Genomic DNA, 72,089 nt, shown 5'->3' with positions numbered 1-72,089 from the left:
ACAATGTTCTTTAGAAATGTTGTTGCATGATCTACAGAAGGGTGAGGTGCAATAACAATCACTTTCTAAGATTTTTTTTTTTTATTATTTTACTCTCGACAAAGCGACATACAATTGGCCATGTGAAAAGCACAGTTATGGCAAGTAAACCAGCACTTGGTTTAATGTTTGGCCTTGATATTTGTTAATGCTCATTACAAAACTAAGTTTGATAGGCAAATGTATTCGTTTTAATTGGAATGGGTATTTTGTTGATGCTGGAGGACGGAGGTTAACACAATGTTTGAAGACAAATTCTCCTTGCTGATGGCCAATTGCTATTGCACAGACAATAACATTAGGGAAAAAGCACTTTCATATGAGTCTTGTGCCATTGCATAGCCTATCTGCTATAACTATGTTTCTCATGAGGATTACAGGACAATTTTCTTTGAGAATGAGTTCATGTGGACTCATCCCACCTAGCGAAAGCTAGTTTAGGAAATTTGTTGGGTATATTACACAATTATCATTTAGAATTGTGTCAAAACTTTTGTAAGCAACTGGAGTTCATGGGGACTTCTCAATAAAAGTATTGTTTAGCGAGTCAACAACATCATTCATGGTGTGAAAATTGCTCTATCTGTGAAAATATCCGGGGAAAAGTGTGCATTTCCCAGTTCGGGAAATGTAGCAGCAGCAAGATGATTGATTGGGTCTTCGCCTGGTTTAAAATAGCTTACAATGTGAGCAGGAACTTGCACAAGAGCATTTTCAGAGGACTGCAGTTGACCATTGCCCAAACTCAATAAAAAAGATGCATATGGCTGGTCTTCTTTTGCTCTGATGTTTTCAGTCAAATGTAGTTTTTCTAACCAAGGCCAAACATGTGAACTAGCCAGGCTTGCTGCGACTGCTTCTCGTTGAGTTTTCAGCGGAACAATTGGCAAAACCTGCTTGAAATCTCCACCAATCACTAGGACTTTCCCACCGAATGGCTAATTTGGATATCATAGATCACGAAGTAAGAGGTCAACTGATTCTATGTTTTCCCTTCGTGCCATTAAAGCCTCATCCCAAATGATAAGTGTTGTTTCTTTATTAAAGCAGCTAAACTGCCTTGTCTAGGTACGTCGCAGGCAAGGGATGCATCTAAATCCAGTGGAATTTTAAACTGCGAATGTGTTGTCCTACTAGAAGGTATGTTTGAAGCTACTATTACTAATGTTGATGTTCAAAGGGCAATCTTCCCAGCAAGACGTACCTCAGAATACAGAGTATTATAAAGAAATGTTTTCTTATTCCCTCCCGGACCATCAACAAAAAAACAACTAGGCTTTTCTGCCTAGACACAAGAAATAATTTTGTCAAAGGCTATTTGCTGAGCTAAATTCAGTTTTTCTCTATAGTCGATACATTCTTAGGGAATAATAGGTGCTTCTAAGGCGTCAATGATGTCCTTAGTTCTCGTCAACTAAGGAGGTAAGTTTTCACGTAGGTGTTCAAGCCGGAAATCTGCCAAGGATTTCCCCAAAGATTCCAAATGTTGTTCAACTGACCTTAAAGTAAGTTGCCTAACTTGCCCTTCATTTCCTGGGTGCCTATATCTGTAGTCCTCAGACAAATCTCTATAAAACCGTGACCAAAGATTGTTCGGGTTGCTAGGCTGGCAAAATACTAACACAGTAGCAAACACGCGACGTAGAGCTATAGGCATATGAACCTCTGCTGCCTCAGCCAAACACAAAACAACTACATCGTCTTCCTCAAAGAGTCCTCTTTTGATAGCTTCTTCTTGGAAGCTATCACAAAGTACTCCATTCACAGTCCTAAGATCATTAAGTGACTTAGGGCTACGCAGATTAATAAGAAGCAAGTGCAAGAAAAAGCGTTCTCCTTCTGGTGCGACAAATGCTAGTCGGCCAATCATAATTTTCTTTGTTTTCCTTTCAAACAAAGCTTTAGCACTGCTATACCATCTATTATGCTCCATGAATTCACTATAAAGGTATCTTGCACCTTTAGGAGAAGCTGCATTAACTTTAAAGAATTCTTTTAATTGAGTCCTAGACTTTTATTCGTTCAATATAACATAATCTAGCTGTTCATGAGGCCTTATCTGGACTGTCTTCATGTTTTCAAGGTGCACTTGCAGAGGTTGCACAGGAGGGTGCATCTCAAACAAATCAACCCAAAGATCCTCCAAGCTGCTTCACATGGCGAAACCCACCGACCAGATTGAAATATGTCAATCTCATCTACACAAGCATTTTCTTCTCCAACAACATTTAACGATACTCTGTCAAATCCTTTGTAAACATACTTGTTTAAGTATTTTACAACCTGAATAGTTAAACAAACTTCCACATTTAATTGACAGTCAAATAAAGATGAGAGGTAAGGAATGTATGGAATAACCCAGCTATTATCAAGGGTTATACCACGGATTCGGACACTCTCTCCAATGTTCCTTCTTCTACACATAGGGTAGCTATCAACATGATTTGTAGTTTCTTACAAGAGTTTTTTTAGGGTATCCATATTTACACGACATAGATCCACCTTTTTTTTGAACCATGAATGAACATTGAGGGTTTAAAAGACCACATGGTTGATGAGTCTATTTTATATGTATTTTTATTCCTCGTCCCACGGTCATATTTGTGTCTATTTGAGCTCTTAGGAGCTATTTTTAATACTAATATACATTTTCTAGTGTTTTCGTAGAGTTGGTATTATTTTATTGGAATTTGCAGATTTATGACAATTCCCGAGCTTATTGAGCCACTACAAAGCATAAGAGTCTGATCCTTTTTATGACCAAGTATTTGAGCCAAAATCGAGTTAAAGGATTTTAATTCGTTGATTAAGGGCTCGATTTGTGAAGAGGTCTAAGTTCTTTACAAGCTAGAACACGGTCTAACCAAGGAAGGAGAATTGGGCCAAAGTTAGAAGCCCAATCTCAAGTCTGCGCTAAAATTCAGGCCGCGAGCTTCAGCATGACGCTCTTTCAGTTATCAGGTCTGCAAATTATCAGGCTTGCTGACATAGCCAGTTTTCATTGTTAGGAGGAATAGTAATTTGAGTTTTAGTGGGATTAGAGATTTGACTTAAACTAAAACTACTTTTCCTTTCTTATAAAAGGAGGGTAGCAGTTGTTACTCTGGAGTAGTTTTAGATTATATAGGTTTTAGATTAAGGGTTATTTTCAAAAAACCACCCAAAAATGTGTTGAATTTCTAACTAACCACCCAAAAAAAAATTTATTTTAAAATACCACCCATTAAATTAATTTTTTGCTTAGATTCCCACCCAATTTGAAAATCCGGTGGTTTTTTAGCTTGTGGGGCCCAGTTTAGTTATTTCCCTTTTTTGTTTTCCCTTTTCTCTCGACTTCACTGTCTTTCACTCTGTTTCTCATTCAATTCTCCCAACTAACCCTATTCTACAATCAAATTTCACTCCTTTTTTCAGCGAATTCCCCCTTTCTCCATAAATTGCTGTGCATTGTTCAATTCAGAACCCTAAATTCGACATTAAAACCCTAATTGTACTTGCAACAGGAATTAATCTAGAGTAATTGCTTGAAGTGGGGTTGTTTAATTGCAAAAAAGTCGCCATCTTTTGCTGTTTACTGGGGACCAGGAGCTTAGGTGAGGAACCTGACAATAGCTCAGTGCAATGGCGTCGAAAGAGGTAAGCAATTTTTTTGTTTGTGTTTAATGTTGAAGGTTGTTGGTTGTTGATGGTATATTTGCAATTATGTGGAAAGTTAGGGTTGTTTGTGTATTTGATTGAGTTATGTATTCTATTACTGTAATTGTTGTTGAATTATTTAATTAGGGATGTACTTAGGAGAGTGAATTAGGCGAATTGTTTACTACTACTATGTGTAACAAAGTTGCATTTTTTGTGCATGTGAATTGTGTTGAAAGTGCATAATTTTGCTTTATACAATGAACAGGTTGTTGCTGATGTTGATTATGTAGCTGTTAAGGTTAGACTAGGGGGGTGTTTGTGAACAAAAAAATAAAGGGGAAGACATTATGTGGGTATGAGGGTGGCTTTGAATATTGGAGGTACAAGTGTAAAGTTAGTGAGATGTCTGTGAACTTTGTTAGGGAATCTTGCATTTGGGGCTTTGTGAAGTTAGATATGCATGTGCCAAGGCTGTTCAATGTTTGGTATAAGATAAAGGGGAGGACTTGGTCAAGTGGGAAAAAGGAGATTGTGAGTGACAGTGATGTCCAAGGCTTGCTAGAGACAATAAACAAGGATAAGGTTGTTATAGTTTATTGTACTAGCCCTGAAGTGAGTATTGTACAACCCACCCAAAAAACAAAAGTCAAACCTAAGCCCAGTGAAGTGAGGAGGAGCCCTAGGTTTAAGTAGCAGTTGGCAATTAAAGACAAAGAGGAGGCAGAAAAAACCAACAAAGGGGTAGACAGGGTTGATGAGCATACTGAGAACACCACCACCAAAAAGAAACTGTTCTCTGACAGTGTGAAAGGGAAGAACAAATTGGGTGAAGAGGAAGGTACTTCTAGGCAAACAGGGAAGAAGGGAAAGGGAAAAGCAAAAGGGAAAAGGAAGAAGAAGTGTAAGAGTGAGGTGGACTTGGAATCAGACTTTGGATCTGATTCATCAAACTCTGATACTACCATAGAGTGGGAAGTTGGGGAAGAAGAGGGGGATTTTGAGGAGGGGGAGTTTCAAGATCTAGATGACAGTGTGGGCAAGATATTAGCAGAAGTGAATGCTAGTGTAAAATGTGTGCAAGATGACAGTGATAAAGAGTTGCAGCTCCCTGAGTACAACCTTGAGAGTGAACTGTTGAGAAATGAGGTTGCTGTAGAGAGAGAGTTTACATCTGACTCTGAGGAGTTGGATAGCCCTAGAGGTTCTGAAGAGGAGCAAGACAATTGCCCAACTTTCCATCCACAGACTGACTTCAAAAAACCCATTGAATTGGTCAAAGGTTTGAAGTTCCAGAACAACAAAATTCTGAGGAGAGTGTTAAGGGTTCATGCTATTCAGAATAGGTATGAGTATTGGTATTTGCACAATGACAGTACCAAAGTAACTATTCGGTGCAGAAGGAGGTGTTAGTGCAAGTGGAATGCTAAGAAGTGTAAGCTACCTAAGTGTACTTGTGTAGGGGGGAGAAGATGTCACTTTAGGGTAGTTGCAAGGAGGTCTGTGAACCAAGACTGTTGGAAGATTAAGAGTCTGAATTTGAAGCACAAGTGTTTCAGAGTTAGGAGAAATTTAAACCTAACTGCTGAATTTTTAGCTGAGAAGTACCTTGAGGATTGGAGAAGTGATCCAGGATGGAAAATAAAGAGCTTCAGGAGGAGGGTGCTAGGTGACACTGACATTGAAATTACATACAACAAGGATTGGATGGCTAGGGCTAGGGCTAAGTTGCTGATATATGGATCAGCAGCAGAGCAGTATGCTAAAGTTTGGGACTATGGGAAGGCTATCATTAAGTATAGCCCTGGTACTGTGTGCAATGTTGTAGTAGAAGGAGTTGACCAGCCTAAGCCTCCTCAATTCCTGAGAATGTTCATTTGCCTTGCACCTATGGCAAGAGGTTTCCTGTCAGGCTGCAGACCACTGATTGGAGTTGATGGGTGCCATCTCAAAGGCCCTTATCCTGGTCAAATACTAGTTGCAGTTGGTAAAGATGGCAATAATAACATATATCCTATTGCCTGGGCAACAGTTGAGATTGAGAACACACACACTTGGGTGTGGTTCTTAGAGAGTTTAATGAAAGCCTTGAAGGATGAAAATCAAGGCCTTGGTTTTACCTTAATGTCTGATAGGCAAAAGGTATACTTCTAAACATTGCATTTATTTTTCTGTTATTCTAAAGATTCATTATTCTAAAGGCCTTGGTTTTCTTTTTTGAATAGGGTTTACTAGAAGCTATGGAGCAGGTGGTGCCTTATGCAGACAAAAGGTATTGTGTGAGGCATATATGGGCAAACTTCAAGCTACAATTTAGTGGTGCAACTTTCAAGGAGTTGTTCTGGTCAGCAGCTAGGGCAAAAACTTTGGTATGTTTCTACATTGTTATGGGTGTTTAACTGATTAAATCTATGTGTCTGTGTTGTATATCTATGTGTCTGTTTTATGTGTTTTTATGTTGTCTGACTATGTGTATTTGATGGATGTGTGTGGTGTTTCTTGCTTAGTTTGACTTTGAAGTGGCAATGGAATCAATTAAGTTTCTGTCTGAAGAAGCATATGAATATCTAGCTGAGATCCCAGCTCAACACTGGTCCAGACATGCATTTAGTCCATTCCCAAAGTCTAACATGTTGCTCAACAATGTATGTGAGACTTTTAATGCGGTCATCAAAGAAGCAAGGGATAAGCCAATTTTGACTCAGATGTAGTGGCTTAGGAGGTACATGATGAGAAGGAACCATGAGAAATGGGAGAGTTATCAGGAAATGGAAGGTAAGGTTGTTCCTTATGTGAAGAAGACATTTCAAAGGATAGAACCTGCTGCTAGACATTGCATTGTGCAGATTTCAAGGGGTGATACTTATGAGGTAGAGTTGAACTCAGACCTAGTGACAGTTGATCTCAGCAAAAAAACATGCTCATGCTCTACTTTAGTTTAGATGATTATTGTTTTACGTATTATTATTTTACGCAAACTACTGTTTTCCATATTAAGTTTTAATATTGTTCTTCTTTAGTTTTTATTATTTTTGTTTCCATTAATATCTTCTTCTTTAATTTATTTGATTAATAGTTTTCATTATGTTTAATTCATATGCTTTAATTATTTTAGTTTTGATTATGAGTGAGTAGTTTATTTCTAGGGTTGTGGAGATCCATGAATTATATGAAGGGATAATTTATTATTGTTAATTGTTAGTGTTTTAGATTAATTTCCTATTGATTGATATAATGCTATGCAATTAGATTTGGCCACGTTTAATTGTATGAGTTACGCAATATTGATTTGAGATTCGACAGATGAGAATTGATGTTTAGGATTAGTTTCAATAGGCAGGTTAATTTATAAATGGTTATGTCAAGGTTCGAGAGATGCGATTTAATACCACTAGGTTAATTCTGTGATTATAATACGTAGCGAAAGCCCTTTATAATCTGATTAATTTATGCATTTATAATTTATTGTTGTCCTTCATCCCGAAATATTATTCATTGGTTAACTTATGCCCTATGTTTTTATTTTATTGATATTCTCTTAGTCTTATTTGCTCAGTTTAATTAGTCACCTTAGATTAATTCTCATAAATTCATACTTGTTACTTGATGATTTAGATTATAATAGCTTATGAGGAATAAAAGATCATTGTTTCCTGTGGATTCGACCCTACTTCCCTATCTATTTTAGTTAGTGGTTTTAGGAATTCCTTTTGATTAGGTGATACAACTAGATCCTGTCAAAATTTGGCGCCGTTGCCGGGGAAACGGTTTTATTTTTATTTCTAATTATTATCAGAGTTTAGGTTATTTCTTTTATTCCTTATGAGTTGAAATATCCATGCTTACGCCACTACAAGAATTATATTCGTCTTTGGCCTGACTATTGTTATTGTCAACGTCTTTGTCATGAAAATCCTAAATGCCTTTATAATGAGTTTTTTGTGCTTGCTCCCAATGATTTTAGAGTCTTACCATTTATATATGATCATATTCAAAAACGATTAGTTGCAAATCAAAGTTATTGGAAGGCTCTTGATGAAAAAGTTTATGGATTTTATAATTCGAATCCTATTGAGGATGAAGAACCTGTTATAGAGTTGGTGGTTGAAAAATCATTGGTTGACGAATCGGTGACTGAAAAATCATTAGTTGTAGAAACGGTGGTTGAAGATTCCTTTGTTGATGAGCTTATTCATGAAGGTAATATATTAAAGTCATTATTGGATGATAAAGACAAAGACTACCTCAATGTTCATTATGTTAATTCTAAACTTTTAGCGGATGAAGTAGAAGGTTGTGGTATATATTTTTCTCTTTATTTTGATTTTTCTTTTTACCTTGAGTTTTCTTTATGTGCTCCTAATTTTTTCTATGTAAAGATAAGTGTGCTTGCAATTAAGCCATATCTAGTGATTAATGAAATGTTTGCAGGAGCGTTTGATAAATTACTCAAGGCGTTGAATTCTTCCGATTGAGAGAAGGAGTATGGTCGAGCGGGACCTTGATAAACTAGCACTTTGCGGGAGGCAACCCATATTTTATTGTGCGTTTGTATTTGTTTCGTTCTTAGCTAGAGAGGTATGGAGAGCGTATGTTATACTTGTGGAAGTTAGTCTATGTGCAGATTTTGATCTAGAAGGCTGATTTAAAAGGAGAAGAATAAGCTGAATTGCAATCAGGTTCGACCAGGCAGAGCTCGCCCGATCAGGCGCGCGTACGGATCAGAAAAATTGTTCACCTTCGATAGGCCATAACTTTTGCATTTCTTATCCGATTTTTGCGTGTGATCTATCGTTGGAAAGCTCTTCAAGTCTACTTTTTCAATGCAATTATGATCACTGCATTACCAAATATATGAAAAACCTTATGAGAGAAAATAGTGAACCTGACTCATTTTTGCCTCTTTTCCTACTAACACTTTGTTTCTTTTTTGCCCAAAATTAGACCAAGGTGATGCATTGCAATGCTTGAGATGGTGGTGGCTATGAGTTTGATGATGAGGGGTAGTCACTTGGATTACTAGCTTCCCTTTAAGTCAATGAGGACATTGTCTGATTTAACTTGGGGGGAGGGGGATTTCTCGTACATATATGGGTACTTTTTCTTTCCCTTTTTTTTTATTTTATTGGGTGTTCTTAGTTTAGTTTTATTGCTTTCTTAGTCTAGTTTTTAATTGTTTTATTATTCTAGATTTTATTGCTTTCTTAGGTTAGATTTATCGCTTTCGAAAAATTAAAAAAAAATACAAAAATACATTCCAATGAATAATAAATCATGCTTCCCTGTGCTCCTTGATGAAAATTTTTCGAAATTGTTTTGTTTATTGGTATATGATAATAAATATTGTGAATTAGTTGATCATAATTTGATATTTGATTGACTTGGAACTTTAACATGCGTCAATTTTGTCCAACTACTTGTGAATATGGTGCTTGACTAGTTGAGGAATGTGTGTTATTTCCTAGTATATCAATAAAGTTGGGTATTGGTTTATAACTTTGAGTAATATTTGTATGACTCATTATTATGCACAATGAGGAGGACGAAGGCGTTTGTTCTTTTAGGTGGCCTTCAGACCATTTCAGATTCATTTGTTCCCTTCTTGCTACCCATGTTGTTGCTTGTGCCCTTTTATTGTTTATTTAGCCACATTACAAGCCTATTTAAGCCCTATTGGTTACTAGTTCCAAGCTTGGCTTGGAGGAGCTAATAGTGAGTGAGGTGAGGGAGTTGTAGTGTGCACATAATTTGCACAATTTGGGTGGATTTGAGAAGTTAATTATTTGTTCTTATTTTGTGGATTGGAAAAAATTGACAAAGGTGTTCAAAAGTTGAAATAATTCCAATGTGAAATATAAAGAAAAAAAAAAAGAGCAAAAGAAAAAAACGATGTTTCAATGTTCAAGTGTTCTAATTGAAGGTTATTCAAGAGAAAGAAAAAAAAAAGGAGTTTCAAGAAAAGAAAAAAAATCAAGTTCAAAAGAAAAGAAGAGTTTCTTTGTTCACTCGAATTTTATAATGTTTATTTTTATGAGTGATTTATTGTAAGAAATGAAAATATTGTTAAAAATGGTTGGTTTGTTTGGTGAATATTTGTAGAGTTGAGCTGTGTTGGATATTTATGGTCATTACTTATTTTTGGCCTTGATTTTATTAGGAATTTGGCTCCCCAAAGTCAGCTTTACTCTCACATTTTTCCAAATATTTCCTACCCTTTTACCCTAGTCTTACATTACAAGCTTTGAACACCTTCCGTCCTTTGTGCATAGAGCTGTATAAATGTGAAATTAGTTGTTTATCAATACAAAGAATGATTTGGCATATTCCAAGTCGACTATTAGGTTGAGTGTATGTCTTTTTAAACACACGAGTGTTGTGAGTTGGGAAGGCATTATTCACATACAAAGGGGTGGTTGGAGAGCGATCGAGTACATCTTTTACTTGCCACATAAATGAGAGCTGAGTGTGTGAGCACTAGTCTTGAATTCTATATGCTATTGTGGTTTGCTCTATTTGAAAATTGTTAGGGAAGATTTGTAGTTGGATGGATTTGATTGATTGAATTTGATTCTTATTTGTCGGATTTACCTTGAATCATATTTATTGACTTAAATTGTATTTGGGTGAAGTATTGATTTATTTATTCATTACTTTGCTTAGGGACAAGCAAATGTTTAGCTTGGGGGAGTTTGATGAGTCTATTTTATATGTACTTTTATTCCTTGTCCCACAATCATATTTGTGTCTATTTGAGCTCTTAGAAGCTATTTTTATTACTAATATACGTTTTCTAGTGTTTTTGTAGAGTTGGTATTATTTTGTAGAAATTTGCAGATTTAAGACAATTCCCGAGCTTATTGAGCCATTACAAAGCATTAGAATCTGATCATATTTTATGACTAAGTATTTGAGCCAAGATCGAGTTAAAGGATTTTAATTCGGTGATTAAGGGCTCAATTTGTGAAGAGGTCTAAGTTCTTTACCAGCTAGAACACGGTCCAACCAAGGAAGGAGAATTGGGCCAAAGTTAGAAGCCCAATCTCAAGTCTGCGCTAAAATCCAGGCCACGAGCTTTAGCATGACGCTATTTTAGTTATCGGGCCTGTAAATAATTATCGGGCTTGCTGACTTAGTCAGTTTTCATTATTAGGAGGAATAGTAATTTGAATTTTAGTGGAATTAAAGAGTTGACTTAAACTAAAACTACTTTTCCTTTCTTATAAAAGGAGGGTAGTAGTTGTTATGCTGGAGTAGTTTTAGATTAGTAAGGTTTTAGATTAATCTTTTTATTCTTTAGATAAAACTTCATGCTTTACTTTAGTTTAGATGACTATTGTTTTACATAGTATTGTTTTACGCAAACTACAGTTTTCCATATTAAGTTTTAATATTGTTCTTCTTTAGTTTTTATTATTTTTGTTTCCGTTAATTTCTTCTTCTTTAATTTATTTGATTAATTATTTTCATTATATTTAATTTATATGTTTTGATTAGTTTAGTTTTAGTTATGAGTGAGTAGTTTATTTCTAGGATTGTGGGGATCCATGAATAATATGAAGGGATGATTTATTATTGTTAATTTCCTATTGATTAGTATAATGCTATGCAATTAAATTTGGCTAGGTTTAATTGTATGAGTTACGCAATATTGATTCGAGATTCGACAGATGAGAATTGATGTTTAGGCTTAGTTTCAATAGGAAGGTTAATTATATAAATGGTTAAGTCAAGATTCGAGAGATACAATTTAATACCGCTAGGTTAATTATGTGATTATAATACGTAGCGAAATCCCTTTACAATCTGGTTAATTTATGCGTTGATAATTGATTGTTGTCGTTCATCCCGAAATATTATTCATTGGTGAACTTATGCCCTATGTTATCATTTTATTGATATTCTCTTAGTCTTATTTGCTCAGTTTAATTAGTCCCCTTAGATTAATTCACATAAATTCATACTTGTTACTTGATAATTTAGATTATAATAATTTATTAGGAATAAAAAAACATTGTTTCCCTTTGGATTCGACCCTACTTCCCTATCTATTTTAGTTAGTGATTTTAGTAATTAATTTTAATTAGGTGATACGACTAGATCCTGTCTATAGCCCATGCATCGTATGGCTAACAACTATTTTCCAGAGATGTGGGGAGCTTTGAGGGGCAATTCTGCACAATACAAACTAATCAAACTCTGCAGGGGTTTTTATCTTGAAATCGTCTTTTAGTATGATCAGGAAATGAGCATGAGGAAGGCCTCTTTTTTGGAACTCAACCACATATATCATAGCAGCTACTTTCCCAAGAACATGTTTCTTCATGATTTGTTTCTTGAGACAAATCAATTTTGCGCGAAAGATATGAGCAACTATATCTGGGCGATTTTGAGTAGTTTCGCCAGCAGCCAGCTCTACTTTGATCTCTGGCCAATTAGCATTACAACTTTACAAGTCATAAACACAAATAGATCTGATTTACAATATTTAACATAATACAATATTAACTTAAAGTGAAAGATAGATTGTTAATGTTATCGTATTACATTAAGCAAGAAGATTAATATGAATGATTTAATTTATCTAAGTTTGAAATCTCCTCCATAATTTTATCAACTCCGCACCCACTTAACTAAATCTGTAATTCCATTACTTGTAATCTTGTAGTGTGTATACAAGCTGGTGGGGAAAACTCTAGAAACTTGAAATTAATAAAATTTGTGAATTCATATTGACCCGTGAACTTATATATTTGTCATGTGGGCTACCTCCAAATTTAGCCTTACTATCAATAAATTATAATCAAACAAAATAGTTCACCTATATATAATACTAGTTCTACATTACAATTTTTAGTAAACATCAATTGTATGAGACAAAATTACTCATAAATCTAGCTTTTTTTATTTTCATTCAACAACAAATAAACAAAACTCAGATGGGCAGATACTCTAAGATTTTATCTTTAATTCTTTTTCTTTTCATCAATAACACCAATTACACAATCAAAGTAGTCCAAGGAGATGAAGATTTTATCAAAAAAACATGTAATAACACTCAATACATTGATCTATGCATCTCTTCCTTGAAATCAAACCCTTCGAGCTCGAATTTGGATCTCAAAGGGCTAGCAACTATTATGGTAAATATTGGAATTGCCAATGCATCGGATACTTATGCTTATTTATCATCCCAAAATTCACAAGTGCCTAAAAGTAATGGTACAAGTGATACTACTATGAAGAATGTATACAAGTTGTGTGCTTCTAAGTATAGTTATGCAAATGATTCTCTCAAGTCTACACTCCAAGATTTGTCCATGGAAAATTATGATTATGCTTCTATGCATGTTATGGCGGCCTCCGATTACTCGAATGCTTGCCACAATGCATTCAAAAGGTACCGCGATATGGATTATCCGACGGTGCTTAAGGTTAGAGAAGATGGATTTAACCATATTTGTGCTGTGGTTTTGGGTATTGTTGATCAACTTTATTCCATTGATAACCGTTTTTAGTGTGTAATTTGTAGTACTTATAATGTTTAATGAACGTTTACATTATTCCTAAATGGTAATGTATGACATTATTGATTATATTTCTTCTTGTTCATCAATTAAATATGTCAAGATCTCATGTAAAAAAAAATGAAGTGTTAAGGTAAAATTTATTGGCTAATCTAGTTTGCAACATAGTTGATTACTAGCTCTTTAGGCACACGATCTGCTAAGTGACATATAATTTCTTACCCTTTTGTATTCTAATTATGCAATGTAAAAACATGATTTTAATTATTTAATCTAGTTTTTGGTTCTTTTTTTCCAATAAAAAATAATTGTAAAGACAAAATAATTGAACATACATCAATTTTCACACACAAAGATTAGAGATATAGGCTTACCCATTAAGTGAAAGTAGCGTTTGATGGGGTGTTCTTTATATTATTGGAATCTCTCCCTTTGTTTGATTATTATCTATGTATGAATTTAAGATTTAGTTCATTTAGTTGACCGATATAGTTGGTTATTAGTGTGAATTTCGAGTAGAAAAATATAGGATCATCAACCACCAATTCTTTGATTAGTGGTTCTTTTTATTGTGGCAATTTGAGCACATTTAGTTTTTTTCTTTTATTTGTATGCTTTATTTGCTTATTAATATCACAACTTGTAGTTTTGTACTGATATTTTGAGCTATAGTTGTTATTTGTTTTTGGAGAAATCATAAGAGCATTGTACAGATTGATAATAGGTGGACACTTCTCCCTTCCCATTTACTTATATAATAAAGAGAATTTTTTTATACACTTGACAAAAAATTGGAACGCTAAGTGTCGTTATCTCGTAATCTGGCTAAAAGTTTAGCTTTATATATTAGTTACTAATACGTACCCCGGGCGATGCCCCATTTATGTTTTAAAAATCCTTACATTAATTGGCTACTTATAAATTAATTATAAAGTAATAATTATTTTCTCAAAGGTATTATCGCTAATGTCTAAATCTATCCACGTTTGAAACATTTGTTGCTTTAAATGTTAATAATTGTATGAGTAATTTAATTCTACGATTTCATTGACATTTAACAATTTGAACTCCTAGAATTTATTCAAAACTCTTAATTCGAAAGTAAGTCTTCAGCTCCTAGACTTTTAGAATTATTTTTTTTAAAGACGACTGTCTATTTGGAATTTTAATTCTGGTGGCGATAGCCGGTTTGTTTATTGAAATTTAAAATAAAATTTTAATTTATATTCCAAATTTTAAAACATATCATTGATACAAACATTGTTATGTAAGAGGTATACTGTATATCCCTTTTGATTTAGGATATTTTGACGATTAATATATATTAGTTAATTCTGCTTGATTAATCCGATCCGATGTCGTCCTTCCAAAAAAAATCCAATCCAATGTTGTATAATAGTATCTGATTAGGGGATTTTGCTCCCACCAATCGGAATGCGCCACGTGGGCCAATCAGGTCCTGCCAAGTGTCCCCCAGTTGGACATCTCAGGGCTTGCCACGTGGCACACGCTTATTCGTCCACCCTGGACTTATTATGTCATGACACGTGGCATACTCCATGCCTAATGGAGAAGCCGGTCACCTAGGCCCAACTTCCGAGGGAAGCCCAATCAGCCCAAGGTTAACCTAAACCTAGTTTGCCACGTTTCCCGAGGTTATAAATACCTCCCTTAATCCTCATTAAGGGAGGGGACGCGAACAACGCAGATTACACACATTAAACACTCTCACCTAGAGAGACCCAATCACTTTAATTTCCGCATTAATTACTCCTTAATCAAGTACTAACTTGACCGTCGGAGGCGGATCTCCAACCATCCGGAGCATCCGTTTGTTTTGCAGGTACAGGCGTCTGGTTCCAGTCTCGGAATTGTAACTCTCCCGCAGGACATCAGAAAACCCCGAAACATTTTGGCGCCGTCTGTGGGGAGAGTACTTCTGAGATGGCACCCACGTTTGTACCGGCTCCTGAAGAGAGACGTCCCCTGGACGATCCTCTAGTTCAGTCGGACCACGATACTGAGAATGAATTTGAAGTTGAAGCTCACACAGCTTCAGACGGGACCCTAAGGGCCCGACGTACCCGTCATACCGAAAGGAGGGAACGGGAACATCTTCAAACTGGAAGCGAGCCAGCAGGCGCACCGCCTGTTCGGCAGCAGCCGACTGATGGGTCTGCTCCCATCACAAGGAACGAACTCATGACCTTCATGAGGGACTTCAAGGGAGAAATTCAAGAGTTGATCAACAAGAAGCCGCCTGCTCTGGACAAGGAGCAGTCGGCTAAGAAACCCTCACTTCACGGAAGAGGAAGCCAGTTCAAGGGCGAGAGGCGACCCTTCATCCTAAATCTAGGAAGTGGGAGCCACCTGCCCTTGATTTCACAAAATACCGTTTTCCTACTCCAGGAAATAGGAAACCTGTTCGTCATATTCAGGCGGACGGGTCGAGGAAAACATACACAGACGCTCGGCTACTGCTAGAGCAGAAGAAGAGTGACCGATTGTCAGAGTCGGCCTCTACTTCATACTTCCAAGACAGTCTGCGAAATACCTCGATGAGGCATACTCAGTCGTATCATGAGAGTCAGTCAGGCGGCACCTCCCGTCAGTCCGGCTTTCATAGCGACCAGGCGGTACCAAACTTACCGTTTGTACCGCAACAACAGTATTTTTTACAGCCACCTCCGTTTGGTGGACATGCAGCAAAAAATGTCCAACCTATGGACTGGCAGCTACGATTGCTTAGACTTGGTGAACAGTCGTCGGCCTTCTCCAAGGAAATTACTGAAGCCGCTCAGCCGGCTAAAGTGAAAAATGTATTAGTAGGCGCCTATGACGGCACTACTAACCCAGAAGACCATCTGATGGCATTCACCAACCTGATGTACCTTCAAGGGTTGGATGATCCCACTTGGTGCAAGTGTTTCTCAGCGACTCTCAAAGGAATCGCACAACAATGGTTCGGCAACCTGCCGACTGGTTGTGTAAATAACTTCAAGACGCTTGCTTACTTATTCACCTCCAACTTCTCCATGAACATCCCTGCGAAGAAGACGACCCTTGATTTAGGAACAATTCAGCAGGGCGAGAAGGAGGGGCTTCGTTGTTACATCAGGCGGTTTAACCTGATGAGAATACAGATTCAAGGGTTACCGGATGAAGTAGCCTATACTAAATTTTTCAGAGGTCTCAAAGACGGGTCGACCTTCAAATTTGATTTGGTCCGAAAGAGGGTGGCGACTCTTCAAGAGGCCTTGATTGAAGCGGAAGCCTATATACAGGCGACTGATCTTTGTAGTACGGTAAAACAGTCAGACGGGAGAAGGTCCGACAAAAGAGAAGGACGACAGAAACAGTCGTCAAACAAAGACGAGAAGAGAAAAGAGGTCTGGGCGGCTGATTCCTCTAAACAGCCGGCCAAGAAGAAGAAAAAAGAATTCAAATCATACTCCCCAAAGTATGCGTTTAACAAGGATAGCCAATTTATCCTAAAGGAAATCAAGGGACGGATCTCAATTGAGAAGCCGGTCCCCATGAAGGGTTCTGCAAACAACCGGAACCAAGAAAAATTCTGTGATTATCATGAAGATGTTGGTCATCACACCAATGAATGCATCAGTCTCATGCGGTATCTGGACCGCCTGGCTGAGCAAGGTGATCTTGATACTTATGTCAAGAAATCTACGGGGAACACTTCCTCGAAAAAGCAGTCGGCCAAAAAGAATCAACAGGCCGACAGCTCCGATACAGATGATGCAGTCGTCTACACCATTGCAGGCGGCTTCTCAGGAGGCGGCCCCACTATTAGGGGCAACAAAGACAATATCAGACGGTTAGATGTAAATTCCGTTCACCAAGAACGACCCTCCAAATATTCATTTCCTGAGATTGTCATCACTGAAGAAGATCTAGGAGGGGTAAGAGGGCCGCATGACGACCCTATCGTTATTGAATGTAAAATGGCCAACCAGAGAGTTGGCCGAATCCTCATAGATACCGGAAGCTCTTCAGATCTCATCAGTAGCAAATGTCTGTCGAAACTAAAATATCAGACTGATTGCATACATCCGGCATCCCACCCTTTAGTAGGGTTTGGAGGAGGAGTCGTCCACCCAGTGGGACGAGTGGATTTACCCATCCGCCTGGGCGAAAAAGGGGAAGGACGACACATGGTAGTCCGGTTCCTGGTAGTAGAAGAACTCTCGGCCTACAACATGATTCTGGGACGACCAACCCTGAATAATTCCAAGGCTGTTATAATCCCATCTCTTATGTTGCTCAAGTTTGAGAGGGATAATGGAACAGTCGGGTCCCTAAGGGGAGATCAGAGGATGGCCCGAGAGTGCTATCTCTCGGATGTCAAGCCCACTGTTATGGCCACTGGGTCGAGCGGTGGAAAAATAGACCTTGACAATGTCAAGGAGAGTGCGCCTGTTCAAGAAGCAGGCGGCAAGAAGAGAAAGACATCCTAGACAAGGGCCGCAAGAAAAGACAGAAAATAGCAATCATTGGCAGAGGAGCGGTCGGATGAATTCCGCCCTCAGCCGGCTGGTGAGCATACGGACCTGATCTTAGATAACTCGCGTCCTGACAGAGCAATCAAGGTTGGGACGACTGCTCTAAGGGACCTGGGTGACGACTTTCACAAACTATTGAAAGAATACAAGGACATCTTTGCATTCGAAGTCCATGAAATGCCAGGCATTAGTCCTGATCTGGCGGTACATAAACTGGCCGTGGATCCGAAAAAGAAGTCGTTACGGCAGAAGAAGCGGAACCATGGCGAAGAAAGAAGTCAGGCGGCAGCCGCCAAAGTTAAAAAATTACTTGATGCAGGGTTCATTCGGCAATGTTACTTCCCAGACTGGGTTGCAAATGTGGTGCTTGTTAAAAAGCCGAATGGCACCTGGCGAATGTGTGTAGACTACACAGACTTAAACAAGGCGTGCCCCAAAGACAGTTACCCTCTGCCTAAAATTGATAACCTGGTCGACTCAACAGCCGGCCATGCTTTGATGAGCTTTATGGACGCCTACTCTGGTTTTCATCAAATTCCTTTATGGAAGAAAGATCAGGAGAAGACGGCCTTCGTCACTGATCAGGGGTTATACAGTTACACGGTCATGCCGTTTGGTCTTAAGAATGCCCCGGCCACTTTCCAGCGAATGATAAACACTGTGTTCTTTGATCAGATTGGGAGAAATGTCGAGGCACATATTGATGATATGATTGTCAAGTCTAAACTTCAGAAAGATCATCTGTCGGACCTCCGAGAAACTTTCGCCACACTTAGGCGGCACCATGTCATGCTCAATCCCAGGAAATGTTTCTTTGGAGTTGAGTCTGGGAAATTTCTCGGATTCCTTATCAATCAGAGAGGAATAAAGGCGAATCCTGAGAAGGTTCAGGCGGTCATCGACATGCAGTCGCCTCGTACCATCCGAGAGGTTCAGAAGTTAACAGGTTGTCTGGCGGCCTTGGGAAGATTTCTAAGCCGATCAGGCGACAAATGCCTATACTTTTTCCAGGCAATTAAGAAAAAGGCAAGGTTTGAATGGGGGCCGGATGCTGAGGCGGCCTTCCAGAAATTGAAAGTTCACTTGCATTCCTTGCCGAGGCTGGTCAGCCCTTTTCCCAAAGAAGTACTCTACATGTACCTGGCCGTCTCTGATCATGCGTTAAGCGTTGTTCTCCTTGCTGAAAGAGACGCCTGTCAGCTCCCGGTCTACTTTGTCAGTCACGTACTTAAAAATGCCGAGTTGAGGTATCCCTTAGTGGAGAAATTTGGTCTTGCACTCTTCATGGCTGTTAAAAAATTGAAGCCCTACTTTTTGGCACATGCAGTCGTCGTGTATACAGACCAACCTATCAAGCGGCCACTGACCATCATGGAGTCGTCAGGCCGAATGATCAAATGGGCCATAGAAATACAGAGCCTCGAAGTTACCTTCGAGCCTAGAAAGCAGTGAAGGGGAAAGCCTTTGCTGACTTTATTGTTGAGATGACTCGTCCTCCTGACTCTCAAGTTCCAGACCAAGTCTGGAAGGTATATGTGGATGGAAGCTCTACTTCAAATGGTTGTGGAGCAGGCGTCATATGTCAGTCGCCAGAGGGCGACAGGTACGAGTATGCTCTACGCTTCAGTTTTCAGGCCTCAAACAATGAGGCAGAATATGAAGCTTTACTAGCCGGAATCCGCATGTGCAAGGCGGCAGGGGCAAGAAAAATAGACGCCTGTTCCGATTCACAATTGATAGTGAGTCAGTACAATGGAGAATACGAAGCAACCCATCCGGCCATGATCAAGTATTTACAGGCGGTCCGACAAGCAGTCGGCTCCCTTGAGGATTTCCATCTGACCCAAGTGCCGAGATCAGAAAACAACCAGGCGGATGCACTTTCAAAATTAGCATCATCCGCCTCCTGTGATACTCCTCGAACTGTTTTTTGGGAAGTAATGGAGAAGAGAAGCATCGAGGAAGACCCTATTGGAATCCTAGACAGAAGCTCAACCTGGATGGATCCAATCAGGGCATATCTGACAAACGGTACCCTGCCGGATGATCATCAACAGGCGGCAACACTGAAAAAACGAGCAACCAGTTTTGAAATAATAAAGGGAGAACTTCACAAAAGGGGGTACCTTCAACCCTTCTTAAAGCGTGTTACTCCAGAAAAGGGACGAGAGATATTAGACGATCTTCACTCTGGTTACTGTGCTTCCCATATAGGCGGTAGGACGCTTGCTCAACGGGCAAGGCGGCAGGGCTACTTTTGGCCTACTTTAGAAGTAGATGCAATGGAGATGGTGAAAAAATGTGACAAGTGCAAAAGGTTTGGCAAGCTAATTCACCGTCCGGCTACTAACCTCACTACCATTCATAGCCCACTACCGTTTGCTAAGTGGGGCATGGATATTCTGGGTCCATATACGCCTGCTACAGGCGGAAGGAGGTACATACTTGTTGCCGTCGACTACTTCATTAAATGGGTAGAGGCGGAGGCTGTAAAGGGAATCAAGACAAAGGATGTAATTTCATTCAATTGGAAAAATGTCATCACTCGGTTCGGGGTTCCCATGTCTATGGTTTTTGATAATGGTCCCCAATTTGAGACGCCTGTTCTCAAAAGCTGGTTGGGTGACCAAGGAATTGCACACTACTTTGCATCTGTCGGCCGTCCACAAGCAAACGGCCAGGTAGAAGCCTTTAATAAAATCATCTCAGACGGTCTCAAGAAAAAGATTGAACGAGCAGGCGGCCTATGGGCGGATGAATTACCACATGTTCTCTGGGCCATTAGGACGACTGAAAAAGGGGCGACTGGAGAAACTCCATTCCTCCTAACTTATGGTGCGGAAGCTGTTCTTCCAATAGAACACTATGAGCCGACTCTTCGAGTAATGCTATATGACGAAGAGGCAAACTGGGAAGCCATGCGCCTAGCATTAGACTCACTTCCTGAAAGGAGGGGCAATGCTGTCTTGTGCCATGAAATTTACCGCCTGAGAATGACTAGATCATACAACAAAAAAGTACACAGGCGTCCACTCAAAGTGGGGGACTTTGTACTTAGAAAAATGGAAGCAGTTGGAAGGGCTAATTAGTCTGGCAAACTAACTCCCAACTGGGAAGGACCCTACCGAATCTGTGAAGAGGTCAGGGACGGTACCTACCGTCTGGAAACACCAGACGGCCAACCGTTGCCTCGAACTTGGAATGCAGATAATCTTAAGAAATATTTCTTTTGAATGATATAAATAGTCAAGGGCTACTTAATAAAAGTTTGCATACTTAATATTCAATTTTGTACTAAGAGGGGCACGCCTACTAACAAACAGTCGGCTACTCCCCATACTCAGTTTTCATTTTTACTTAAGAGGGGCATGGCTACTGACAAACAGTCGGCTACTCTCCATGTTTAATTTTTATTCTTACTTAAGAGGGGCAGGCCACCTATACATTTACAGTCGCCTACTCTCCATTGAGTATTTCACTTTATCATCAGAGGGACATGCCGTCTGTACCTTTACAGTCGGCTACTCTCCATTGAGTATTTTACTCTATCTTCAAAGCATGCCGTCTGTACCTTTACAGTCGGCTACTCTCCATTGAGTATTTTACTCTATCTTCAGAGGGGCATGCCGCCTGTACCTTTACAGTCGGCTACTCTCCATTGAATATTTTACTCTATCACCATAGGGGCATGCCGTCTGGATATATAGTCGGCTACTCTCCATAGAAGAGGGCCGACTGGTTCCAAAGCACACAGCCACCCCCCTTATACTTAGCTAAAAATGATCAGGGCCTGGCCGACCCTGTGCCTAAACAGGCGGCTACCCTCCTCTTACTTAGCACCTACGTTCACCAAGAACTAACCAAGGCCACAAGCCGAATGATCAGTCTAGGCGCCAAGCCAACTGATCCAATCTTTAAACTAATACGACCTGTCCCAACATCATAGCAGGCGTCCGGCGGCATCCCTCCGGATGAAATTCGTCGCAGAGAGCAGCTCCCTTTTGGGTGGAACATTGCTCTATAAACTAATTACACGGCACCTATACGACTGTCCCCAAGGGCAACCACGTAGCCGTTTTTGAGACAAGGATAACTCTATCACTAACCAAACCAGTGGTAGCAGTTGACATCTGAGTCAGATGACCGCCTGTATTACTTGGGATAAATGCAGGGGGTACCTCTTGAGTTAATAGCCAACAAACATTGGCGAATCAAAAGGTTCAGCCGGCCTCCGCCGCCTAGTACCTTTACTAATCAAGCAGGAGTGACGGCGACTTAGTAACACCAACGTTAACTCATAGTCACTCTCTCAAACTTAGTATGGAGCCTAAAAGGTATGAGTCGTCCGCCTGTTTTTAGCAAACAGGGGCTCTTAACCACTACTCCTGCTAGGTTAACAACCTATGAGTTAAAAGCCAACAAACATTGGCGAATAAAGGGGAACAACCGGTACCCACCGCTTGATACCTCTACTACTCAGTTACTTGGTCACTCCTTAAAAATTTAGTATGAAACTAAAAAGGTGTTCATACAGCACCTGTTCACATTAGATTAAATATGGCGGGGAACAGTCGACCTAGACGGCCTAAAGTCTCTAGCCTAAAAGCATGACAAGTAGGAAACCACTTTCCTACTTGGTTAATTTTACAAATGACAGGACCGCCTGCCTAAAGGGGATCCAGTCTTTAAAATGTTTCGAATACCGATTGGATAAATGGCCGACTGATCGTCTAGCCTGGAAACAGACAACCAGTCGTCCAGGGGCATAGGCGGCGTGACTAACTATCCGTACATGTCTGCAACTATCGGCCATGTAAAACAATCGGTATAGTGTACAATTGGATATCAGAATATTCAATACTTAAACAAATTTGAAGCAAAACAAAAATATTCATTAAAAAGAAGCCGGTCATTAAAGACAGGAAAAATATTCAGAGCCCCGGCCCCCTGGCCGGGTAAATACAAACAAACGGCACGCAGGCCGGGGAAAGAAGACATAAAGCTTATGAAGGGGGCAGATCTTCAATATTAGCAGCTGCCGCCTGGTCAGCACTCTTTTTGCTGGACTCGGCTTCAGCTGCATCCTTCTTTGATGTATTACCCCCAAGCGGCACAAGCGCCACCACCGGCTGCTCCTCCTCCTCCAGTGCCTCTTCCTCAGCAGCCGCCAGGATCTCTTGATTATATCTATCAGAACACTGGAAGTACGTTTTTTCCCAGGAGGCAAAGTCGGCATTGGGGAAGAGGCGGCCCCAAGTCATGCGCTGGATTTGAGCAGAGTCTTCCATCATCTCCCGGACCAGCTCTTTCTTTTCTTGCTCGGCCTTTTCCGAGAGCTCCTGAGTAAGACTCTTCTCCTGGGTCACCAGGCGTACCTTTACGCTCGCCAAGGATTTCTCCAAGGTTTCGTATGAGGACATCTTTTGGCGAAGAGGTCTCAGCTCGGCCTTGAGGTTGTTGATGGTCTCTTCCAGCTCGCTATTCCTCTTCTGGGCCGCCTCTAACTGAGCCCGGATAGCGGCGGTAGCCTGCGCCTGATAATAAAGAATATCAATGGTCAGAACTTCATTTTGGGCAATTTGAAACATTGCCTTATCACAGTCAGAAGCAGCCATAGCTTTTGCAGCCTTTACCTCTTTGTTCTTCCGGTCAAGCGGCTTGCGAAGGCCGTTCACTCGGAACAGGGCCTAAGTAAAAAGGGGAACAGGCGTCAGTTTCCAAACAAAAAAGAAAACAGGCGTCCTGGAATTCAAATACTCAAAAATATGCTAAGTATACCTCAGCAAGGACCCCTGCAATCCCGTCTAGGTCAAGGGTGCCGACACCCCTGACCGCCTCCCTTTCAGCTGGAGGAACGACTTTGATCATAGACTTGGCCACTTCGACCAAGTCAGGCTCCTGAGGGCCGGCTGCATCAAGCATAAACAAACGGATTAGACCTAGTAAAGGAGGGAGCAAGTCTAAAATTTACAAGGACAATTTCATACTTCTAGGTGGCCCAGCTGGAGTTTTACAAGAATTGGCCGGCTGTTTCTCAGCCGCCACATGTTTCCTGGCAGAACCAGGAGAGCTCGCAACAGTCGTCCTCTAGGCCTTGGGGTCCGGCTGTTGGGAAGAAGAAACTCTTGGAGCGCCCGTCTAAAAAAGAAGAAAAGAGTCAGTATATGCATAAACACAACTCCAAAAAGAGGGTGAAAGGTTCGAAGCCCACCAAGGGTGCCCCCTTGTTGGGGGAGTCGGTTGAAGACTGTTGCATGATGGAGGCCCGCAACATGGCCGCCGCAGTCTTGGAGGCGGTAATTTTGCTCATGGCGTCCGCTGCAAAAACAAATAGCAAAGTTAATAAAAGTCATAACAAGAAATGCATGGAACAACAGAGTATTCGACAGGCCGGCTACCTCTTGAGCACCGACTGCTGAGGCCACAGGCGGCCAAAAAGTACTCGTCGTAGAGCCATTTGAAGCTCGGGACGCAGTGCAGGGGTACTTGCTCTCGTACCCTTGAAGTAGAGTTCACCTTCGACTCTACTTTGAAGAGTCCTTTATCTAGGATCTCTTTCTTAGCCTTGGGGAGAACAGGCGGCATGCTGCGGCCGCCTGCAAGAAGGGGCGGATTCCTGTTCCACCTGTTGAAGCGCTTGTTCAGCTCTGTGTCTGAACTCTCAATGATAAGGAAGGTGCTCCGCCAGTCCTTCCATTTGTTTGCTTTACCTCTCGTCATGAGGTAGCCCCTGTGGCTCGTCAATTGATACCAGCCGGTACCGCCTGCCTTAGGGGTCCGGCTGAGGTAGTTCATGTGGGCGAAAGCCTCGAAGTTCGGCTCCACCCCGTGCAGTTCGCACCCGGCCACATAGCCGAGTACGTTGACCCAGGAGTTCGGGGCTAACTGCCATAACCCCAACTCATACCCATCCAAGATCCGCTAAACAACCGGATGTAGTGGGAAGCGCAGCCCAGCCTTGATGGCCGCCTCGTAGCAGCCAAAGCAGGCGCCATCATAACTGGTACCAGCCGGCCAGACGACTGTGTCTTCTAGATCCGGCACGAACACTAAAAAGCCGGGGCCCATTGTGTGGTTTGCGATAAAGCTCTCCACTTTCTCTTGCATGGCCGTGATCCGGCCCCGAGGTACCGTGCAGTAGTAGGGCGTATTTTGCTCTCGGTGAGAGGCGGATGGCTCCGCCCAATCGTCCCCCTTCTCAACTGCGTGAGAAAGCCTCGCCTCTTGTAGGCGACTGTTTTTCTCTTCTGTGTCCAGAGAAGCATGGCCAGAAGAGCTAGACTCGGAATCGTCCTCTGACGAGTCCGAAGAGGACGACTTCTCCCCTCTCCCGGAGGGGCCCGCCTCCTCTCCTTCAAAAGGAGCAGGAGAGAATGTAGAATTGTCAACTGTAAAATGGGAAGGGTCACTTTGACTCCTCCCTCAGAACTGCCGGCTTTCAAGCCGCTTTGTTTCACTTCCACATCTGGCGCCTGGTCAGATGTTTCACTAATCGGCACCCTGTGGGAGGAGCCGTCTGAGTTTGAGATCCTGACAGTCTTTTTGTTCTGGCCATCATGCTCTGCATAGACACGGATACAGTCGGACTTTGTATAAAGGGCAAAGATGGGTCCAGAAAAGGGCAGGCGGCACTCCTAGTCCTAGATTCAGCCGTCCCCGGTGACCGGCTGATCACTAACCTAGGTCGTGTCGTGTGCTTCCGTGGTGCCATTTCAAAAAAGAATAAAGTAAAGAGAAAATTAAGAGTAAGAGAACCGACGGTTACCTGAACGAGTGACGATTGATGAAGTTCTGAAAATCCTTTGCAGTCGGCTTGTCAGAGCAGGCGGTAGGCAGAAAGGGTCCAAAATGTCAGAGCAAGTTCAGGGGTCCGAATGTTCTCTCACAAAGTATTCAAGTGTGAAAATGACCGAAGTCAACACTCCTTTATATAGGCGAAGTGAGAAGGCGAAGGGTCACTTCCAGAATTCAAAATTTTGGCGGGAGAATCTCTCGGCCTCTCGCCGAGTGACACCTGTAGCAGGTCGTCGCCTGTTACAGGGCGATACCTGTCACAGGTAACACGTGACTAATCACGTGCCACCTGTGAGGGGCAAATGATTAGGGGATTTTGCTCCCACCAATCGGAATGCGCCACGTGGGCCAATTAGGTCCTGCCAAGTGTCCCCCAGTTGGACATCTCAGGGCTTGCCACGTGGCACACGCTTATTCGTCCACCCTGGACTTATTATGTCATGACACGTGGCATACTCCATGCCTAATGGAGAAGCCGGTCACCTAGGCCCAACTTCCGAGGGAAGCCCAATCAGCCCAAGGTTAACCTAAACCTAGTTTGGCACGTTTCCCGAGGTTATAAATACCTCCCTTAATCCTCATTAAGGGAGGGGACGCGAACAACGCAGATTACACACATTAAACACTCTCACCTAGAGAGACCCAATCACTTTAATTTCCGCATTAATTACTACTTAATCAAGTACTAACTTGACCGTCGGAGGCGGATCTCCAACCATCCGGAGCATCCGTTTGTTTTGCAGGTACAGGCGTCATACATTAGCTTACAAAAAATTTATCTAAATCTATCCAATATTTTTATCCAATATTTTTATCATACATGTCATACTAATAATTAATTGTTGCCTACATGGCGTGGCACTTGGCAAAAAATTGAAACGCCAAGTGTCGCTATCTCGTGGTCTGGCTAAAAATTTAGCTTTATATATTAGTTACTAGTTTTGTGCCCCGTGCGATACGCGGGTTTTTTATTGCATTTTAAAATAAAACTTTTTATCTAAAATATATATGTCATTTGAATTTTCTACTCATGGATTAATAATCACATGACAATTATACTTTTCCGTTTATGGGTATTTTATGGATTAATAATCACTTGATGATTTTAAAAAATTAGAAGTAATAATGTACAACCAAAATGAACACTTGTCTAAAGTTGTGATCTCTTTTCATTTAACATTTAGGGAAAGGCTGGTGCATGTTAAAACTTAAGAGAACAGTTATATATAATAATAGGTCTCTTTGATTTTTTTTTTTCCTTTTAAATCTAGATCTGTCATTTGTATAGAAATATTGGTATTTTATTGAAAATAAAATTCTAAACCAAAAGTTTTATTGAAAACAAAACTCTAAAATAACTTTTTTATCCTACTGAATTTATCCAACATTTTTTATCCTATTCTATAAAAATATATTTAAATAAATCCTACGTATCATATTAATAATTAATTATCGCCTACGTGGCGCGACACTTGGCGAAAAGTTGGAATGTCAAGTGTCACTGTCTCGTGGCCTGACTAAAATTTTAGCTTTATGTATTAGTTACTTATATGTGCCTCGGGCGTTGCCCCGAATACCCATTTTAAAGAGTGTACTTAATTGTAGGCATGCTTTGTATCATAATCATAATTATAATTATAACAATAATAATAATAATAATAATAATAATAATAATAATTATTATTATTATTATTATTATTATTATTATTATTATTAGTATTTATATTTTATTTCAAATGTTAGATAAAAAAAGAGAGTAGAAACACTACCTATTATTCTTTTTGAGCGTTTATTATTATTTTCTATTTTTGTAAGTTGCACTATATTCACTTGGTCTACTTCGACCAATGTTTGTGAATTATACATAAAGAAATATATATAATTAAGGTATTGTTTATCAAAGTTCTATGTCGACATATGTGCTAAATTTCAATGGGACACTAAAATAATAGAGGGAGTATAATTTTGTGAAAAGAAGAGTGCGTCGGTAGAAAAATAATAAAATAAATAAGAAGTTAAAAGTAATTATTTTTCCTACACGTAAAATCAACAGATTATATTATTGGCCCAATTGGACTATTTGTAATATATGGCTGGTAAATGGGTTACGGAGGCTTTGTAACATCTGTAAAGTTCTAAGACTTTGCTAACTTTGATCAGAATTCACTTCAAGATTCCCTTGTATAGTATAGTTTCTGTTGTGTTCTAATTTTAGTAGTTTTTTACATCCTTAATTTCACCAACAAAATCACAAACATATACAAAAATATTACAGCCCAATATGAAAATACCTGATTCAAAAGCTTTAATGGTAAATCAATGGTACACTAAAAAAAAAAATTAGTAATACATGGCCATATTTATATTTATAATTATGTGGTTATTTGTATAGGAGTAAAATTCTATTGTTGATTGGATATTCATATTAATATAATATGTGGTGTGTTGTTATAAGTAAAATTCTATTGTCAATAAAAAGATAAAAAAAATTCAAAAGAATTATAAATTATTTTATGTATAATTTTTTTTATCCTAAACATATCTATCTAATCTAACGTGGCATCTAATCTAATAACAATTAATATCTATTTGTCGCCTACGTGGCTCAATACTTGGCGAAAAACTGGAATGCCAAGTGGCGCTGTCTTGTGGGCTGGCTGCGAGACCGACTTCATTTATTAGTGATATGATATGATAGTTTTGTGCCCGGACGATGCCCAGGTTGATAAAATTTTAAGATAATATTTTTATGTTAAATACGGTCAAATAATTCGTTATGATAATGTAGGATATTGAAACATACGATATCATATGGCTTATATTTATATAAATAGTGTACTTTTATGTTATTATTAACTTGAAATTATATTTGTTGAACTTAAATTATTTTCACTAAACTAAAAGTATTTTCACCAAACTAAAATTATTTTTATTCGATTAAAACTTATTTTTATTGATTCTTTAATATTTTCTTAAATAAGTTAAATAACAACGCATTTAGTATGCGACCATAAAACTGACCGAGTAACACCTGTAATACTAAGTGAGTAACATCTATCACTGACTAAGTAACCCCTATCTATAACATTGATTTAGTAACCACTATAACCTTACCAAGTAACCCTTAAAACACTAACGAAGTAACTTTTGTAATAGTTGGTGACACGATTTGACCAGCTACGTGTGTGTATATATATATATATATATATATATATATATATATATACATATATATATATATATACATATATATATATACATACATATATATATATACATATATATATATACATATATATATATATACATATATATATATACATATGTATATATGTATATATATATATATATATATATATATATATATATATATATATATATATATATATATATATATATATATATATTATAGATGGATCTTATTTTAAACAACTTTTTAAAACGAATTTGATGATGGAAATTGAACATAGTTATAGGATATTTATTAAAAGTTAGGATTAATTTTGTATATATGAAATATTAGAATTCAATCGATAATAAAACTCTATACAACAATTTTATCTTAAAAATCAATCCAAAAATCGCTTACTTAGTATCATATGTGTCACAATAATACCTATTTTTCGTCTACATGGCGCGACACTTGGCGAAAAACGGGAATGCCAAGTGTCGCTGTCTCGTGGTCTGGCTGCGAAACCGTCTTTATATATTAGTGATATGATATGATATGATAGTGTACTTTTTTTAAAATATATTTAATTTATCAAAAAGGATTATTCAAATAATTTTTTTTTTTGAATGGGTTATTCAAATTCTATTAAATAAGATATATATGTTATTATTGACTTGAAATTATTTTTATTGAATTTAAACTAAAATTATTTCTACTAATTAAAACTTATTTTTACTAATTCTATATTAATTTAATAAATAAATTAAATATATTATAAATGGATCTTATTTTAAAGAATTTTTTAAAACTGAAATGCCAAGTGTCGCTGTCTCGTGACCTGACTGCGAAACCGACTTTATCATTAGTGATATGATATGATATTTAAAGAACGGAGGAAGTATATTACATCAATACATTAAAACAAGATTCTTATGACAGTAAGTAACAATAATGTTCAATCGTTAAGTTTATCTATGAATGTAGAAAGTATAAGGTTTTGGACTTTTGGGTCAATGATATTGATTGACACCAAATTTTAATGGGCCAGTGTTATCAAAGTAGAATAGCTATGCTAATCAAACTTTTTCTTTTCCCAAATTATTGGCAACTTTGCAGGGCAATCGTCCAATGTGACAAGCTTTCGCTATCTTTTTAGAAATGGATAGTACTTTACTTGGTTGAAAACATATTATATGAATTAATTTTGAACTAATAATTAACCATTTCTTCCCAATTGCTTTATATCTTGATTGTTATAAGATTGATTTTGCATGGGTTTGTACTTTAATGATATACATAGAATGGAGTACACTATTATTAGAATAGAAAGTAATAAGAGTTTCTAATTTTATTTCCAAAAACTAATTAAGTTGAGAAGGTTTTGCGTGAGACCGGACTCACTGTGAGTATAATATGTTTGACAATGATATTCTAATAATAATCTAAAACCTGACAATAATAATCTAAAAACTGACATTATTTTCTCATTCACCACTGACCCTCTTCTTCTTCCATGGCTACAATATTTTCTCTCTCCTCATTACATCCATGGAAACCCCTCCAGATTGGGATTTTCCTCATTAAATCAAATAAAACATCTCTTACTCTCCAACTGTAGTGTTCCCACCAAAACCACCACCATTTTTTCTCTCCGTCGTACTCACCACCGCAAATCAAACCCCCAAAACTGAACTCCATGTCTTCTCCGTCGGAAAATGCTGCCGAAAACGCCAACAAAGAAACCAAGAACAAAGAAGACGGTGGAAGTGGTGGTGGAGGAAGATGGTGGAAGTGGGTAACGAGGTGATGATGGTTGGATTTCGATTTTAGCGAGAGTTGATGAATGAATGGTGTTGTGAGTGTTGGCGGCGGACTCATGGTGAGTCCGTCTCACCCAAAACTTTACCAATTAAGTTAGATATGAGTCAAATTACATATAGTCGTATTTGATTTATTAAGATTATATCTAATTAACCAAAAAAGACTTGGTCTAATATGAAGGTTTGCAACTCACAATCATGAGGTTGTAAGATCAAACCCAACTAGGGAGTACAGACATTTTGGGATTGAAATTCCCTTATCTCCCCTCTCCTCCCAACGGAGTCAGCCCGCTAATTAACTTTGGGATGAAAATTCTCTTACCTCCCCCTCTCAGCCAAATAATTAATTATATCATCTAGCTAGGCCAATTAGTTATACCATGCAACCTAGATACTTAAAGATAGCATATATCCAAATAGTTACTAAAATATTCCAGACAATTACACATATCACCTAAGCAACGAATTATATCATTAAGCCTATACAAGAATATAAATATAAATATTAAAAAAAAAATCATCCCATGATTACTAAGGTCCTGTTCACTTCACCTTAAAAAATGATATTCAGTAAAAACAATTTTAGTTCAGTAAAAATAATTTCACTTCAGCAAAAATAAGTTCAGTTCAGTAAAAATAAGTTCAGTTCAGTAAAAATAATTTCAATTTAGTAAAAAGCAGTTAGAAAATCTGTAAAAATAATTTAAGTTTAGAAAAAATAATTTTAGTGTAAAATTAATTTCAGTTTCAGTAAAAATAATTTAAATTCAGTGAAAACAATTTCAGTTCAGTAAAAATAATTTCAATTTAGGCCCCGTTCACTTCACCTTATTTTTGCTAAACTGAAATTATTTTTACTGAACTGAAATTAGTTTTGCTGAACTTAAATTAATTTTACTAAACTGAAATTATTTTTACTGAACTGAAATTATTTTTTCTAAACTAAAATTATTTTTACTGATTTTCTATTATAAAATTACTGGTTTTTACTGAACTGAACTTATTTTTACTGAACTGAACTTATTTTTGCTGAACTGAAATTATTTTTACTAAAATGAAATTATTTTTATTGTATATCATTTTTTTAAAGTTAATTGAACAGGACCTTAGTTATCATGGGATGATTTTTTTTAATATTTTTATTTATATTCTGATATAGGCTTAATGATATAATTCATTGCTTAGGTGATATGTGTAATTGTCTGGAATATTTTAGTAACTATTAGGATATATGCTATCTTTAAGTGTCTAGGCTGATTACAATAATATAGATATAAATACATGAGTCTAAATATGTTAGTATTCTTTTCCTAAAAACAAATAAAAAAAAATGTTAGTATTCATACTATTTTTAAGACTATGATGTATATTAGGTTGAAAGATTTACATGTATTCTATTATGTTTGGATTTTAAACTGTTTACGAATTAAGGTAGGTAATAAAAATAATGTAATATAAGTGAAAGTCTTACGTGGCAAAAGTGCTGGTAAAATTATATATATGTGCAGATATTTTGAACTAATTAAATGTGCATATTTGAGTTTCAATAATCTAGTATTATTTTCCAGGTTTCTCTGGAAAAACGAAAAGTTATGCACATTATGTGCAAAAAATATGTACATTAAATTTTAGTCAATTTTTTTGCACATTTAGTTAAAATTATATGCATATTAAGTACAAAATATATGCACATAAAATATTTCTCATTCTTCATCTTTATTTTATTTTATTTTATTTTTTCTCATTTTATGGAACTTCTTATTTAATCCTGAATCAATAAGTTATGAGTATTCGTATGATTTTTAAGATTTTACATAGCTATGATGCATAATTGCATATTAGGTTGAAAACTTTACGTGTTTACTATTCTATTATGTTTGGAATTTAAATTGTGTGCAAATTCAAGTAGGTAGTAAAACAAAAATTTAATCTTGAAAATTTAGATAGACAATTTTATTATAATGTTCCTATTATTGTTGATTGAAATATATTATAATTGATTAAAATGCATAATAATGGATCTAGTTTTAATGCATTAACTAGAACGGATTTTATGATATAGAAATCGCAAATTTTTTACAAAAAGAAAATTTGTCAAAAATAAGCAAACATTTGTCCGGTCTTCCCAAAATAAGCAAACCTTTTAATTAACTCAAAATAAGTAGACTTTTATAGGGTATATTCCGAAAAGGAGTAATGACCGGTTGACTTTAGAGTTAACCGGTTATTTGGTTGATTTTTCCACGTGTTACAATATGATTGGTTCGTTTTAAAATTTTAATTAATTATTAATGTTAATTAATTTAATTAATAATATTATGCTGGCACTCTGGTGGGAATTAGGGTGGCGGCCGGTGGAAGCAATACTCTGGTAGGGGGTGGGGGTGGCAGGGGTTTTGGTTTTTTTTTTTTTTTCTCATTAATTGAAATAATAGTTTTTAATGATAATCAAAATTAAATGTGACCTGTTGAGAAGGTTGTAGGTCATCTGACCTATTTAAAGAAATTACCCCTTAAAAGTCGACTTATTTTGAGTTAATTAATAGGTTTGCTTATTTTTGACAAAAATCGGCAATCAATACTATATACTAAAGTAATCACCAGTATTATCCCAAAAATACACGTGTTGCGTCCAAAACAAAAAATTTTCCGCAAAAAACTTTTTTTCTTTTTTTATTTCTGTAAAAATACAGTAATAAGATAATGTATTTTTGTTTTTCAAAAAATAATCTACAACTTAAACAACCCAAAAACTAGAACAACAACAACAACTGTAAACAAATAAAAATATTTGTTTACCTTGCTTTATAAATAAACTAGTCTTGTGCCCGGATGATGCCCAGATTATTGATGAAATTTTAAGATAAATTTTTTGAATTGAATGTTAAATACGGTCATATAATCCCTTTTGACATTGCAGGATATTTAGACATACGATATCATGTCGCTTATTTATATAATAGTGTATTTTTTGTAGTTTTGTTTGTAAATAGATATCTATGTTATTATTGACTTTAAATTATTTTTATTAAACTTAATTATTTTTAATGAATTGAAAGTATTTTTTTTTTTACTGATTCTCTATTATTTTCATAAATAAATTAAATATATTATAGATGGATCTTATTTTAATGAACTTTTAAAAACGAATTTTATGAAGGAAATAAAACCGAGTTATAAAATATTCATTAAAAGTTATGATTAATTTTGTATATATGAAATATTAGAAGTATATCTGATCTATTCATTTTATATAGTGTTTTACCCCCGTCCCTTGGTCATATTTAGGAGTATTTTTGGCTCTTTAGAGCCACTTTTATAACTAATAGGCGTTTTTTAGTGTTTTCGTAACTTTGGTATTGTTTTATAGGAAATGCAGATTTGGAGCATTCTCGCGGACTTGTGGGAGCCACTACGAGCATTAGAGATATATGATCATTTTTCGTAGCCCAAGACCGGTTAGAGTTATCAAATCGCTGATTAAGGGCTCGGCAAAGAAAAGACCGAGACATTGGACCGAGCTATAAAAGCCCCAAAGAGGAAATCCGGATTAGGCCAAGAAAAAGGTCCAACCGAAGATGATCCCATGCCCGAGAGCTCGCCCAACCGGGTAGTGGTCTCGCCCTAAGGCGCGCCCGGCGGGGCGAGGAAGAAAGAAGAAGAACGCTTCGCCCTGGTTCGCGTCCGACCGGGTGCGAGCGAGACTTCACTCAAGCAAAAAGGCAGGCTCGGCCGGGCGAATCTCTGCCCGACCGGGCACGTGATTCTAAAGAAGATTTTAAAGATTTTTTACTTTATTTTTAATTAGGATTTTTTTTTAGCTTAAGTATAAATATGTTTTGTTAAGTTAGATACGGGTACCTCTTCTCATTAGTTAATTTCTCAGATTTAGCTTTAGGCTTTGGATTACTACTATTGTTCTCTCTCTACACTTTTGGTTTATGCAATTCATTATTTTCGTTTACTTTGGTAACAATTTCTTCCCCTTTTATTCTTAGTAATTTAATTGCTTTGCTTAGTTTAGATTTTAATATGTGTGAATAGATTTATTACTTGGGTTGTGAGGATCCATAAATAATATGAAGGGGTGAATTATTATTGTTGATTTTCAATGCTTTGATTGATTTCCTATTGATTGATTTAATGCTATGCAATTAGATTAGGCCTGGTTTAATTGTATGAGTTTTACAATATTGATTCGAGATTCGAGAGATGAGAATTAATGTTTAAGCTAAGTTTCAATAGGCAGATTAATTTATAAATGGTTAAGTCAAGATTCAAGAGATGCGTTTTAATACCGGTAGATTAATTTTGTGATTGTAATACGTAGCGAGAGCCCTTTATGATCTGATTAATTGATGCATTGATGATTAATTACTATATTTTACCCTGGAATATTATTGAACCTATACCCTAGGCTTTGTCTAATTGTTATTCTAATAATTCTTAATCGTGTTAATTTAATTAATTCCTTTAGTTTAATTCCCCTAAAAAATAAATTGGTTACTTAATAGTTTAGATTATATTAATTATTTAGGAATATAAAGACTTGTTTCCCTATGGATTCAACCCTACTTCCCTATCTGCTTTAGTTAGAGGACTTAGGTAATTCCGTTGATTAGGAGATACGACTAAAACTTGTCAAAATTTGGCGTTGTTACCGAGGAAAAAGTTTTATTTCTATTTCTAATTGTTTTTGTAGTCTAGATTATTTTCTTTTGTCTCAAAGAACGCAAGTTCTTTGAGACAGTTTCTGATGTTTGTTTGTTTAATTATGTGTTTATGCCCAGGAGTTCTAGGTCAGGCTATATTCCATTTGATCCTGAAATCGAACATTCTTTTCATAGACAGAAGAATCTTTTCAGACAAGTACGAGCTACTTCCGAGGGTAATACACCTTTGGAACCTCCATCGGATTATAGTGATTCGGAAGTTTCTTTAGACTCAGATCCAGAGATGAATCTACCACCTTTACCTCGAAAGCTTAGCGATTATTCACAGCCATCCCTTACGGCTTTTCCACATCCTGCTCCTACACCTAATCTCGAGGGTAAAACTAACTCTTCTAATGATTCTTTGCAGGGAAAAACTCAAGAAAAGAGTGGAGATGTGCAAAGCCCTACTATCCAACTTCCTTTACCTAATAGACATCTGAAGAATAAGTTGGATAAGCAGTTTGGTAAGTTTTTGGAGGTTGTGAAGAATTTGCAGGTAACGGTTCCTTTCACACAATTGATTACACAAGTTCCTGCATATGCTAAATATATGAAAGATATTTTGATTAGGAAGTGAGACTTTAATGAGGTAGAGATTGTAGCTTTTACAGAGGAATGTAGTGCTTTATTGCAAAATAAATCCCCTCCTAAATTAAAGGATCCTGGTAGTTTTTCTATTCCTTGTCATATTGGTCATGTCTTCATTGATAAAGCTTTATGTGATTTGGGTGCTACTGTTAGTGTTATGCTATCGTCTGTGTGTTCAAAGCTTAATATGGGTGATTTAAAAGTTACTAACATTACTTTGCAAATGACAGACCGTTCTGTTAAATACCCTTTAGGTATTTTAGAGGATGTTCCTATTAAGGTTGGTAAATTTATTATCCCTGTTGATTTTGTTGTTTTAGACATGGCAGAGGATACTCAAATTCCCATAATTTTAGGTAGGCCTTTCCTCCACACTGCAAGAGCCATTATTGATGTTAAAAATGGAAAACTAACTATTTCTGTTGGAGATGATAATATCACTTTTAATCTAGGGAAGGTTTTGAAAGGTCCTATGTTAGAGGAAAATTGTTGCTTAATCGATTTGATTGATGTGATAGATGTTATTTGTAAAGATAGCTTACCACATGTTCTTGCAAGGGATCCCTTGGAGGAAGTTCATTGTGGTGAATTTACTATAATTGATGCAGGCATTTGGAGTAGTGAGGTGGATGCCATTGAGAAAGCTCTCGCTATTGAAGAACTTGATCCTAAAGAGAGCAAGAAGGTAGTAAAATTAGTTCAGGAATCAAAACCTGCAGAGGTTAAAAAACCTTAACTAAAACCTCTCCCTTCTCATTTAAAATATGTTTTTCTTGATGAACAGGAATTACATCCTGTGATCATTAGTACTGCATTTGATGACCCACAAACTTCTAAATTTCTAGAGGTTCTTCGAACTCACAAAAGGGAAATTAGGTACAGTATTGATGTTCTCAAGGGTATTAGCCCTGACTTTTGTCTGCACAGGATACATTTAGAGGACAATCACAAGCCATGTATTCAACCCCATAGAAGGTTGAATCCTAACATGTAGGTATTATCTATTCTATGTCTAACTCAAAGTGGGAGAGTCCTGTACAAGTAGTTCCTAAAAAGGGTGGGATGACTGTGATTAGAAATGATAAAAATGAATTGATTCCCACTAGAACTGTAACAGGGTGGCATATGTGTATTGATTATTGTAGATTAAATATCGCCACTAAGAAAGATCACTTCCCTATCCTTTTTATTTATCAAATGCTTGAAATGTTAGGTAATCATAAGTTCTTTTGTTATTTGGATGGGTATTCGGGATTTTTTCAAATTCCAATTCACTTTGAAGATCAGGAAAAGACCACATTTACATACCCTTATGGTACTTTTTCATATCGTAGGATGCCCTTTGGTCTATGTAATGCCCCTACTACTTTTCAACGTTGCATGATGAGTATCTTTTATGATTTCATAGAGTCTATCATGGAAGTCTTTATGGATGATTTTAGTGTGTATGGGTCTTCATTGATGCATGTCTAGCTAATCTCACTAAAATTTTGAAAAGATGTGAAGAATGCAATTTGGTCCTAAATTGGGAAAAGTGTCACTTTATGGTGACAGAAGGAGTGGTTCTTGGTCATATTGTATCTGATAAGGGTATACAAGTAGATAAAGCTAAGGTTTATGTAATTGAGCAATTATCTCCACCAGTTAATGTTAAGGGGGTTAAAAGTTTCTTAGGTCATGCGGGGTTTTATCGTCGCTTTATCAAAGATCTTTCTACAATTGCTAAACCACTAACTCAGCTTTTACTCAAGGATGCCCCATTTGATTTTACTGACGAGTGTTTTGAGGCTTTTAATAGGATTATGCAGGCTTTGATATCGGCACCTATCATATGTGCTCTCGATTGGAATCTTCCTTTCGAGATTATGTGTGATGGCAGTGATTTTGCAGTAAGAGCCATGCTAGGACAAAGAAAGAACAAAGTTTTGCATGCTATTTATCATGCAAGTAAAACTTTGGATGAAGCCCAAATCAATTATGCCACCACGGAGAAGGAGTTTCTTGCTGTGATTTATGCTTTAGAAAAATTTAGATCATATCTAGTTGGTTCTAAAATTATTGTTTTTACTGATCATGCAACTTTGAAATATCTTATAGCTAGGGCGGAAACAAAGCCTAGGCTCCTCCATTGGGTTCTCTTGCTCCAAGATTTTGATATGGAAATTAAGGATAAAAAAGGAGCAGAGAATGTTGTTGCAGATCACTTATCGAGGATCAGGTATGATGAAGGTAAAGATCCTCTTTCTATAGATGATTCTTTCCCTGATGACCACTTGTTTTCAGTTGTAGAGCAACACCCTTGGTATGCCGATTATGCTAATTACTTGGTGGGCGGTACTTTACCTCCCAATTCGTCCTACCAACAGAAAAAGAGGTTCCTTTATGATGTTAAACATTATTTTTGGGATGATCCTTTTTTGTTTCGTGAGTGTGCAGATGGACTATTTTGCAGGTGTGTTCCCGAATGGGAAGTTCACGGTGTTCTTACTAGATGCCACAACTCACCATATGGTGGACATCATGGTCCCACCAAGACGGTTGCAAAGATCAATGAGTCGGGTTTTTATTGGCCTACCATGTTTAAGGATGCTCACTCCTTTGTTCAAGCTTGTGACTCTTGCCAGAGGACTGGAAATATCTCGCGGTGGCATGAGATGCCTCAAACTGGTATTTTTAAAGTTGAAATTTTTGATGTTTGGGGTGTTGATTATATGGGACCTTTTCCCTCTTCAAAAGGGAATTGCTATATCATTTTCGCCGTTGATTTTGTATCCAAGTGGGTTGAAGCCATTGCCACACCTACCAATGATTCTAAGGTGGTCCATAAGCTCTTCAAGAAAACCATTTTTCCTAGATTTGGAGTCCCTAGGGCCGTTATTAGTGATGGAGGATCTCACTTTCATGAGCAGAAGTTAGATACCCTTCTCAAGAAGTATGGTGTCTACCATAGGACTGGTTTAGCTCACCATCCCCAAAGTAGTGGCCAAGTTCAGGTTTCTAATTGTGAGATTAAGGCTATTTTAGAGAAGGTGGTAGCAAAATCTAGGAAGGATTGGAGTGATAAGTTGGATGACACCCTTTGGGCATATAGAACCGCATTTAAGACCGGTACTTCCCCCTATAGACTTCTGTATGGGTAAGCATGTCACCTCCCGTTGGAATTCGAGTACAAGGCTTATTGGGCAATTAAAGAGCTCAATTTTGATGCTAAGTTAGCGAGAGAGAAAAGGCTACTACAACTTAACCAACTAGATGAGTGTAGGTTGATGGCCTATGATAGTGCACATATCTACAAGGAGAAGACCAAGAAATGGCATAACAAGATGATCTTTCTGAGAGAATTCAAAGAGGGTGATAAGGTTTTGTTGTTCAATTCTAGACTTAAACTTTTCCCAAGAAAGTTAAAGTCAAGGTGGTCGGGTCCTTTCACTGTGAAAAAGGCAAACAAATTCAGCTCTGTGGAGTTATATGATGAACATGGTGGTGATTTTAAGGTAAATGGTCAAATATTGAAATTATACTATGAAGGGGCTACGATTGGTGCAGTTGAATTACTTCACCTAATCGATTCCATCTCATCTTGATCGACATATGGTAAGAAGGTCGTGCGGGACCCAGATAAACAAGCGCTTTGCGGGAGGCAACCCGTATTTTCTTGCTTTTTAGAATAGTTTTTCCCTTATTTTTGTCTTTTGAGAAGATGAGAGGAGGGAATTTAATGTGTTTTAGAGTAGTTTGTACAGGTCGGAGAAAAAAGAGTTAGCCAATTTTTGAAGAAAAGAAGAAAAAAAATCGGACTCATAGTGTGTTAGCGCGCCGGACCGGGCGCGAGAAGAAGTTTGTATACGAGCAAAATTCACCCGATTGAGCAAGGTGCGCCCTACCGGGCACGAGAGAAGAGAAGAATTTGACCACAAAATCTCCCGACCGGGCGCGAGAGTGGGGGTCGAAAAAGAGCAAAATCTCGCCCGACCAAGCGAGGTGTGCCCGACCGGGCGCGAGAGGAAGTGAACTCAAAGAGTTAAAATTTTCCTGACCGGTTGAGGCTTCGCCCGACTGGGCGCGAGCCTAGAAATTTGAAAAACCTCAGATCGCCCGATCGGGCGAGGCTCCGCCCGACCGGGCGCGCCTCTTTCTTTCCCCGATCTTCTTCTCTCTCTTCTTCTTTCTCCTTCCTTCATCTTTCTCCTTCCTTCTTCTTTCTTTTCTTCTTATTTTCTTTTTCCTCCATTCGTTCTCTCTCTAAAACCTTAATTTTCTCTACCTTCTCTCTAAGATCTCTCCTCCATTTCTCACCCAAATCCAAAAAATTTTAAATATTCTTTTTCCTCTCTTTATCCTCTACATTCCCACACTAATTTTTTTTGGTTTTGACACAAATTTTTTAAGACCAATATTCAAGATGTTGTCAAAGAGGGCAAGAACTCAAGGAGGAAGAGGTTCGGGATCGAGTGCAACGGTAGACCCGGCTCTACAACTTCCGCAATGGCAAACGATCAGAATTGCAATCTCGTAACAACGAGACCGGCTCCTCAACCTATATGAACGAGAGGTAGCTCCTTCTTGGTGGTTACACCGAGACACCCTTCAAACTTTAGGTTTATATGAGCATGTTAGGCGATTAATGAACGATATTGGCATGCGTAAATTTGTAGATATGCACTACCCTACTTACCGAGAAATAACATGTGAATTTCTTTCCTCTTTGAATGTTGTTCAATCAAACAATGGACCCATTTTGCATTTTAGGTTGAATAATAAAAATGTTAGTTTAGCCTATGTTGAATTTGCTAGTTTGTTTGACCTTGATCCCCATCCCCCCACCCAATGGCATGAAGAGTATAAATCTAACGATATTTATTTTTCCTTGACGGGAAAACCCTGTCCGAACTCACAACATGCTAGTGCACTACCTTTTCACCATCCCGTCCTAAAAATCTTTCAAAGATTTTTCGGGACTTGTTTTCTAGCTCGTCACGAACCCCATAATACTCAAACCAATGAGCTAGCTATCCTAGGACACTATGTGTATGGGTATGGGAAATTGAACATAGCTAGATACATTATCACCCATTTGAGTGGGCACGCCACTGCTTGTAGTAACAATGTCAAGACTCCTGTTCATCTTGGCGGCCTAATCACTAGGATAGCAATTAAGAAAGCGGGGTTCAACGAGTCTAGGTACGAGGGGTTGACCAACTGTGGGGGGGACACTCTTATAAACTTGTCGTACCTCAAATTCTTGCAATGGGTTAAACCAAACCGATGCCAAGTCCTAGAGTGGCATTTGAGGGTGGGGAAGGATCACATACCCGTTTTCCCTCTCCCTAACCCTGAGTTGACCGCCATCCCTCCTGGGCAAGATTCTTACACCTATGAAATTCTACTTGCCCAAGCTCAGGGCTAGGGACAACCCCGACCACGTGCACAACCACCATCTCCACCATAGCCTGAGATGCATGTGCCACCACACATGCCTTAGCCACCCCCGCGCCAGCCTAGGACAGACCCCGAGACCATTTGGGACCTACAGAGTATAGGTCAGGCTATAGGTAGGGTTGAGCAGACTCAGGGGGAGCTTAGGAGGCTAGTTGGTTCCCTAGACCAGAGGGTGGGATATGTAGAGATGAACTAGGGTAGAGCACTTTTTCCCATGTACGACGATTATGCTCGTTGTGGTGCTATACCGAATGATCTTATCTACCATGACTGGTACCAGCCACCACCACAGGGATACGTGGATCCTAACTCCCATGGCATTTACACAGACTACTCCTCATTCACTGGCTATGGCCAAGACTTTCCTTTTGGGAGGATGGGGGGTAATGTTGACCCTAACTATTTTGGTGGTAGTTCTAGCTTCTGGTGGTGCAGGTGGTAGTGGAGGAGGACTTGGTGCAATGGATGAGGATGGTGATGATTAGCCATGCTTGGCTAATTCCTAAGTCAATGAGAACATTGTCTGATTTTGGCTTGGGGGAGATTTTTGGATGTAGGTATTTTACTTCTTCTCTCTCTTTTATTTTTGGTGTGTTTAGTATAGATTTGTTGCTTTCTAGTTAGATTTATTGCTTTGAAAAAAAATTGAAAAATACAAAAAAAATTAGAAAAATAAAAAAATGCGAAAATACGATCCAATGAATGATAAATCATGCTTCCCTGTGCCCCATACTTGAAAATTGTTTTCTTTCTTGGTATATGATGATGAGTATTGTGGATAGGTTAGCCATGATTTGATTTTTGACTGCTTGGATGTCCTAATAATGAGTCAATTTTGTCCAACTGCTTGTGAATATAGTGATTGACTAGTTGATTTGGTAAGGAATGTGTGTTAGTTCCTGGTATGTCAATAAATTTGAGTATTGGTTTGCAACTTTGAGTAATGTTTATGTGACTCATTATTATTCACATTGAGGAGGACAAAGACATTTGTTCTTTTAGGTGGCCTTCAGATGAAATTAGATACATTTGTTCCCTTCTTGCTACCCATGTTGTTGCCGTGACTTTTTGTTGTTTATTAGCCACATTACAAGCCGATTTTTTCCCCATTGGTTACTAGTCCCAAGCTTGGCTTGGGGGAGCTATTAGTGAGTGAGGTGAGGGAGTTTGTAGTATGCTTTTTATTTGCACAAGTTGGGCGGTGTTGAGAAGTTGTTTGTTATTGATTATGGTTTATTTTGATGATTTTGAAAGATGAATTCTCTTGGAAAAAATAAAGCATGATGTTGAAAAAAAAAGAGGTTCAAGAAAAAAAACAAGAATGAAAAAAAAAAGTAAGTGGACTTCTAAAGAAAAAAAAAAGAGAGAGAGTGAGCAAAAGAAAAAAAATTGTTCAATGTTCAAATGTTTTAAGAGAAGGTTGTTGAAAAGAGCAAGAAATTTTGAAAAAAAAATCAAGGATTAAAGAATTCAAAAGTTTGTTTGATTCGCTCAAGTTCTTAATTATTATATTTTTATGAGCAAGATTGTAAGAGTTGGGAATTGTTGATATAATTGGTTGTTTGGTGAATATTTGGTTGAGTTGAGTTGTGTTGAAGATGATTTATTTGGTCATTATTTATTTTTCACATTGGTTTTTATTAGGATTTGGCTCCCTTAAACATAGCTTTACTCTCACATTTTCCCAAATATTTCCTACCCTCTACCCTAGCCTTACATTACAAGCTTTGAAGACCTTCTAACCTTTGTGCATAGAGTTGTATGAATGTGAAATTAGTTGTTTATCAATGCAAAGAATGATTTGATATATTCCGAATCGACTACTAGCTTGAGTGAATGTCTTTTAAACACACGAGTGTTGTGAGTTGGGAGGACATTGTTCATGTATAAGGGGTTGGGATGGAGAGCGATCGAGTACATCTTTTACTCGCCACATAAATGAGAGTTGAGTATGTGAGCACTAGTCTTGAATTCTATATGCTCATGTGGTTTGCTCTATTTGACAATTGTTAAGAAGGATGAGTAGTTAAATGGATTTGATTGGTTAACTTTACTGCATACTTGTTGGATTTGCTTTGAATTGATTGGTTTTAATTGGTTTTTGGGTGAAGTACGTTTTATTTGTTCATTGATGAGCTCTTTTCTTAGAGACAAGCAAAGGTTTGGCTTGGGGGAGTTTGATATGTTCATTTTATACAGTGTTTTACCCCCGTCCCTTGGTCATATTTAGGAGTATTTTTGGCTCTTTAGAGCCACTTTTTATTACTAATAGGCGTTTTCTAGTGTTTTCGTAGATTTGGTGTTGTTTTATAGGAAATTGCAGATTTGGAGCATTTTCCTGGACTTATGGGAGCCATTACAAGAATTAGAGATATATGATTATTTTCCGTAGCCCAAGACCGCTTAGAGTTATCAAATCGGTGATTAAGGGCTCGGCAAAGAAGAGACTGAGGCATTGGACCGAGCTATAAAGGCCCCAAAGAGGAAATCCGGATTGGGCCAAGAAATGGCCCAATCGAAGATGATCCCTTGCCCGAGAGCTTGCCCGACCGGGTAGTGGCCTTGCCTAAGGCGCGCGGGGCCGGGTGAGGAAGAAAGAAGAAGAACGCTTCGCCTTGGTTCGCGCCCGACCGGGCGCGAGCGAGACTCCACTCAAGCAAAAAGGCGGGCCTGGCCGGGCGAATATCTGCCCAACCGGGCGCGTGATTCCGAAGAGGATTTCAAAGATTTTTTACTTTGTTTTTAATTAGGATTTTTTTAAGCTTAAGTATAAATACGTTTTGTTAAGTTAGATACAGGTACCTCTTCTCATTAGTTAATTTCTCAGATTTAGCTTTAGGCTTTGGATTATTACTATTGTTCTCTCTCTATACTTTTGGTTTCTGCAATTCATTATTTCCGTTTATTTTGGTAACGATTTCTTCCCCTTTTATTTTCAGTAATTTAATTGCTTTGCTTAATCATGTCTTGTTTATTTTCTTTGCTTAGTTTAGATTTTAATATGTGTGAGTAGACTTATTTAGAGGGTTGTGGGGATCCATAAATAATATGAAGGGGTGAATTATTATTGTTGATTTTCAATGCTTTGATTGATTTAATGCTATGCAAATAGATTAGGCCTGGTTTAATCGTATGAGTTTTGCAATATTGATTCGAGATTCGAGAGATGAGAATTAATGTTTAGGCTTAGTTCCAACAGGCAGGTTAATTTATAAATGGTTAAGTCAAGATTCGAGAGATGCGTTTTAATACCGGTAGATTAATCTGTGATTGTAGTACGTAGCGAAAGCTCTTTATGATCTGATTAATTGATGATTGATTACTATGTTTTACCCTGGAATATTATTTATTGGTGAATGCTATACCCTAGGCTTTGTTTTATTGTTATTCTAATAATTCTTAATCGTGTTAATTCAATTAGTTCCTTTAGTTTAACTCCCCTAAAAAATAAATTGGTTACTTAATAGTTTAGATATATATTAATTAATTAGGAATAGATATTAATTAATTAGGAATAAAAAAGACTTGTTTCCCTGTGGAATCGACCATATTTCCCTATCTGCTTTAGTTAGAGGACTTTAGGTAATTCTTTTGATTAGGAGATACGACTTTAACTTTTCAATATCGATAATAAAAATCTATATAATATTTTTTTTTTCTTAAACCATCTATCCAAAATTCAATTACTTAGCATCATGTGTCAGAATAATACCTATTTGTTGCCTACATAGCACGACACTTGGCGAAAAACTGGAATGCCAAGTGGCACTGTCTCGTGATCTGGCTACAAGACCGGCCTTCTTTATTAGTAATGTATGATATGATATGATACTCCGTATATTTATGTTACGTATTATAATAAATATCTTATACTTAATAAATCACAAACATACACAAAAATATTACAACCGAATTTGAAGAACAAAAGCTTTGATGGTAAATCAACGGTAGACTAAATAAAATTAATGATACATGGTCATCTTTATAATTATAATTACGTGGTAATTTGTACAGGAATAAAATTCAATTGTTAATTGGATATTCATATTAATTATAATATGTAGTGTATCGCTATAAGTAAAATTCTATTGTCAATAAAAAGATATATTTCTTTTAAAAGAATCATAAATTATTTTATGTATACTTTTTTATCTTAAACAAATCTATCCAATCTAATCTAACGTGACGACGTCTAATCTAATCACAATAATATCTATTTGTCGCCTACGTGGCGCGACACTGAGCGAAAAACTGGAATGCCAAGTGTCGCTGTCTTGTGGCCTTGTTGTGAGACCGAATTTATTTATTAGTGATATGATATGATAGAAAATGTCAATTAATTTATTCAAAAAGATTAAAAATAACAAACAACATTGAGTCATAGTTAATTAGTGATTACCCTTCAAATATCTAAATCAATTCAACTGAAATTTATGGTTTCAAATAGAAAATCACCAAACTAAAATTGTTTTAATTATATATTAAGATTTGAAAATCTTCTATATTCTCTTGAATCTTCATTCGTAAATCTATAAAATTAATTGTTCATTTCCTACGACTAAATAAAAGGATCCTAACTCAATTTTAAATTCATAATTTGTCGGTAAACTACAAAAATTGAAATACTCTATATAAACATGTCTCATGAACTCTCAACTATAATCATATAAAGTTTTTAATTTTTCAGTGAATATCCGAACATAGCTCAAGCAAAGAATTAGTTTTATCCTAAAAAAATTTGTTCAAATTTTGCTTGGCATTATACATGATGTGTTTATGTTTAATTGTCATCATAGAGGACTCTTGACAAAAAAGTTATAATGTCAAGTATTGTTACCTCAATTTTTTTTTTTTTTTTTTTTGAAGGGAAGTATTGTTGCCTCATGACTCAACTCAAAGCTCAATTTCATAAATCAGTTGTATGATATAACTTTTTTTTATCGCACCATTCAGTATGGCACAAGATTTAAGAAAAAAAGGTAAAAGTGGGGAATGTCAAACTTGCTCATATGATACAAACAAATAAGAGAAGAAAATGAGGTAATAATAAAACATGGATAGTTAAGGTACTTAGTGTGTGAACAAATGCAAAAGGCGAGTTAAATATACAGAAATAGTGCAATTTTTAAAATAACGGAAAAAGGACTATGTATATTGATTGATAATTGATTCACATTTGGGTTGAGGAGAGTTATGTCAGTTATCACATTATTTCTCTTTCTTTCGTTATATTTTAGTACTTCTTTTTAATGTACTCCGAAGTTGAATACCCTTATTAGCACTTTTATGGGTTACATTAATATTCGGTTTGAATCATTTAGAAGTAACTTGTAGAATATTTTCAGTTTTAGGCTGGGAAATGACTAAATGATACAAACTTATCAATTTCAAGTTAAGCCGCTGAGATTCTTTTTCTACTTCTATACATAATTACTCACTTGTACATTTTGGTATGTAGAATGCATTCACAAGTGAAGATTAAGAAGCCCTTTAGCAGCAGCCTAAATCTTGAATGACATCACGCTGCCCTCTTGCGCTAGGTAACAAAGAAAACAAGTCTGGTGAGCCATCAGGAAAGCCTTGTCCATTTCATCAGTTGGCTAGAGGCAAACCAGCGAAACCAGTTATGCATTCATCTAGGTATGACAGAGTAGAGGCTGCTCTTCACTTCTAATGTACCAAATTCACAAGAAACTTGGAAAAGATGTTAAATAAGAATGCGCGTCTGCCTGTCTCAGTGATATATATCAGGGCTCCTTAGCTTGGCACTACCTGAAAGTATGCAGACATTATCATATATCAAAGAGTCACAAAAGAAACTAATAAAAAGGCAGGAATGGCACCATTTGGACCTTGTGGATATGATCATGCGCCTTTAGGGCATCAATAATGCTATCAACCCATCTGCAGAAAGACAAGTTAAAGATTAAGACACTATAGACAAGGTGTCTTTCAGACAAACTTTATCCACATGCAGGTTACTACCATAAAATGCACATTCCTACGATAGACATCTTATTCCTTATCAAAGCGTGCCCCTTAACTATTCTGTACACATAATTCTAGTCGAATTTCCCGCATATTATCCACTTTTCAACTGAGGAAGACATGGAAGTGATTGGACTTTGCAAACAAGAGTCTTTACTTCGAACACAAGTTATGAAATATAATTTATTAGGGAAAGTCCCCTAGCAAGTGTCTCCATTTTTATTACAATAACAATCACATTCACAATTGCTTTCAGGCACAAAGGGCCGGCCTGATTTTTCAAACAAGCGAATGGTGAATTCTGAGTTTTTTTTGTCCTGAAGAGGGCTAAGGTTTCATTTTTCCCTGCAAACAGGGATGTAAAGGAATCAGCCTCATTTCCTCAAAACAAAAATTGGGAAACAGGCACTTAGTAAGGGTAAGACCTCAAATGTTCGATTTTTCACCCAATCCTCGGAAGAACCTAGTTAGAAACATAGAAGCAGAGGCAATAAATTCTTCAGGATGTGAACGTTTAAAAACAAAAAAGGATTCAAAATTAGAACATGGGATGTTTTCCAAAGGTTAATTTGATACGTAGACAGCATATTAACAACAAAATACTCTAAAATACCTATTACACAGTGCCTATAGTTGACATAATTACATAAAGAACAGAATAGCATATTGCATTAAAGGTCAAGAATTACCCGTCAAGTCCAGGGTTTAGCGGATAGTAGATATTTTCCAGGCCTAAATTTTTTGCAGCCAAGCCAGTTGTCTCGCCAATACAAGCAACTGCATTATTCCACTGCCCCTCTGAAGGGATAACCTTCACCCAAGCTCTACAACAATTTAAGATACAAAACCCAAATTTAGACATCAGAATGCAAAATATCAAATTTGGAAATCAAGTTAAGCTAATGAAGGAACTAATGGCTCAAACATAGATCTTGTAAGTTTAACAAGTATTGAGCCTCAACTTGGATCAAATATAAGTAATGCAATTTATATTGGTGCAAAAGAGAGGATCGAGTCAATATGTTCCTACCAGATAAGATACAAACACATATTATCTACGGACGGTTCAGATCTAAAGCATATCCACCAGTAAGCTTTTTTCTTAAAGGAGAAACCATACCGAACAGCAGAAGGGGAAGCAACTGCAATGACAGGAGCAGCTATGGCTTTTTCTAATAGCAGAGGATCAACATGTTGAACAGCCACCTATAAAAAGAAGTCCAAAAGTCAAGCTCATGCAGGATTAAATATAGAAAGTAACTGATCCAACCTATGGTCAATGATGGGGTCTGAAGAAGTGAAGTTATAGTCACCCCCTGCCATCAAGACTGATATAGGCAGCTAATTAGATGGCTCACAAGTCACTGGAGAAAGAAGAAAAGAGAAATACAGAAATAATAGAAATATACTGTGCATACCGTAGTATAGGTATTTAGCCTAGTCACATCAAATCCCCGAGATGAAAGGCCATCCTCTGGAAAATAACACATTAAATTGGTGGTCTACTTTGGGAGCAATATATAATGATAAAACTTAAATGAGACTTGGTAATTTATGTAACCTACAGTCGCATAATTTTTATTACCACAGTTAGTGTTTAGACAAATCAAGTTAGTTGAAACTATGTTCTTCTCGTCTTTAACTAATTAGATACATTCGCCCCAAAAAAGGAGCATCAGAGTTAAAACAAGACACTATTAACCAGAGTTTCTGAAGAGCTAGTGCTATACAAAACATCAAAAACAGTACTACAAATTCTCAACCAAAACGGCTCCTCATAATAAACAGGGTAAGACGTACCAACTCACAATCACTCAGACACGGACAATATCATCACGTACCTAAACAAAGATCCAAAGTACATACATGGCGTTCTCATGTGCAAAAGAGATAGCCTATCTGCACATAACTAAGCAGAGAACGAATATGCACAATTTCAAACTCAATATCACAAAGTTCCACACTTCGGTCCTCAATTCTGTTGTTGCTAGACTTGCTAAATTATTCTGATGAAAATCATTTCATAAATCCATCTGCCCAACCCTAAAACAAGAAGAGGAAAAGAAAATTGCACACACACAATCAAGTGCATGCACGCATAAAAGGTTATTATCTGAAACAAGTAATATCAAGTTTCAGAATAATGGACGGTGGGAGGGTTTGTGATTAAACAAAGCTCTAAAGTCGGAGCATTCAAGGAGACAATGACACAGGCTTGGGCTGTCGCGAAGACGGTGGTGATCCAAATGATTGGACCTAATTTGTTTGTAATCCAGTTTTTGCACTGGAGAGATAAGGGAAGGTTTTAGAGGGCTACCCATGGTGCTTCAATAATCAACTATAAGTTATCAATGAAAGTTCAGGCAATGAACAACAATCTGAGGTAAAGTTAACACTCTCCCTTCTGATTGCAAATTAAAATTCTGCCTTACAATTGTTAATCTGTTCCAGTTTGTAAAGCAATTGTTGTGAAAAGGGGAATGTTACTGAAGTAGAATATATAATGATAATTTTAGTTTGGACAACTATAAGAGGGTAAAAGTCAATTTTAATATCTCAAAACCATTGTGTCGATTCCAACATATTAAGTGTAAGAATGGGAGGTTGACGAAGATTGATTTTGCAAATGAATGTCGAAGAACTTTCTTTTGCTTCATGTGCAGAATAGTTAGGCATAGTCAGAAAGATTATTGCAATATAACTGAAGAAGACCAGAAACATGGAATGGGATGGGGAGATTTTTGAGAGCCACAACTTGCAGATGGGCTCAAAAACTGATGGAGGAGGTAGAGGGAGTTAAATCCTGTTGAAAGGTGCTTTATGTGTGCAAACCTAAACAGATATGAAAGAGGATCCATTGGTATAAAATTTGGAGAATAGACATGCTTTAATTTAGAAAAGGAAGAAAAATACAGGAGGAGAGGGGTTTCATGGTTTGTCTTTGGGTGCATGGATTATTTAGGCTATATAGTTCATCTGGTACAGAGATAATCCTCCATTCAGTATTAAGTATTGCTATCACAACAAAATTTATCTACTCTATAAAAATCTTATATGATCAAGACAATAACAATAACAATAATTAAAACGATAAACACAAGAGATTGTTCTTGAGGACAATAGAAAACACACAGCTATACTATCTCATTATAAGTCAAATTTTAACGTATAAAAGAAAAGGGAAAACACATAAATAATGAAGATTTATGAATTGAGCATTTCAATCAAAATACGAATTTACAACTTCTTAATTGCATAAAAATGTCTTGAAAGTAGAAATTTAAATGCAATTCATCCTATAGAGCATTAAATATAAAAACAAAATTCAAAACATTTCACAGAGTGAATCTTATTTCTATGTAGCTGCATACACCTAAACTTGAGTAGCGGACCACTAAGTTGAAACATTTTTTTAGAAAAATCAAAGACAAAGGCAATGGAACCATTTATATTGTCGGAAAAGGTCTGAATAATTTGTTTCAAACGTTTTCATGTAGCCAAGGCAAGCTATGCCAAAATGACAACATTAAATCATATTTAAAGTTTTAAATAAACAAACCTAATAATTTAAAAATATATATAAGATGCTTTGAACTTACCAATTTCACTGCTAGCTTTTACTGATGCTGGATATAAGACCCTGCATTTTTTATCTCCATGCCTTGGAAGTTCAGATGCCAAAACCTTAGCAGTTGCTGAAATTGAAACTCCCAAATATTGCCATCAGTTGACAATATGAATATATTAGACATCCATAGTACACTACTAGCAACCAATTATTCACAATTCCAGCATATTAGATCAGGCAAACTAAATTGTTTCCTGGAATTTAAAAATCAAAAGCATGTCATATATGTCCTTCCAAATGGAAAAAATAAATAAACTAACCAAAGCCGGCTTGAATGCTTGATATGTTATATATCAAATCAAACTAACCAAAGCCTATGATTAAATTGAGATCAATACATTAACACAAATTATCTATAGACCCACCAAATTGCTTAATATTTTATATCTCAAATTTGTCCATCTTAATATTTAATACTGCACAGAGTAGGCACAAAGACTGGCAGCAACATACTGGAATACTTTGATTTTCCTAATGTACGACAATGCAATGTATCTAAATGTTCTCTCAGAACATCACATCATCCAATATGCACAATATAGTTCTTTGTGACCAACCAGATGACATAAAAAATGGGTAAAGATTAGCAAACACACACACTACAGATTGATTCAGCATACTAATACAACAAATGACACATATTTACCACAATGATGAAAAACAACACCAGGCAATGCATCAATTATATTCCTTAAAAACCCAAACAGTTTATACTTAACAAGAACTGTAAAATCTGTGTAGCTGAAAGTTATTATGAAATATAAATTGCCATCCTATACTAACATCAGTATTGGTGAAGTACCACAAAATAATGATACCGTGGTACCCTGGCAATAAGCTGGGATTGAGGTAGAATCTAGCAATAAAACTTTCTCACTGCATAACAAATACAAGAAACAACCAACCAAATACACATTCAGTCTATTCCAAAGGGGCAATTAGGGCAATATAATCATTATGGGTAGCTAATTGACTTGGAAGTGGATAAACAAGCCAATCAATTATACCAAAGGTCCAAAGCATCCAAAAGCACGGTAACTAGGTAACATTAACAACCTGGACATAAAGGGTAACAAAATAGAGGACAGACATTGCACTTTTAGGCATGAAAATTAGAGTAACTAGATAACATTAACAATCTGGACATAGAGGGTAACAAAATAGAGGAGAGACAAATACACATAGAAAAAAGTACCACCTTTAAAAAGCACGGTAACAATTTTGACTACCTTAAAAATATTTTATTTTACCACCTTAAAAAAAATTGAATTTACATATTCTAACTATTAATCCATTAAGTGGTGGCAAAAGCAAAAGAATATTTTTTTAAGGTGGCAACTAATAATTATTTTTTTTTATTTATTTACTACCTTAAAAAATTCTTTTATTGGATCTAATAACCACTTGACGGCTTCCGTCCATGAATCTGTTGAGTGGTGGCAAAATCATCCTTTTTCATTTTTTAAAGTGGTAAACTATAATATATATCATTTTAGGTAGTCAAAATCAAAACCGTGCTTTCTAAAGGTGGTAAAAGTCAAAGAATCCTAGAAAAAAAAACATAAATAATTTCACTTACAAAATCTAATAAAAATTCAACAAGCCATGATAAAATAAGCCATTCATAATGCTATTATTTGTACAAAATACCACCATTGTCAAAAAGCATTTTATACAATAAAGTTATAAGAATTCATGGATTAATGGATTACTTTGATATCAATGCATGAGAATCACCTTTTGATGGTGCAAATGCAACTTCAAGGCAATTTGACAACTGCACCACATCCTCAAACACAGTAGCTGTACCAGCGCCAACTACTCCTACTTTAACATGTGGTGATCCAGCAGCCCTATATAAGCAAACGTATTAGGGATTTAGGGCTATAAAAGCAAAACAAATAGTCAGGATAATTACACAACTTAAATTACAACCAACTAAGAAAGAAAACTCCAAAAACCAGTGAAAAAAAGGCAAATAATTCAATCACGCAACAGATACAAAATACCAAAAAATGTATCATAGAAACATGTATCAGCAAATAGAAACCAATAAAGATATTAAGAGCAGTAGTATGCCTATTCAAAATCCTCAAGTCAAAACTAGAAGAAAAAGAACCTTTCAGAAGTAAAAGGATATCAGCCTCTATGCTAACCAATAGGAAATGAACTAACTATTTCTGTACAAAAACTTCTCCTATTCATTGCTAGTCCAATAATTTTTGACGAGTGAAAAAGACCAATCAAGGAATAAAATTTGTTATCTTTGGTAAGTTCTCAAGATTTTTGAAAATAAGTAAATAAAACCCGCTTTTAAATATTTTTACACCATATTACCTCATATTTTCTATGTTTTTTTTTCATTTAGTAAAGCCACCACAAGGATGAAATAATCTAATGATCTATTCAATGTTTGTTCTTTGATTAAAAAAAAAAAAAAAAAAAAAAAAATAATAATAATAATAATAATAATAATAATAATAATAATAATAATAATAATAAAAATCTAATGATCTATTCAATGCAGTGTAGATTGCCTAGCAAGGCATAAAATTAACCTTAATCCATAGAGTTAGATGGTTCTTTAAAACTGAAAATTTTATCCAATATAATTATATTCCTACCCTCTTCCAATTCCACTTTCTTCTTTTCTTTTCCCTGCACTATATCACAAATATTCCTAATACAAAAAGATAATATAAATATGACTTTATTAAGTGACTTAAACAATATAGGACCAGTTACATACCATTACTAGCTAAATTGTGTACCTCAGGGAGCAACACATTCAAATTTAAACTTCTAAACAAATCGTTAATTGGCCATTGAGTTATGTTACACCACATTCTGTTACAAAGGAAGAGAATGGGTAAAACAAAGAGAAGTGTTTCTAGGTGGAGGGAAAAAAGGCACTAAAAATGAAATCCACAAAAGGTGGAATATCAGCCATATATACTCAATTTTAACAGTTTAGTAGAATGTGGGTCATCAAGAATCTGAAAGTATTCAATTATAAAAGGGACTATGACAGAAACCAAAAACTTCTTACATCAAGTTGTAATGCTAACCTCCATGCGTCAAGAAATACCAATCCTGCCTCAGGAGAAGTGATAATGATCCAGTCAAATTTAGTGTCTGCAGTAGTCAGTAAACAGATCAACAGAAATTCGCTTAGATATAAGCATTTCAATAAGTCTACAAATGATAAGTGCTGAACAGGGTATGATAATGATTAGCCAAAGTAGCAGGATACAACTATACTGTGCTCACACGAAATTCATGAAGAGAATTAGAGGTCGAGTTACCCAATATCTCAAGGTCATATAACCATCGATCAAATGAAGCTTTGGATGTTATATATAACTAAGATTAAATTTATTAAACACAGAACCGTCAATTGAATCTTATCTATCATCTCTGAAAGAATAATCATTCCTTAATTCAAAAGTATTGGAATATGAAGCCATTTCCATATGTGTAAAAAAAATATATATTTAAAAAATAAAAAATAAAAATAAAATAAAATAAAAAACATGCAATGATCTCTTAACTAACACATCGTTCCTGAGGACTGTCTTCACTTACTTAAGGGTGCCATGTAAACAGAAATTAACTTATAAGAATAAATAGAAAAATATTCATACATAGAAAATGGTTGGTGCACAGGTTTTCTGACTAGATTCTAAGGTATGAGACTTAATAGAAGCCACCTCCACTCATTTCCAACACAATCCTCTTTCCCTAGCCAATCTAATTAACCAAACAGCTTTCAAATTTTAGGACTACTACAATTGACTTTTAAAGTTAAAGACAATATGTTGAGTATTCTAAAACAATATCATAATTGTTAGCTCTGAATTCAAGGTAAGACAATATGTTGAGTATTCTACAACAATATCATAAATTGTTAGCTCTGAGTTCAAGGTAATGATAATTTGTAGGATAGACAAGTTAACAGAATTAGTTAAAGATAATGTGATAAAATACTTAAACACAGCCACAAACTGTCAAGAGAAGAGCCAGTAATATACCAATTAATGTTGAGGGAAGCTTGTCTAAGTCAGGGCCCTGTGCATGTTCAATAAGAGGAAATTCCAAACAGTGAATGCCATATTTTTCCTACAGCAAAAACTCGCAATGTCAATACCAGAAGACAAACAGTGGAAGCTATTTCTATGCCAGACTTTTAAAACTAGAAAAATAAAAAAAATAAAAAAAATAAAAAATAAAAAAAGGAAATTGGCAAACACCAAAATGTCTATAATCGATTATTCAAGTATGGTTCAACCATATGTCATTTCCAAGATATGCATAAATCTCAAAATCAATTAAATGCAAAGACTCCAACATTGCCATATGCTATCAAATTATTAACACGAATATGTATAGCTAATAAAATTTGAACAAAGAGTGCCCACTTACAAGCACATGATTGATTCATTGGGCTTTGGACATCTTTGAACTGTAACTTGTATGGACACCGACATTTGCCAAACTTTCGTGTTTTAGGACTTCTATGACTGCTCGCACTGTCAGCCATAAAATCATGGCCCTTTATTGCTAAGAACTCAAATGACTTGTTCGGCTCCTCTGCTAAAAAAGAAAACGCAATAGCAAGCAGAAGGTTCTAATCAAGAGAGTTTTACTCAAGATCTCTCTTTGCAGTCAAATAGCCATATTAACTAACTTCTATATTCAAAATGAAAGGAAAATAAAAGGGCTTTTCCATTTATTAAGGGTGTGCTCCTAGCTTAAGAATTAAAGGGCATTAGTGTACTTATTAATGTACTTAAATTTTCAAAAAATAGACAAATGAGAAGAAAAAATGAAATTGAGGATATTTCAAAGGTGGAGATCGTATGGTTTTACACATCACAAACTTGTTTCACATGAAAGATATGGTGATCTTAGGGAGTTATATGAGGAAAATGAATAACAGGAGAATTATGGGAGGGCAGTTCATGAGTTAGAAGTAGATATTATTTGTATTTCGTAAGTTCCTGCTAATGACGATTTATGTTTAGCACCAAGTTGCTCTTATAAATCATGGTCAAGTTCTTAAAGAACAATGTGGCATCACATCACCACATAATTAAAACAACAATACTCCCTCTGTCCGGGATTAGTGTTCACATTAATAATCCAAATTACATTACCAATGAGCAATTAATTCCAGACGGAGGGAGTAGCATTCACTCCGAACAAAGGGATTAAAAATTTTAAGGTTTGATTTCTATATTGAAGTACAAATAGAGTTTCGAGTAATATCATCTTGTGATCATTCCTATAGTACTACTTTGTTAGTAAACAAGCAAATTAAACGAAAAATACGTATCTCAAAGTTGAGTAGACCAAATTGTCAATTGCCGCGTCGTGGAAACCACGGACCTAAAAGACGATTCCGCACTACCCCGGTGCAGTAGACATCAAGTGGTCGCCCTCTAGGATAAGCACGGCGCCGGAATTTGTGTGCACTCACAAACCCGACTAGACCCAAAATACTTGCCCAAAAACCGAAGGGATATTTTTAAGAGAAGGTAAGAAAGATGGCTGATTTTTGTTATGTATTTTGGAGGTGTATAAGGTTGATTTATAAGGCAATGGAGGGAGCAAAACGACCAGCAATTAAGGGGGAAACGGTCATCAATCAAGTGGTGTAACATCCACCCATTAATCCCCCATAAGAGCTAGCTTTAACCAACATTAAAAGGTGTAACGGGTAGTCTTTAGCCAACAACATTAATCAGCAATAATACCCATTAAAATAGCAATAAGAGGAAGCTAAAATCAAGGGATCCCAATAGTCATTAAATCCCAACAGTCAAAAGAATAAATATCGTAACTTTCTTTGTTTTTACTTCAAGAACTTCCAACATACTTAACCCATTAATCCCATTATCTGTAATGATTAATGTGTTATTCTGGATACACCATTCATTCGGCCTGGTAAGACACTGCATATTAACATTTCAACATTGACATTCAATCCTTTGTTCTCAATTCAATTATCGGGTCTCATATACGACTTATAAAGAACAATATTCAATTAAATGATCCTTTTGAACTGACAATGCATATATAAACCGCACCAATTGAACAAAATACTTCCAATTCTCCAAAATTTCCATCTCACAACAAATTATCCCCAACCCCTCCACATTCCGATTAACCCCAAATTCCTATTTTGGCACTAATTAAACAAATTTCTAAATCAAACCCTTAAATACCCATAATTGGAATCAACTACAGCAAACCAAAACGCATAAAAAGTAACTCCAATAAATCAAATAAAGGAGCAATTTCAATTACAAAAACGAAATGCAGGGAAATTGAACAATGGAATTTGAATCAAGCTAAGTGACATTACCAAAGCATTGACGAGCTTGGCATTCTTGCCACGTTCCCTGGTAACGACAACTTTAGGGTTCAACTGCGAAGATGAAGATGCTCGGATTGAAGGGCAAGGAAGAAGATGTTGATGACGAAGCTTCGTGAAAGAGGAAGGAGAAGTCAAAAATGGAGGAGAGAGGAAAGTTTGAAAAGTGAGAGAAGCCATTTTCGGACAAACTGGAAAGGAGAACTTGGTGAATAAACCGCGACCTCGGCTTCCTAAACGGGGAATTGCCGGGCAATCTCTATGTTTAGTGAATTTTGTTCATATTAGGGGTGCTAATCGAGTTGAGCATCTCATGAGCAACTTGAACTCAATTCGATCAAAGTTCGGTCAAAATTCGGCTTGAGTTAACCCGACTTGAAAGGTTAACGAGCACGAGTTCGACTCGATAGACTCGTGAGCAACTCAATGATATTTTTTATTAGTATATAATTTACAAACGAAGTTATCATGTTTAAAATAATTTGACACTTGATAAAAGTTAATTAATATTATAAAAAAGAAAGAGTATATCTTTAATAATAAATAATTAATTAAGGAAAATATTTAAATTGAACGAAAAAAATAAAGGCCTATAACTTTAAATTAAAAGGACCAAAATATTAACGAGCAGATCGTGAGCTACTCGACTCGATTCGAAACTTTAACGAACACGAGTCGAGCAAGTTTTATTGACTCAAAACTTTAGCGAACACGAGTTGAGCACATGGAAAAAGTTTTCGAGTCGAGTTGAGCACCCCTCATCTAGTGATCGACTCGCTCGATTAGCACCCCTAGTTCATATCATCTTCTCCCTCCGTCCTAAAATATCTAGAATGTTGGACTTTTTTCACTAATTATGTATTAGCTTTGACCATAATTTTTTACTAATATAATAAAAACATATTTTATAATAAAATATGTTGTTAGATAGGTATTAATATAAAGTTTTATAATATAATTTTTAAATAATTTTCATTAATATTTAATTATATAAAAATAAAGTCAAAATAGTGCATTGACATGTGTACAAATTTAATTGTGTCATATATTCTGAGACAAAATAATTGCTGAGGGTGAATTTTTTAGAGTAAGCCATTAAAAAGGTAATATTGACTAATATTTCGGGCACTTAAACGGTGTATCATATTTATTTGCTCAACTCTGATGTTAAAAGTTATCTGTATTATGTAAGCCAAGGTGTGAGGTAGTGGTATCCTTTCAAAATACTTAAAATGTCCATAATTTTATATTATTCTTTTAAATTAATTGGTGTATATAAATATAGAAATCTAAAGCAGTTTAACACGCATCCTATACATATAGGTCAAAATTTGTTGGAGATAGTAAAAGTAAAGAATAATTAGTGTAACAACAGTTAATGGCCAAAGTAAGAAACAATAAAGAATATGTAAAAGTGGGGTTAGTAGAAATTGAAATATATATCTAATAAAATCATCAAACACTTTTGGTTGCTTTGAATATACAAATTTGATAGAAAAATCGATGTACTATTATTGTACAACACCTAGTTTAATGGTCATTAACTAGCTAATTAAAAATACACCTTTAAGTGTTCAACAAAGACTATTAAGCAGTAATTAAGTAAATAATCTCACAAAATTCAAGAAGTACAAAGCATGAAATGTCAAAGTTGAACTAAGAGAAAAAGTCTTGTTTGTAGTGCAAAAAGGATCAAATTAATTAAATTTTATTCTAGAAGAAAGAATAATACCATTGACTTATAATCACAAGCCTAACATAAGTTCTAACCCATCAAATCCAACGTTGAACAATCAACTTTATATTAAAATCTTCCATTTTAAATGGCATATAGTAATATTATTACATTTTATTTTCTATTAATATATTCTATGCACCATGCAAAACCTAAAGTATTACCTCTCTCAACACCCTACAATAACAAACTTCCGTTGGAGTCCAACACAAACATGGTTCTCAACTTGGTACTTTCTAGTCATTACATTAACTTCCTACACCATCTTGTCCTTTTTCCTCCACCACACACTCACCTTCCTCCTCCCGAACCGCCGTGGCTTCTACATCCCCCTCGGCCCCATCCCCGCCATCCACAACCTCCTAGTCTCACTCCTTTCCATCACCATCTTCATAGGTACTCTCCTTTCCACTACTGCTGAAATCCACGACAACACGCGTTGGCTTTGGCGTTCCACCCACCTCCGTACCACCCCCGTTAAATGGCTCCTTTGCTTCCCACCCGGGACTCGTCCCACGGGCCGTGTCTTCTTTTGGTCCTACACATTATACCTCTCTCGTCTCTTCCTTCACCTCCCCCAAACCTTCCTCAAAATCCTTAAACGTCGTCATGTTACGTTCTTCCACGTCTTGAACCAATCCTCTCTTTTGCTCATGTCCTACCTATGGCTCGAATTCTCTCAATCTTTTCAAGTGCTCGCGATACTTCTCTTAACCTTGCTATACGGCGTCGTTTATGGATACAGGTTTTGTGTTGTTGTTGGTTTTCCAAAACCTAGGTTTCTGTTTCTTGTAAACTGTCTAGTTGTGTTGTTGGTTTGCAACTTAATTTGCCACGTTGGAGTGTTGTTGTTACATTTTTTTGGTGGTAATAAAGGAGGGTGTAACGGTATAGGAGCTTGGTTGTTTAATTCCGTGTGTAACGGGTTAATATTTCTTGTGTTTTTTAAGGATTTTAAGTAGAGGTTTAGTAGAACAAGTTTGCTAGATGATGATTCTTCAACTCATCATCATTCGTCAAGACACGTTAAAGAAAAGGAGACGTGAGTTGTCCATCGATTTTAGTAGAGCAACTCAACCAAAAGATTAAGCTAATGGTTGAAACCAAACAATATGTTTTATACAGCTGGTGATTGCGGTCTAAAGCCGGCGTTTTCGTTTTCCGTTTGTGTGCTACCTTAGGACTGCATTAGTACATTGGTACTAAATCAACGATTGAAACAAATTAACTAATTTATTAACCATGGCATGTTGCCTACGTAAAAAATACAGTAGAATTTGTAGATTACAATGGAGTAGTGGTATTTTGTTGACTAATTACCAATATTCGTATGATATTATGCTACGTATTTAATCTTGATTCATACTTGGTCTTTGTGATGCCTGATCAGGTTATTTATTTATAAGCATCTTATGTCACCCCTTAATTAATTTACTTTCTTACTTTCTTTTTATGAATCGAAGTAATCCTTCCGTTCCAAGTAGAGGTGTCAAAACCGAACTGAACCGAACAAAATCATCCGTTTTGAATTGTAATCGATCCGATTTGATCTGATAAACTCTACGCCCAAACCCGATTTGTAACCGAACTGAACTCAACCCAAATTCGAATTTAACCCGATTTGAACTTAACCCAGCACCGATTTAATCCGACTTGAACTCAACCCGACACCGATTTGAGCCGAATCGAACTCAAATCGAACCAATTTGACCCAACTTGAACTCAATCTGAACCGAAATTGACCCGACAAACACCCGATTCAATCCGATCTGTTTTTTATACGAACTGATATTAACCCGACCTGATTTTGACTTTACATGATTTCAAACTAACCATGACTTTAAACCTAACTTATTATTTAAACATATATCAATGACACGATATGGAAAATAACACATGAATAACTTGATATCGACCCAATAACAATATATATATATATATATATGTGTATATATAAACTCAATAATTACTCTTGTTTCGAGGTTTTATGGAATCCCTCGGGATACAGGTCTTGAATATAGCCGGACAGCCGCAGACACCTGTAAAACAACGAATATTCCGTTTGAAAGAATATTCGCTTCCGATGATTAAGTTAGTGATCGAAAAACGAAAATATTTAGAGAGAGAAAGTAGAGAGAAGTTAGAGCAATTTCTATGCAATAAAGATGTCTTAATCCACCCCTCCCATCATAAATGATTGGGGTATTTATAGGGGTGGAAATGTGTGTCATCTAGGGTTTAGTGACCTAGAATGGTGTGCTCTGATTAGCGGGGCAATCAGGTAGGGACAGGTGTCCTATGGGGGCGCCGTCATGACGCCCTTTTCGGGATTTGGGCCTCCAAATGTAAGGAGGCCTTTTCTCTTTCAGGAGCTCCTATGTTTGGCCATATGTCATCTTTTTATTAGGACATGTGTCACCCTTTTATTGAGCCACGTGTCACTATAGGATTGGACCACGTGGTGGGATATATTTTACCCTAAACATTTTCCCCTCAGAGGGAGTGGCTCATACGTACCATATGGACCGCCTCCTCTGATTTTCACTTGTCCAGATATGTCCTAGTACTAGGCTCATGAGAAATTCTTTTGGAAGGGGCGGACTGTACTGTCCGTCTGAATTCGGGGAGAATCCTCTTTGGGCTAAATGCTCTAGGCCGTCCGCCTGATCTCACTTGGGGCTAAAGCCTTAAAATCAGACGGGCGAGTGGTGCCGCCTGCTAGTAGGTGAGGCACCTGCCTTCCGTATTTTTTGGACCAACGGTTCACATTAAGTGACGTGGCCGTTTATTCTGACATGTCGTTTGAATAACCATACGCCTTCTCCATCTTTATTCACGGAGCGATTTTTTAACTGTTTGGGCTTCTAGGTTTAGGTTTTTCAAAAAGAGTCATTTGAGCTTCTAGGCGGGAAAAGTAATTTTACCATTTTAACCCCATAAATTTCGCCTATATATAGAACTTGTTTGACTTCATAAAATCACTTTGGAACTTTGCGTTTCCTAGAAAGAGGTCAGAGCTTCTAGAGAGAGAAAGTGACTTTTCTTCCCAAATCTTCGAGAGCTCCGCCGTGAGCTTGAGTTTTCTGTTCGAGTTTCTTGCATTTGCCGGTCAGTTCATCAAGATCTTTAAAGTTCCTCAAGTTTTTTACTTGTACAGAGGTAACCGTCTACTTCTTTTACTTTTTACTTTTCCATATACTTGTTTTTATTTTTAAACACAAACTGGCACAACACTCTGATTCGTCCGTTTCTCCTCATGAGGTCGGCCGTTCGCCTGGGACTAAGGAATCTAGAGTGGATGGAGCCGACTCCTCCTCTCTTTGGAGTGGGTCCATTTCTAGTGTGTACCAACTCACCCCCACCTATTCTTCTCTGTCCCTGCAGTCGAACATGGCGCGTACGAGGTAAACGTACGAGCGTAATGCAGCAAGAAACCCGGACGGCAGTATGGTCGATCCTTTAGTTCCCAATAATCCAAATGATACGGACAGGGAGAATACAGACGTTATATTCAATGGTAGTGCCTGTTCGGTAGTGGAGGTAACTGCCTCCTCGTCCAGGAAACATGTCCAACAAAATACAACTTCTCAGTCTTCTTCCAGACGGACCAGGGAAGGAGAAAATGTGGCATCTGGCCAAATTCGGTACAATGCCTTTAACAATACACCAGCTCGGTCCTGATGCCGTCCAAGCTGCTATCTTTTGAGAGGCCTCCTACTTCACTTCAAGCGGATGCTAGGTCCGGCCGAGGGGGGTCGTCCGACCAAAATCCCCAATAACCCTCAACACAAATTACCAGGTCGGCCAGGCCACAGACCGGGATCTACATCTCTGAATCGTCCGACTTGCCCCCTCGAAGCGTTCCTCCTTTTGGAAATCAAGCGGACGCTGATGAGGGAAAAAAAGATAAGGGCAAGAGACCCTTGGTGCCAGAGGGCACCGTTGTTACTGAGGCTGACCAAGGCTCCAAGGGAGGAAGCTCGGCCGAGGTCGCTGCTTTGGATACATTGTTGTCTTCAGAGTTTAGTTCGGCTAGGGCCCTGGAACCTCAAGCTTCTGAGCAGGAAGCTGAAAATACGGACGCTGATCAAGCGGCCGAAGAGCCCAACGTCGTAAATTTCATAAACCCATACGCCTGTATTATTGGCAATGTGGCACTGGGCTTTCTGAACCATAAATTCGAGGAGTTCAAGGAATTCCTCAAACTTGGAAGGGGTTACCACATCTCGGCACCAAGGCTTTCGTACACAGTGGCCGCCTAGGAAGGCGAGTCACAAAGGAGGAAATGTTAGCGTTTATCGCGCATCCTTAGAGGTGGGACTTCGCTTCCCTTTACATTCGTTTGTCTAGGATCTGCTGGACAAATATAATATTGCCATTTTCAGCTAGTGCCGAACTGCTGGGTAAACATATTCGGCTACTTGGTGACGTGCCTTAGGCAAGGCATGACCCCTAACGTCCCGATTTTTTGCAAAATTCACTCTATGGTGCGACTGGATGTAGAGGCGAACGGATGACTAGTTTTGAATACCCATAAAGATTACCTGGTAGTTATACACAAGCCATCCAAGTGGCGTGACTAGAAGCACCGATTCTACCGCATTAAAACCAAAGACGTGGAGTTCAACTTGTGGATGAATCGCTTCAATGCCGAGCCTATCCAACTCGGACGGGGGATTCATTAGCCCACCTAGCCACCCATCCATTCTAACAATCAGTTCCAACTCGACTATTTCAAGGTCAAAAAGGTGATCAGGAATGGGAAGTCTACGTCCATTCCGACCCATTGGATTCCACTGGCCGACTGGCTTAAGGATCCAGTGTTCATGTCGGCCTGCAGCCTATACCAGAACTATCCTCAAGGTGGAAACTTTGTGACTTCCACGTTCAAATGTTTTTGTAACTTGAAAATATTCTAACACTTGACTTTTGTCTTCTTATCAGACGAAGCTTTCTTTAAGTTGGACGCCGAGTAGAAAGGGGAAACAGACATATCCGACTTCAGCCTAGAGCGTTACAAGTTTTGTCAATAGCAGTACAAATAGGCTAAGGAGGTAATGAAAGTTGTACCTTTTTTTTTATTTTTATTTTTTTTTGTGCCGAGCTGATATGTTAGGAAGGGTATTCTTCCTAATATTACTCGGAAATGCCTCTTTTCATATATTGTCGAGTTGGTATGTTGGGAAGGATATCTTCTCCAATTTTACTCGGACTGAAAGGAATGGTGTCCTTCCAACAAGTGTATTCTTCCGATAGAGGGTTCAGAATTATTACAGAGCTAATTCTTTAGTAAGGTCAAGTGATCGGAATGCCTAGGTGGAGGCCGCTTCCGATCAATAATATCAATATACAATTGATGTTACAACTTAATCTTAACTGAACCCTTCGGGTCGAACCCAATCGAACCACCGATCCGAGACGACGAATTAATCCGAAAGGACTTAATGAGTCAACAGAGTTTTACGAATACAGACGCCGGAAATCGAGCCTAGGGCGTCGAGACCGAGCGTCGCAAAATCACAAGCAACAAGTATGAGCGTAGCCGTAGCTAGGCTAGGCTAGCTCATCGCAAGCCTAGGCGCCCCATGTGTGTGCTAGGCGCACCATGGTGTACTAGGCACTATCGCAGCCTAGGCGCGGCCTGGCAGCCTATCGCAAGCAATGGGCGCACCAGGCGCACCTAGCAACCCATCGCAGCTCTCGCAACCCTAACAAGTGGCTGGGGACCATTGCTGCCCATTGCAGCACCAGGCGCACCATCGCAGGCACTAGGTGCTGCGTGCGTGCGTGCTTGGCATGGCAGCACCATCGCAGGCACCAGGTGCACCATCGCAGGCACTGGGTGCTGCGTGCGTGCGTGCCTGGCATGGCAGCACCATCGCTGGCACCAAGTGCTAGCATGGGTGCCTGCCTAACATTGGCGCAACATGTATGCTGGCTTGTGTGCTAGCCTTTGCGTGGCAGCACCAATTATCGCACCATGCATATGCGAGAGCCTGGGCGCCAGCATAGTACTAGGCCATGCACAGCAGCCCAACATCACCACGCACCAAGGCAGCTATGTGATGCGTGGGCGTGCGTGTGGTGCGAGGCCAATGCACGCTGTGCATGACTAGTGCGCATGGTGCGTGGCTAGTGCGTGTGCGAGAGATGCTGCGAAGGTGTGTGCGTGGTGTGCAAGGCAAAGGGGGCCAGCATGCGTGGCTCACTAGCAGCACGCATGCTGGGTGTGTGAGCATGTGCGAAGGGTGAAGCGTGGATGCGTGTGGTGCATGGGATGCCAGTGGCAGCACCAGCGCCAGCACGCACCAGCGCCTAGCACTGGCACGCACCAACGCTTAGCACTGGCACGCACCAGCGCCTAGCACTGGCACGCACCAGCGCCAAGCATCGCCCAGCACCAAGCAGCACTGCCTGGCTGGGATGCGAATGCTGCTAGTGGGTTGGTGCTAGCTAGGCTGGGCATGCTGGCAGTGCCAGCTGGCTGCCAGCCCAGCAGCATGCTTGAGGCGGTTTTGTTAGGAGAGTGGGGACCAAGGCTTAGAGCCATGCCTTGGGGAGCAAGGCAATGGTCCCCCCCAAGGTATATGGTCCTCACCTAACTCTCTCTCTCCCCTTGACACTTGTTGCATTGTGATTGTGTTTATTTATTAATTTATCTTAGAAATAAATTAATTAGAAAAATTACTCATTCTCCCACATTGGTTGTGGGATGAAGTTCAAGGGTTCATTTCCCTATAAATACCAAGCTTGGGTATTGGGAAATGAATAACCTTGAGTGGAATTAAAAAGGCAACTCTAAGAAAGAGTAAACCTTTGATACGTAAAACTCATAGTTATTTTGTCCGGGTCTTGACTAACCTTCAATGCTTAGGACGCTCGGGTCGGGTCGAGGGTACGATCCGTCGGAGATCTCGTCTTTTCGGGATTTTGAAGTAAGAGCTCTTTGGGAGCGAAGCATGTGTCAAAGGTATAATTCTTGTTCTTAATCTTGTTTGATTAAGTTTATTATGCTTGTTAATTGTTTTAATTAAGGGGCGGGTCTTGGTGGGTTTCCTTCCGCGTAGTGTCGGGTCACTACGAAACCCTACACGGACGTAATTTCTTATTTAGAAAATTTCTCTGTTTTTCTAGGCGTCAACTCCCAGGCAAAAGTGGAAGCAATCGGCCTGTAGACATCTGATTGTGTCTCCCCAAAATCCAAACCCAGTGATGAGTATCTTTCACGTCTTTTAAACACAAGATAGATGAAGGGTAGAACAGTCTCGTGAATTTCCCTTTAGCCTTGATCATGTCCCTAACTTTTCCTTAAATGATTTAATCCAAAATAATTCATTTCGTGCCTTTAAACCCAAAATCATTCATTTTGTGTTCTTAAAATCATTTATTTCGTGTCCACTTTATAAAAAACGTCCAAGACAGGTTATTTTGGTCCATAATTATGGTCCAATTATTGTATAGTTGGATGGGGCTTGAGAATAGCTTTCCAACGATATATTATAAGCCCAAGTCCAACTTATGACGAATAAGTTATGGCCAAAATACTAAACCGAGCCCGAACCAAGCCTTGCCTGCGACCCAATGATCATGTGGAGGGTCCATTTACCTTAATCCTATTCCTAAACCCATTAAAATTTATTATAAGTTTCTAGAATCCTCTAGAAGGTTCTAATCTATCCTGTTTTCGAAAAGATAAAGATTTAAGAATTTTATATCGGATAAAACATTTTTTTTTCAATGATCCTAATCCCGGTCAAAATAGAATATGTACGGATATTTAGTTAACCCAATCCGATTGGGAATCAAAATCCGTATGCATTCTACCTTTTTGAAAATCATCGCTAGGCGACAGCACTATCGCGCCACGAAGGACCTGTCGCGCCACGATGGGACCTGTTTTACTTTGATTAGTTTTCTTACTCTTTTCTGATCCTTCTAACTCTCTTTTTTCCTATAAATAAAGGTCGTATCACCCCGCTTTCATTCACCAACAATCATCATCAATACCCTCTCTAATATTCTCTCTCTCTTCTTCATGTTCTTAGCCTAGCCTAAACACATCCCTACACACATCCTTGATACTCACCTCGATCAAACACCATACATCCTTCACGAGATTCAAATACTCCTTGCCCTTCTCGACGTTGCCTTCGACCTCGACGTGAAAGGTTGATAGTTCTGAGGGTTTGGTCCCAAATCTCTATTTCAATTATTATTTGATTTATTTATTTTGTTGATTTACTCTTTCTTGAAGTTACTAACGTGTTATTGTTTTGAGGGCAAGAAGGGAGGAGCATCAAAGTGAGTGGATCTACTATCCTTATTCCTCGATTTTGATATAAGAATCATGTTAGGATGTTATTATAATTCCTAGTATCATGTTAGGATGCTTTTATGAATTCTAGTATCATGTTAGGATGTTGATTATGATTCTAAGTATCATGTTTAGGATGTTGATTTTGATCGATAGTATCATGTTTAGGATAATGCTTTGATTACGATTTTATTAGTGACATGTGTTTCGGGGTTTTCTGATGTCCTGCGGGAGAGTTACAATTCCGGGACTGGTATCCTTGTGCCTGTACTTGAAAAACAACGGAGACTCCGCGTGGTGGGAGTTCCGCCTCCGACGATCAAGTTAGTACTTGTTTGGGGAGTAAATAAGTGCGAAAAAGTAAAGGTGAGAGATCTGGTTCCTCCAGGAGAGGAGTGATCAGTGTGTTTAGGCGTTTCTAGGTGAGAGTAATTATTGCTGATTACCCCTTTAATGGATTCATTAATGTATTTATAACCTTGGGAAGTGTGCCTAATTCTAGGGTTTTTGGAAAACCCTAGATCTGACTGGGCTGCTCCTAGGAAGTGGGCCTAGGAGGCCATTTTCCTAGGTGGAAAACAGCAGGCCACTTGGCATGGCATGATGGGTCCATGGTGGACAAATGGATGTGTGCCACGTGGCAGGCCCTGAGAGGTCCAAATGGAGGACACTTGGCAGGACCTGATTGGTCCACGTGGAATAGACTGATTGGGCAGGGAAAACCCCCTAGTCATTTGCCCCTCACAGGTGGCACGTGACTGGTCACATGTCACATGTGACAGGTGTCGGCCTGTAACACGCGACGACCTGCTACAGGTGTCGTCCTGTGATTGGCCGAGCGTTTTTCCACTTTTTTTTTTGAAGTTGGAGGTGACCCTTCGTATTTTCACTTCACCCTATATAAAGGCCTTGACCGAAGGTCTTTCGTTCACACTTTGCAATTTTTTCTGAGAACACTCGGACCCCTGAACTTGAGCTCTGACACTTTGGACTATTTTTAACCTGCCGACTTATTCTGACAAGCCGGCTGGTTTATTCCGAACGACTGCTCTTTCTACTTCCGCAATTCATAATTTTCAGATAACCGTCTGTTCTCTTGAACTCTGTGTATTCTTTTCTTTCAGTGAAATATGGTACCTCGAAAGCACCCGGCACGACCTAAGTTAGTGATTAGTCGGTCACCGGGGACGGCTGAATCTAGGACTAGGAGTGCCGCCTGCCCTTTTCTGCACCAAACTTTGCCCTGTGCCCCAAGTCCGACTGTCTCTGTGTGTGTGCAGGACACTATGGCCAGAACAAAGAGGACGGCCAGATATACTCACTCAGACGGCTCCTCATATTATGTTCCTGTGAGCGAGGTCTCGGACCGGTCGCCTGATGCTGTCAATACCCCAGGTGACTCTGTCACCGAGGATTCTGAGGAGGGGGTTAAGGTGGCCCCTTCTAATTTTTTTGTTGACTTAGCTGGTCAACAATCGAGCCCTCCTAAAGAAGAGGGGTCAGCCACCTCAGGGAGAGAGGAGTCGGGTTCTTTTTAGAGCTCGGGTGACTCTGAGTCCAGCTCTTCCAACCGGCATTCTCTCGACTCGGAAGAGAGGCACTCTCGGCTACACACAGCGAGAGAGTCTCACTCTGTTGAGAAGGGAGACAACTAGGCAGAGCCGGCTGCTTCCCGTAGGGAGTCGCACACTCCCTACTATTGCCATGTTCCAAAAGGTCGAATCAAGGCCATGAATGAACGAATAGAGACTTTTCTGACGAACCATGTGATGGGTCCGAATTTAGATTTATTTGTGCCGAATGCCGAAGATACAGTCGTCTGGCCCGAGGGGTCTAGTTACGGGGATGCCTGTTTTGGCTGCTATAAGGCGGCCATAAGGGCTGGACTCCGATTTCCCCTGCATCCGGCAGTTCAACAAATCCTCGACGGGTACGAGGTGGGGCTATGGCAGTTAGCCCCTAATTCTTGGTTTAACATCCTTGGCTATGTAGCCGGATGTGAAATGCATGGGGTGGAGCCGAATTTTGAGGCGTTCGCCCATATGAATTATTTAAGCCGAAGCCCCAAGGAAAGCGGTAACGGTTGGTACCAGATAACGAGCCACAAAGGCTATCTGATGACTAGGGGGAAGGAGAACAAGTGGAAGGATTGGAGAAACACTTTCCTCCTAGTCTCCAGCCCTGATAAACTCCTGAAAAAACGGTATAATAGGTGGAATAGGGATCCGCCTCTTCTGGCAGGCGGCTGTAGCATGCCGCTTGTTCCTCGTCGAGCAAGGGAAAAGATCCTTGACCAAGGACTCTTCAAAGTAGATATTAGAGCCAACTCTGCTACTGGGATACGAGAGCAGGTGCCTTTGAACTGCGTCCCTAAATTTAAATGGCTGTATGATAAATACTTCTTGGCCGCCTGTGGCCTAAGTAGTCGGTCCTCTAGAGGTAGCCGGCCTCTTGTGCCTCTATATGTATCATTCATTTTATTTTTAAATTTTTCCAACACTTTGTTGTGTTTATTTTGAGCCGAAGCTATGGATAATATTTCTGCATCCAAGAAGGCGGTCGCCCTTCTGTGGGCCTCCATCATGAGCCACAAGCGGTCCTCAACTGATTCTCCTGCCAAGGAGGCGCCCAAGGTGAGTTCTGAGCTTTCAGAGTTTTTCCTTGATATTCTTTCTTTACCAGTATTAACTTCCCGTGCTATTGCAGGCAGGCCTGTCCGTACCCTCTTCCTCCCAGCAGCCAGACTCAAAGGTTTGGAAAGTGAAGGCTGGGAGTACACCTGGCTCCTCTAAAAGCAGGCGGCTGATAAACAACCACAAAACCCCAAGAGTGGGGGAAAACAAGTACAAGTCCCAAGGGACAGTCGGCCTCCAAGAGGTCATACAATCCGGCTCTATTATACTTGTCTTAACCTCTTCTTCAATACTCTCTTCATGTTCTGATGTTTTCACTTCTGAATGAAGGCGGCCCTCAAGAACCGGACTTGGTCCAAATGGCCAAGTCTATGGTTAAGGCCATCCCTCTAGAGGAGAAGGATGCGGTTAAGGGAGTCGGCACCCTTGACCTGGACGGCATCATGGTCTCCTCTCCGAGGTAGACTTAGAAATTTTTAAAATGTTGATTGACTTTGCCTGCCGCCTGCTCTCTTCAAATTTGACGCCTGTTTTCCTTTTTCAGACTATGTTGTGTGTACACGGCTTTCGTAGGCCGATTAGCGCCAAAAACAAAGAGGTAAAAGCTGCAAAAGCCATGGTCGCCTCTGACTTTGACAAAGAAATGTTTCAAATTGCCCAAAATGAACTTTTGACAACTGATATTCTTTATTATCAGGCGGCTGCCACTTCGGAGATCAGACTCAAGTTGGAGGCGACCAATAAACAGAACCAAGAGCTGGAGAAGACGGTCAAAAGTCTCCAGGACGAATTGCGGCCGCTTAAGCATATTGCCCATAAGGCTGAAGGTCTCCAACAGTCTTTGGATAAGGTTAAGGAGCGCTTAGCGCAGCAGGAGGCGGCCATCACTCAAGAGCTTAATGCCAAGGCCGAGACCGAGAAGCTTGCTCTTGCCCAGGCCATGATGGAGGACTCGGCCAATATCATGAAGATGACCTGGTCGACCCTCTTCCCAAAAGCTAGCTATGCCGCATGGGATAAGAAATTCAACGCTTGTATTGAAGAGTACAACAGAAGGATCATGCATCAGGCGGCTGATGAGGACGAGAAGAAGAGGAAGCGGCCAGCTCCAACTCCGAGGAGGAAGAAAAGGTGGTGGCCCTACAGCCAATGGAGGTGGATGCGCCTAAAGCTCCTGCCCCTGAAGACGAGTGAACAAAAGAGGATGCTTTGAAGAATCAAGCGACCATCGTTGAGCTCGATCAGCCGGCAGTTGAGACCCAAGCCCCTCCCAATGTTTAAAGCTTTTATTTTTTTAACTTTCCACCGGCCTGTGTGCCGTTTGTTTTCTTGTATCCTTACCCGGCCAAGGGGCCGGGGTTTATGAATATTTTGCCGGTCTTTATGGCCGACTGTTTATATGAAACTGGCGGCCACTGTTTTGTCGTCTTGTCTATGATCACTGAATTTTGTTTTATGCTCATTTTTGCCAAGTATAGAGGATCCTTGACGTCTGCTTGTATTCCATACCGACTGTTTCAGCTTGTATATTGTTTAGCATTATAAAATTTTACAAGCAAGGTTTAACAGATACCGACTACTTATGCCCCTGGACGACTGGTTGTCTTAGCTCCAACTTGGCGATCAGTCGGCCATGTATCCAGTCGGATTCCAAACGTATTTTAGGAAACACGTTAGATTTGTTTAACTTGTTTAAGTTAAAAGGGGAACAAGCCGCTTATAATCGGGTCGCCTGTTTGCTTAAGTAGGAATAGTTCTTGAGCCCCTGTTTGCTAGAAAACAGTCCACTTTCGAATGAAAACTATCAAACATGTTTAGTTTGAGATGATATCAACCTTGTAGGTGTTGTGGTGCGAGAGTTCTTGTTTTCCTTTAGACAGGAGGACTCATCATACCTTTTAGGACCCCTATTAAGTAAGAGAGTGACTTTTGAGCAATATTGAGATTTCCCATTCGTTAGCTTTCGCGCTTGAGTAGTAAAAGTATCAGGCAGCGCGACGGAGGCCGGCTGATCCCCTTGATTCGCCAATTTTTGTTGGCTATTAACTCAAGAGGTACCCCCTGTACTTATCCCAGGTGATACAGGCGGTTATCCGACTCGGATGTCAACTGCTAACACTCGTTTGGTTAGTGTTAAGAGCTATCCTTGTCTCGAAACGGCTACGTGG

General features: G+C 38.2%; 4 protein-coding genes across 6 annotated transcripts; 3 read left to right on the top strand and 1 right to left on the bottom strand.

The window, feature by feature from the left end:
• Positions 1–3,660: 3,660 nt before the first annotated feature.
• LOC110696701 lies at positions 3,661–6,386 on the top strand. Its single transcript, XM_021874055.1, has 7 exons — positions 3,661–3,675; positions 3,944–3,976; positions 4,129–4,290; positions 4,375–5,050; positions 5,138–5,817; positions 5,901–6,044; positions 6,183–6,386. Exons 1-7 carry the CDS (start codon positions 3,661–3,663, stop codon positions 6,384–6,386), a joined length of 1,914 nt encoding a protein of 637 aa, XP_021729747.1.
• Positions 6,387–6,424: 38 nt separating this feature from the next.
• On the top strand, positions 6,425–13,431 carry LOC110696700 (cell wall / vacuolar inhibitor of fructosidase 2-like). The gene is made up of 4 exons (XM_021874054.1): positions 6,425–6,450; positions 7,640–7,974; positions 8,107–8,110; positions 12,530–13,431. The coding sequence occupies exons 1-4, from the start codon at positions 6,425–6,427 to the stop codon at positions 13,188–13,190; spliced, it is 1,026 nt and encodes a 341-aa protein (XP_021729746.1). The 3' UTR covers positions 13,191–13,431.
• A 33,068-nt stretch (positions 13,432–46,499) lies between these two features.
• LOC110696595 (uroporphyrinogen-III synthase, chloroplastic-like) lies at positions 46,500–57,516 on the bottom strand. 3 transcript variants are annotated; one of them, XM_021873933.1, is made up of 10 exons: positions 57,231–57,516; positions 54,895–54,982; positions 53,932–53,998; positions 52,601–52,716; positions 50,835–50,930; positions 48,654–48,709; positions 48,356–48,441; positions 47,925–48,059; positions 47,091–47,151; positions 46,500–47,019 (listed from the first exon to the last, which is right to left on the bottom strand). In XM_021873933.1, the coding sequence occupies exons 1-10, from the start codon at positions 57,417–57,419 to the stop codon at positions 47,005–47,007; spliced, it is 909 nt and encodes a 302-aa protein (XP_021729625.1). In that variant the 5' UTR covers positions 57,420–57,516; the 3' UTR covers positions 46,500–47,004. The 3 variants fall into 3 exon arrangements, with proteins under 3 accessions (XP_021729625.1, XP_021729626.1, XP_021729627.1); XM_021873934.1 differs by having other exon boundaries at positions 47,100–47,151; XM_021873935.1 differs by lacking the exons at positions 46,500–47,019; positions 47,091–47,151 and adding an exon at positions 47,250–47,698.
• Positions 57,517–58,940: 1,424 nt separating this feature from the next.
• LOC110696779 (elongation of fatty acids protein 3-like) lies at positions 58,941–60,360 on the top strand. Its single transcript, XM_021874122.1, has one exon. The coding sequence runs from the start codon at positions 59,118–59,120 to the stop codon at positions 59,934–59,936; it is 819 nt and encodes a 272-aa protein (XP_021729814.1). The 5' UTR covers positions 58,941–59,117; the 3' UTR covers positions 59,937–60,360.
• Positions 60,361–72,089: the final 11,729 nt, after the last annotated feature.

Source organism: Chenopodium quinoa, unplaced genomic scaffold (assembly GCF_001683475.1).
Source record: "Chenopodium quinoa cultivar QQ74 unplaced genomic scaffold, ASM168347v1, whole genome shotgun sequence".
In the NCBI taxonomy this organism is placed as follows: domain Eukaryota; kingdom Viridiplantae; phylum Streptophyta; class Magnoliopsida; order Caryophyllales; family Amaranthaceae; genus Chenopodium; species Chenopodium quinoa.
This window is presented reverse-complemented; position numbering and strand designations above follow the sequence as displayed.

Bases quoted from the DNA above. Each gene is read 5' to 3' on its own strand.
- LOC110696701 (XM_021874055.1), top strand. The intron at 4,291-4,374 runs GTGAGTATTGTA...TTTAAGTAGCAG, and splicing joins TTTATTGTACTAGCCCTGAA to TTGGCAATTAAAGACAAAGA. The intron at 5,818-5,900 runs GTATACTTCTAA...TTTTTTGAATAG, and splicing joins TAATGTCTGATAGGCAAAAG to GGTTTACTAGAAGCTATGGA.
- LOC110696700 (XM_021874054.1), top strand. From the start codon at position 6,425: ATGGGAGAGTTATCAGGAAATGGAAG. The intron at 6,451-7,639 runs GTAAGGTTGTTC...CAATGATTTTAG, and splicing joins GAGTTATCAGGAAATGGAAG to AGTCTTACCATTTATATATG.
- LOC110696595 (XM_021873933.1), bottom strand. From the start codon at position 57,419: ATGGCTTCTCTCACTTTTCAAACTTTCCTCTCTCCTCCATTTTTGACT. The intron at 48,442-48,653 runs GTATGCACAGTA...TTCTTTTTATAG, and splicing joins GGCTAAATACCTATACTACG to GTGGCTGTTCAACATGTTGA. The intron at 47,152-47,924 runs GTAATTCTTGAC...GTCTTTCTGCAG, and splicing joins CTAAACCCTGGACTTGACGG to ATGGGTTGATAGCATTATTG.
- LOC110696779 (XM_021874122.1), top strand. From the start codon at position 59,118: ATGCAAAACCTAAAGTATTACCTCTCTCAACACCCTACAATAACAAAC.